Here is a 72,089-nt window from a genome sequence, read left to right as displayed (position 1 = left end):
TGTGTTATTGTGTAATTTATGTACGTGTCGAAATAATGCATGAAGCTTCCTGATTCCGATACCCAGAAGCCACATGCCCTAATTTGTTTGAGTATCATTTTCTCCACTAATGTAATTCATTATCTTTCCGTTATTTACGAAGAAGTGATACGCTTTCTAAATTATTGATCCGGATCAAATGATTTATCTGACTTCATTTCGTTATACTTGTGATTTAATAATTATTAGATGCATGATGCATGCAGATGGATTTCCTAAATATAGCAAAAGGTGTTGTTTTTTTCTTTAATGCCAACCATTTACCTTGCTGCCTATAGATCTGCAACGCACACATAAGCCATAATGCATGTCGTTGTGGCCGATGTGTCGTGACAGTCATTAGACAAATTCAAATTGAACGTAAACCGCTCAGGATTCGAACAGGTTTAGCACGGCAAAATACTTTAATCTATCATATCCTAAAACCCCTTCTGACTGACACTACGGCTTCTTCAGGTGAATCCTACATAGGTTGCTGCCTTTTTTCAGGTGCTTGTATGTAGATCCCATACGTTGATGAAAATTGTCTAAACTGTGACAAGTGCTCGTACGTCCTTTTGCACGACGTAGAATTTGTTTTTCTTCCCTACCAGGCCCCAGATAACGGCCACATTCTCGATCACAACGTTGATGGGAATTGTGCAGAGAGCACCGAGCACGCACGCGAGAAACTTGATCAGCCCGAAGCGGTAGAGCGAAAATGATTTGATCACACCGAAAACGTACATATAGATGTTGAAGCCGGCGATAAATGCGCACACGAAGTCAATAACGTTTGGACAGGGTATCGGGTAAATGGCGGCGAATATCATATTCGACGTAGATAGCGGCATAGTAATCCAGGAACATAGGCTGATGGCAAGCAAAATTTTGTTGCGCAGCGGAATCGCCGTAGAACGAACGACTAGTAAAATGCCCTGCAACCAGCGTTTGCGCTGTTGCAGAAAATCCGTCAGTGTGAATGGAGACTTCTCATACATCTCGCCTTCGATAAAATTAAATGAGTAGCCTTGTGCATAGGCACGCATTGCAAAGAAGCAGTCTTCTGCTACCGAACCATCGATGCCGTTGTCGAACGATACAGCTTTTTCCGCGTGCACCTGTAATAGAAGAAGAAAGAACAAATTTAAAACACCAAATTGCGGAGCGCCAAGATGCGATCAAAAGAAAAACTAGGCATTAACAGAAACGTGAAATAGTATAACATGCTGATAAGAAGCAATTTATATTTGAACAAAAATAAAAGGACATATGGCCTTTATATACAACATAAAATCAGGCCGATTGTAAGTGCCGTGCATTTAGCTTACGACGGGTGCGAGATGATTTCACGGAGTCGGTGTCGGTGAGGGTGTGTGGGTGTGGAAAAAAGGTGGTAGAATGAATAGAATAGAGCAATAATTGATCAACTGCGTTAACGTAGTGAGGCTCCATCTGTACCACGTGTTTACTACGCAGCACGTTTACACTGTGCCGGGCATATGAATGAGCGTGGGCGTTTATGTTTCGTTTGGTGTGTATCCAGAATTCTTTGATGAGAATCGCGGATGCATTAAGCTCGCGCGGGTGTGGCAAATGTATGTTTGCCAGGCCCGGCGAGGTGTGAAAGGGTACAGTGTCGGGGGTTTGCAGGGTGTGTGTGAAGGTGGGAGTGAAAGGAGATAAAATCGAACGCATGTGACCTGGACAATCAGTTTGAATCAACGCTAAAGATCAGAGAGTCTACTAGAACTGTCGGAAGAGTTAAACCTAATATTGCACGTAGTCAAAATGTGGTTGCATCGACCTGAGAATTGATTCACTGCAATTCATTTATTAAAATGGATCGAAGAGAAATAAATGTTTTTCGAAAAAATCATTTTATATGTATCCTTTATCTGCATGGCAACATAGTTTTCAGTACCGCGATCAACACGGATTCTCATAATTCGAACAGCAATTGGATCAAATTCATTATGTGAGTGAACTATAAATTTTATATGCGCATTCCTTCACTTTCCTATCCTGTAAATTATCTTCCATCCACGATAAATAATATTGGGCTATCTTTCTTCTTCGAGATAAGGTTATAATGTTCCGAAACCAGCCGAGATTGAACATCACTTGATCTTATGAAATAAATAAATATAACTTATATACACAAATATGACGCAATATCGTTTAATTTTTGAGTTACCTGTGTTACCACGTAGCTGCCCTTCCAGCTGAAAAACGGTTTATGGAACATTTTGAACTGCAATCGCAATTTTCCCATATCGTCCGATACCCGAAAACTATCCGCAAGCGTCGTTAGCCAGTTAACCACGTTCTCGTTTGCATACGTGATCAAACCCTGTCCAAAAGGGTGCTTGCCGTCTAGCACAAAGTTGATGATGCCACGAACGCTGTTCTCGGTAAGAAGCGTTTCTTCATCCAGATGCACCACCCAATCGTTATTGTTAAGAACGTTTACGTTGTCTTCGAGGCAGTACTGAAGGGCGCGCGCTTTGAACATCGCTCCGGTCTTCGTCTTGTATTCTTTTGGCACAACGATCTCGCGTGTGCGCCGGTGTTTTGCTAGCCCAATTGACTTGTCGGTGACCACCTCGATCAAGAAGTTTTCCAGCCCGGTATCAAGGCAGGTATTCATGTTACGCAATACGTTCGTTTTCACAAGCTCCGAGTAATCTCCGCGTGTGACGATGCGAATGCAGATGAAAGGTGCGAGCAGGGGTGACCCTTTCAGAATCACCTTTTCCGGAAAGGCGTTGTATATGACGAGTCCAAAGAAATTAAACAGGACCTGTGGCAGCGTCAGGAAGGTGAGTAACCGCAGAAGATACAACACGATAGTGGGCAACATTCCGTATTCATCCCACGGGTCCACGACGACAAACGAGTTTTGGTTCACCTTAATGCCCCCGGAAAAAATCTCGAACACCACCAACAGCCCGAACAACAGTGCGCAATGCAGAATATGCTTCGATGTAGAGTTTAACATCTTTCCTGCTTTGTTATTACCGATTGATTATGTACTATGGGTAGGCGCGTTGTGGAGGAAATTCTCCAATCTCCAATGGTGGAAAATCGTGGTTTCCGCAGATACTGCTGTTGCAAAACGATGGTATTTTTAGCCGTATATATCTTATCGCGGGATATGGGACGGAATGAGCTCATAAACCAAGAGTGATGGCAGTTCCTCGTAGCTCTACTCTGTGTTCAGCTCTTCTGTTCCTGATCGGTCGATTGGAGGGCTATGCTCAATTGATCCAATGTTCTGTATGGCCAGAAACAAAAGGCGGGATACAATTACGGGCTTAATTCTGATTACGTTGGCATCTTAATATATTATCCAGGACTTCGCGTAGATGGGCTTGCGATGCAGTGCTTGGGATTGGTTTACGAAAAACCTATGTCTCACGTCTTTCGACGAGAAAGCTTAAAGCTAATGGAAAGCTAAAAAGAGAAACAAAGTAGAAGCTTAATACAAGATATCAATTTTAAATACTTTGCATACCGGTAACGTATTTTTACGATTCACTAGAACGCGGGTCACGTAAAAGTACGTGTTTAGTAGATTTGTGGTGGTTAGCAAGTAACCACGTACATGGGAAAGTATGAACAATTAAAATCTATATAATGTGATCCATATGTTTTGAGGCTGCAAACGCAATTCGGCAGTGAAGTATGCCCGAATGCCAAGTTTTGAATACGTTGCCCACATGCAAAGTGTAAATGTAGACAGTCATAGGTAAGGCGAAGGAAGTATACGTAGCCTCGAATGATGGACAAAAGGAAATTCGAAAATTCTGGAGAAATGATTACGTGTCAGATTAAAGATTAACGCAACGAAACCCAAAATCATTGTAACATCTTCAGCTGCCCTACAAGCTAATGCAAATGCGAATCTACCCAGCGGTGATGTACATATTGGTGATCGCACATTTAAATCCGTCTAAAACTTTACATCCGTCAAAAGTCTGCGCCAATCGACGTTAAAATACGCGTTAGTCTGCTGGCAACCAAGTCACACTACAGCCTGAGGAAACATCTGCACCCTAACTACCTGTAACGGCAGTAAAACTTAAAACTATGCAAAACATTTAAAATTCCTGTATTCACATACGCCACTGGAAAGATTTGCCAAAGCTAACGGAACTCTTTGTCTATTCACTCTAGACACCTCGTTGAGTGAGGAAATCAAGACTATCTCTGATAATCTGCGCTGAACGACTATTCCCAGCATTTTTGTGGAATGGTATGAGGATAGCCATTTTGAGCTATCATCTGGCGATATGCAACTGCTGTATCTTTAGCAACGCGCGCCTTTTTGGTTTCAAACTGCCAAAGTATTTATAATTTGATTCAAATCACTATCAAGGACTGGTCATATTCCTTCATTATGCATTCGAATAATGTACTAGATCATTAGATAATGCATAATGAAAACATAAAATGCTTGACTTTTATTCAATTCTTATACAACTATTAATTTCCAACGGACAGTTGGAGAAATATATGTGAAATCTGGTTTCGTTTGAGCTTTTTTTGCAAATCCTGTCATTTCTACCTAGATGTTAAACAAAACCGTCTAAAAATCTTCTTCTTAAGTGACATACCTATCGTTATTCGATGAATACATGCCCTGTCCGTCAAATCGTGTCAATCCTCCGTACGAGGGGAGAGGGAGAGGGGGTTCAATCGAGATTTGAACCCGTAACTTTCGATTGTTTGTATCGTCTACGAATAAGATAGGAAAATGCGACATCAGATAAGATTAGAATCATCTGCATAGTAAAGGATCAAAGAAGGAGGAAGAAGGAAATATGTAGACCCTGCAAAGTTATCTTATCACAGTGTTATGTATTCGGTTTGCTGCTGATCAGCATGAAATGTTTCACATTAGCAACAACTTTTGCGAATGTGTATTATAGCAGGACTTAAGATTAAATGTAAAACATTTTTATAATTTCAACTGAGCCACCTTCGCACGCAGGACTGACTTACGAGCTACGTAAAAGCTTCTGCTTAGCTCAGCAAGGCAGGCCTTGACCATACACCGGTTATTGTGTTACTTACGAAAAATAAATTTTTATAATGGGAAACATGATAACTGTCTGTACGAAGAACGATCTACTTGAAAGACTAATCAGGAAATGTATTGGATACACATGGAGCTGGCGTAGTTTGTTTAAACAATTTGGCGAGCGATAAAGCAATTGCATTACGATTGTGTTTATGCGTCAGGCTAACTGTAAATTATTTTGCAAATTAAGTATCAAAGAAAAATGGGAAAGCTCGAAGTTACACGAAGGAATAGTTTGAAAGGGTGCTCGTTACAACGAGTGCAACTTTTCATAGAAGCTACTGATGGAAGGTATGAATTCTCCTCAAGCATTAGCACATAGCACACTAGTGGTATCAATAAAACGAGCGTACAACCGTAAAAAACTATACCAAGTGCTGCCATAAAAATCCGACGTAAAACTAGATCATCAATCGCTAATAAACTGTGTGCAAACTTTCGTATATACACCGCGATTTATTCCAGTATCTTAAGAACGTTACATTTCATGCTTTGTTACAATTGTGATTTGTCATTTTTATAGTCATTTTAAAGTGCTGACATGATGCTATTTATAGCTATCGCTTCATAAAACGGTTTTTTTTTATCTCTGCATAATCAAAACAAAAAAGGCGAAGACGCCCCATAACACTTTCAATTCGCAGAGCGTGAGGTTTCGTAGTCGTTGTGTTATACATCAAACAATCATTCGCAGGGTGCCGTTAATTAAAATCACTAGACAACCTATCGACTATTACAGTTAGACATTGACTAGACGGCACCCATACTTATGCACTTAGATACACTTGACATCATCATTACTTACATTCGTCATTTAAAACGCAAAATGTGCAACAAAACTCTTCCCATGGGCCTTTAACGTGAAGATTTTTTTAAACAGCGTACTATGCTATGGCGTTTTCTAATACAAATACAAACAACTTCAAGTGGCCAGAAACGAAGTATTCTTGAGCCATTAACATAGTACTATGAGCAGGCACGGGCTCCAAAAGCAATCAAACCTGCGGGTCTATCTATTCAACGCTATTTGCGATTTATGGCGATAATACGTGTATTGTACGTGTACCAGTAGCAATCATTGAAACTGTTAGTGTTACTCAACACCGAAGATATATTCTCCTCGACGCACACACTGTCGAGTCGTTTAGTGGGCAAAAAATAAATAAATACTCTCTTATACGGAATGTATAGGAAATTTAGTTTTTATCAGTTACCCGGAGTTCCAGGTCATGATGGTTGTTTGCCCTACTCTCACGTTACTAAGTACTGCATGCGCAAGGTTACGACACACTGGCCCAAGCCGAGGCTGCTATAAAGCTATCTATTAGATTGGCATTATTGGTTTGAAACTCGATCTCGATTTATTACATCAAACAATGACCAACGTTGGAATACAACACAATAATCTACAATCACATCTACTCGTAACATGTTTGTCATGACGCTTTGTTCACCGATGACGATTTAGATTCGGTTACAACCTCAACTGATCAGTAAAGCCTCAACAGTACCGTGGTTACTAGATTCATGGCAATTATCCGTTTTACGCCTTGTGAAACTCGATCGACTTGATTCGCATTCCCAGAGTTGAGAGTCTTCCTTTGATATCAACAGTAAAAAATACCGAATAGATTTCAATAATACAGAGGAATAATTTGAATTAAATTGAATTGAAGAATTAAGTATCAGGGCTGAATTGAGATACTCGTTCTGACTTTTTCTAAAATCTATAGTTTTTTTTGTTTATTGTAAGCGCTTTAATTGATAACGTTACATCCAGGACCTTTCATGATTAAAAAGCTTTAATCGAAAAAATAAAGTTACTCATATGTATGTATTTAAAAGAATTTATAAAGCAACCAACATTCAACAAATCCTGCTTATGTAACTATCTAACTCAGCCGATTTCCAATCCATCTTCAACTCGAATGATTAACACACTCCCCCTTTCAGACATTCTTTATCGCTTCACCATGACCAGTGAATTGCCCTCTGCGTTGAACTTAGTTTTCTTTTCTCACCGTAGTTTATGACGATGCTTATCATCAAACAGCAAAAATTCGTTTTATATATTCAAACAACCACTATGCATTGGCTGCCAACATTCCGGCATGAAGCATGCTTATGACTAGGTACTCTGTGACTCAATGATTCATCATCTAAGCCACCTTCTGACCCAGGCACCGGAACTGCTGTTGATTAATCACCAACGCTGCAATCATCATCGTTTTACAAAAAACGTAAAGAGTGCGTTGAGGGGGGGCAGCTCGGCGACTGCCGTTGATAAGGCGCGGCATCGATGAGCCACTATCAGGCCATATTCTTCTCCCACCGCTGCGCTGACTACCAATCTCATCTAGGGATTGGTAAAAAACAAATTACCCTTCTAGACGCGAATCATACCACTTTAACGAACAATTCCGCAGGCACTTTCATCGCGACTGGTAACATCACCATTGTTATTGCCACTGACGTTTGGCTACCCCAAAGATGGCCGACAGTCATGCACGTGATGCTTGAAGCACCCGTGACTTGCCAGCAATCTGGCGAGGTGGGTTATCTTCTCTGTAACCAGATTATCGTCAGGGCTGCTAACTCTCTAAGGGAATGCGTGATAACGCAATCTTTTTCAACGGTTTTTCTTTTATTGTTCTTCCCCATCACGCCTGCTGCTATTATCCTTAGCTATTGAGTATATGGGCCAGAGGTTAGGAAAGGCACCGTAGAAAGGGGTTTATTATCACAATTGTTCAAACTGAACAATAGATATGATTGAACCGACATTGATGACGGATACCGACGGAAGACGCTAGATCGCTTAATTCGTCAACCCGTATTACATGAAATTTACTACTGATAATTAATGTCGAACTCTCAAGATGAACTTGAAACATCCTTATGGGTAAGATTGTGTCTTTTGTTGCCTTGTAAATCCCTCTCCTGCCCCAGAATATTGCATATATTTATATGTCTAGGTAAAATATATGTTATTACACCAGAGGAAGGTAGAAGCGAAATTCCTTCAAAATTCTACATTGAAGGAATTCGAAACACGAAATTCTACTTTAACCAAGTATGCCCTGGATATGGCAAATAAAAGGGAAAATGCCCTTCGTACATTACACTGGAGCCGTCGATACGGCTTGTCAGTCACAGTAAATAAAAAAAAATGCCTAGTATATCTAACGTTCCCTGAATACTCCATTAACTCTTCACGGTCAACCACCGAGTCTAGAGCCATCTAGAGTAACACTTACGAACAGTTTCTTTGTTGCTAAGTGGGACAGGAAAACCCGGTTATCGTGCCACTGCCAGAGCGTGTATGGGAACACGGTGATGTCACTCCCACCGAACAACCACTATCGTGGTGTTCTCCTCGACCATCAGGCGTCGCTAATCGGCGTCACGTTGCACCAACGTGTGCAAATGCTGAATTTGCAGCGCCGGCTCAAAACCCTTGCTTTATTTGAGTTCGTTTTGCTTTGCTTTCCATAATGGTTTGGTTTTTTGTTTTTCATTATTGCGATCGAGAAAACTGTTGTTGAAAACATGACTCGGTGTAGCTTTCCGATATTCTACATTTTCATTATACGAGCCTCTGCCATATGAAAGAAACTTGCTCTATTCTTGGTAGAACTCGGGCACGGGGAGGAGCAGATAATTTACACATAATATTCGGCTATCAACACGACAGCTAGCTCCAAGACGAGCAGTTACATAAAAAGTAGCATCAGTAGTAGCAAGTAGCATCAGGCGAACCTGGAAGCTCATTTTTCTGCGCCCAATACCGGTTTTGAGAGCACAAGTGTCGTACGGAGACTAGTAGAAAAATCGGTTGCCTAACCGTTCACAGAGTAGTGTATTCGATGACGCTTTATCATTCTAACGAACACATTTACACCCGCGTACGCCTCATGAAGGGGCGACTTTATGGGTACATCTGCTGTTGATGTTAGGTGACGGAGTGCGATGATATGGGTGCTTGATCACCTTATAAATGGCTCTCAACTGCGCAAACCTCATATCTGACGAACCGATGTTCACACATGAATGGATTTTCTGAAATGACATACGCATAACATCTTGCTCGATACACTATCAAAAGCTGGCAGTATTCAGCATCAATTGGAGAAGTACAACTAACTCAACACAACTGTTAGTATAAACCTACGGCATAAGAAATTACATCAAACAAAGTAAACAGTATATCAAACTTTGATTTGATAAAACTTTGTGCTTTTAATCGATAACATTCAAAACAATGAATAGGAATGTACTATCAGTTAACATAGCCGGCAACGATCAAGACACAAGAAAGAAAGCGTAACAATCATGAGAATTAATCAATTGTAGCCATCGAAATAAAATTCGCAACATGCATAACTGTCTGAAGACGGTGAAGATGGGATACGATAAAATGCCACTCGGTTCCAAAATTTGTTATGGAACATGTTTTTTTCACATGAAAAGTTTGAATTCAGGTATGAAAAAATATTGCAGGTCGAATCTACTAACCTTAATTACCATGACAAATGAAACAGTTTTAAATAATTGTAGATTATGGAAAATTTCAACAAACATTAAAGATCATTTCACATATTCCTATCACTGATTCCCTCCTTTTCATATAATTGATTTGAGGTTCTTCTATATAGAAAAAGTATACAAACATGTCGGGCAAGAAGCAGAAATTCATGGGTTGGATATAAATGAGGCATCACCCAAAATGATGGAAGCACCATCGCCAACCATACTTGCCATCATTACGAACTTATGCGAAGTGATACACAGATAGATGAGCGTTCCTTAGATAGATAGAACAGAATAGATGAACAGATAGATGAGCGTACATTCGAAGCCAAGACCATGAAGCACTTATAGCACAGGATAAGTGACTAATACGCGCGAATATCGTCTAAAAATTGAAACAGATCTCCTTCGTATCTTTAATTTTTCATATCATTCGACCATTTGTAGATTATCGACTAGCTATAACGCAGAGTGAACATTTTAAACGAACAAATTCTTAATATCGAGGAGTCTATTTAATCGATATTAACGATGAACACAATTGCTCATTATCATGAAAAAAGTCATTCATTGGAAAAAAACTGAGCACGGCCGACGCTCTCTTGCTTGCTCATCGGAACCTATGCCATGCCGTTATTCTCGTCCGGTCTGAGTCCGGATTGTTTTCCGGAGTCCGGATGAACATTGTCACGTATGTTTCATCCATGCGAATTTAGCACGCTCGAGCGCGCCAAAACCACGTTTTATTTCAAGCACGCGGATGAGCAGAACCGTGTATGGAGGATAGCCAACGTAACCCGCTCTCTCATGCGCGTTGATGGCCCATATGCTCTGAGTTGCGCAGGAGCCTTTGGAACCCACTCTTTAAGAACGCGCTGGTGCTAAAAATAGACACCACGTGGGATCTGAGGAATACGGTTGTTGTGTTCTACTTTGAAGCCGGAGTAAACGTTTCATGTAGCCGGTCATACATTTTCAGCCTCATTCGGGTGAAAGCCACTTTGTTATATGGAATTGGACGTCCGCAGTGCTACTAAAGGGAAGCTCGTATAATACCGTGCTCATGATTGATAATGCCAACCAAATCGATCAGCTACCGACATTAACCGTCAAGTCAGCATTACATCAATGAAGCGGTAAGAAAATCGAAAAAGAGGACAATACATTCGTTTTTATCGGCAAAAAAAATCTCCATTCTCCACTATATTCTCCATTCTCTCGAATACCCGCCACACGTTGCTCCAGCGGTACGGTACTGAATTTGTCTTCCACGCATTAAGCGATCTGATAGGTGTCCATGCTTGTTCTAATGTTTGCAACGAAGACATTTACATTTTATGCTATGGATCTTATCGCTCGAATGATTATATCTTTATCTCCATGTGTCTTATGTGTCCATCGAGATGACGGCACTGTAGTTTCGTGTCCTCGCGCATCTAATCTACACCTAAGTGGAGAAGAAGAATGCAGATTTGTGTCCGATGCAAAAGTGAAACGGGCACGCATGTTATTGCATCGAAAATAGAATGTTCTGACCGGTCGAAGCCAACAAAGGAAGGAGTGAGAGAGAGAGAGTTCGGGGAGTGATGGACATTGATCATGTTGTATTCCCATTCCTTAAGGTGGCGGCCAAGAACATTGGAATAGAGCGTGATCGACGAATCAGTAGCGAGTGGGAGACCGCGAGAATACGTAACGTCTGGAAATTCAGCGCTTTTTTGCATCATTTCGGTTCGACAACTACATGTCCAGCATTTCAACGGCGATAACCCCATCCGATAAGCGTCCAGCTCGCATCAGTGCAATTGCGCTGCCGGCGTCTGAATCAGTTACATCAGAGGCTACGAAAGAGACGTTTTAGCCGGCGTTCGACGTTACGGACCACACGGAGGACACCGTGAGCAGTATGATGGAGAAAATGTCTCCCCTCAAACCACAAAAAAAAACAACCCCTAACATAGGTCTGACAGGTCTTTCACTAACCGAGCGTTTCTAATGTTGTCGAGTCTTCTCTTTGGGTCTACCTTTTCCTAATCGAATCTGCAACCGCGCTGAGGGATGATTTCATGAGAGGTAGCACAGAAAGACTTAGTGGTGGGAAAATAGCAGAAGCGTAGAGGAGCCAGTCAAACTAATACCAAAGCGCGGTGTAACGATTTTCCGACAATTTTTCCACCCACCCTCTCCTGCTCTTTCTCATGTTTTCGACATTATTTGTATGCACGATGTAACGCTGCAAACGCTGGAGGCTCCATTTTGAACTGAGTCTCGCTTCAAAGCGCGCATGCGTGCGCGGAAAAACGGCACAAAAATTGTACCGAGCGAAGGGAAAGCGCTCGCAAATAGAGAGAAGAGGTCTGGCCGTGCCGAAAAACAGCATGAGAAACAGGGAGAATAAGAGCTTATCTGTGGCTGAGTGAGCAGTTCCGCGCCAGTGTGTCACGAGATCTGCTTCGAATGGAAGCAAAAATAAAAATGCAACAGGAACATTTGTACAGCATCCTTAAGGGCCTCTGTGGACAGTGAACATGTGCCAAATCGGAGTGCCAATACAAGGCAGCAAGAGGAATGAGTTAAGCCATGAACAGTTGAAAAAAATTCACATCCTGCCCAGCATGATATGATGGTCGCTCTCTCTCTCTCTCTCTCTCTCTCTCTCTCTCTCTCTCTCTCTCTTTACGGTGTACATGATGTAGCTGACACACACACACACACACACACACACACACACACACTTGTTTGTATAGTTTGTCGGACATTTGCCTTCTAGCTGATGCGCATATAAACAAGCGGAACGATCTGCTAATGTAGCGAAAGACAATAGCAGATTTTACGGCCTTTATGGTTGAATGCGACTTTTGTGCTAAGCAGCACTATGTATGAGTAAATCATTTAAATCTAGCATACAATTCGTTCAGTTTTTTACACGCGAATCGTGTTCGCCAGAAAACACGAATCATCGTCGAAATATCGAATAAGGCTTGAAATGCTATGAAATACAAATTATTTAGAACAAGCTCGTGCTTGAAATATAACACTGTAGTATTAATTATGCGTTTAGGTATAGAAAGCCATTTGCTGTAGACATTTCACATTAAAAATAAACCATTATGAAACTCGAAGTTATTCAAATCCATTATCCTATCTCAAATTTAATGAAGGTTTGCTAACACACTACACCAAGATTACCAGACATTTAAATTAGTTTTCATTTTCTAGTTGCATTATGCTGAAGCAATTGCTTACGTACTACTTTCGTAGGCAACGTTGAGCTCTGTTTTATCTTCAGTGAAATTTTATCCACATGCGGTGGTGATGTTCGGCTTAGCCTAAACGTTCCCAAATCAGATCAATAGCAAATGCCTGATGATACCAAGATAAAGATGCGGCACAGCTAAAAACGTAAGAATCCCGCCAGTTTCGCCCATTTAGTCCCTTTGGCAGTCCACTGGATCTGGGAACCTCAAACCGTGCTTTTGCTTGGAGGCCAGTTGCTTGCTGACAGTTGATTGATAGAATTGGCACATACGGCCACCCATCGTCTTAGCCCTCAGCTTCGCACAGCTCGGACCGACGATAGGACACCTTACATAAGATTGCCTCCCATAGATCGCTTCTGGGCGTTACTTGCCACAACCGGTCCCGGGAAGAATACCTGATTCTACTCTGCTCCCAACACCGACATGATCACTCACGCACACATCCGCTCGGTAGATATAGAGAGCCCCAAATTTTGACAGTCCATTGACAGCGCCGAAAACTCTCACGCACAGCTCAAACGATTCGAAATTGATACTGCGGCACGAACGCGAATTAACGCATTTGGTAACTAGAGACAAGCTGTAGTCTCCCCTCACATACGGGTAAATGTTACGCACACGAATTTTCACGGGACTATGAATCCTTTCCAGCAAAAAAATGATTGCCCAGTTTTTCTTCAACTGACGTTTTTACTTATTTCACACGCACTAATTTAGATACGAATAATGTACAATAAAAGAAAAGCAGCGAGAGACGAAGAGAGAGAGAGAGAGAGAGAGAGAGAGAAAAGAGAGAGAGGGAACTGAAACTTGTTTAAGGAAACCAGTGGAAAGTGGCGTTTTAATTTTTTGGGATTTGGCGTGGTGAGAGAAAACCGCTGGTTCGAACAAGAAGAGTGACTAGAAGCACAGTTGCACGTAAAAGAAATCTATTAGATAAAAAACATCTAAACCTTGATTAGCAGCGTCTGAAGCGAGAAAATTCGCACTAGATGAGCGTCTAGCTCAAAAAATTACACTCAAATTTAGCCGATTGTAGGGGTACGTTCCTCAGGTTTATCTTCTCTACGTCTCCTGGCTTCCTGTACATCCCGTTGGTCAATCATACGCCTAGGTGTGGGCTTCGCTCGCCAGAGAAACAACGAGATCCTTCGCCTGAGCGCTGTCGTATACCGACAGGATAAACGAGCGGCCCCCTGGCGGGTATTTTCACAATTTTCGTTTTCCCTCCCCAACATACCGCAACACTGTGTTTTCGTTGCTTCCGAAACCGCCTATCAGCACCACATATATCCTTACTCCTTACACTTACTGTTTTCGCCACTACTGTCACTTGCTACCGCTGTTGACCCACACGAATTAATGATTTACGGCTGCTGCTGGCGCACTCGAGCGGTATCTGCCTGCATCCGCCGTGCAGCGACTTCGCTACTGCTGCTGACCTCGATAGCTGTCCCTCTGCTGCGCCCGTGCTCGTTGCCGCCCGGCCCTCGACAACCGCTCCTGGCCACGCTCCGGAATGTCCGCTGGGTTGCCGGCACAGTCGTTCGCGTTGTTGCCGCCTACTTCCGGGCTACCTACGGCCTTCGGTACGGTCGGCACTACACGGTTCTGTACTGCGGGCGTCCTCCACGAACATCACCTGTCCACACCAACCAAGCGTATCGTCCGGGGCTGGCGGCGTTACACACGACGGCCCTGCTGGCTTGCTCAGGGCGCTCTTATGGTTTGAGTATCTCACCCTCATTCGAAAACAACGTTCTCTCTGCTCTCGCGAACGGAATAGGCCAACGCACTGAGCACTGCAGTGTCTACTCGCTTTTCCTCTCTTTTCTCTCTCTCTCTCTCTCTCTCTCTCTCTCTCTTTCACTCTCTATCTTCTTCATTTTCCCTATCTCTTAACGCACTCACACTAGCCTTTTTTTTTACTCAAAAATACATACATAACCGCGAAACTCACATGCCGGCACAAACACAATAGCGCGCCATCGCTTAAGGCAGCGGTCGACAACGGTGTCGGTTCGTTCGGTTTGCCAATTCTGGTGTCACTGTCAACGATGTTTAGTTGCTTCTGATTTGAATGTAAGCGAGGGCCACTTTTAATGAATAGGAACTCCTTTGGTTGGGACTCCTGCAAAAGTACAGTCGTACATCAGTACCGCTATTTGATGATTGAGTGCCTCACCCCTACGACAAAATAATGGCAAGGTTCCCGGAAATGAAAGGTTGTCAGCCACTGGCTTGGAACCTATAGACACACAGAGCTATAGGTTCATTGCTAAATTTACAATTTTGTCTGGTGCATTTGTGGCAAATAACTGCTTTAGAATATTTCTAAAATATTGCAGCGACGCAAGTTCATTATTTTGAAGTATAGTAAAAATAATGTATGACTTGGGCATTGCTATATGCAATGCATAGTTGACCATTGCGTATTTTTGTTTCAAGTGGCGGTGGTTTGAATTGATTATGAAGCAAACTAATTATAAAATAGAAGTGAGTAAAGCGTTTCGTTTTTATTAAATTACTATGGTGGAGTATGTTAAAGCTGATCTAGAATCGTAGAACTCTTTTAGAAGTTTTTTTTTAATGTTTGAGAATAATCAATCTTATGTTAGACCCTGCGGCTTTAGAAAACACTGTAGATGAATATTTGTTGTACGAACCATAAAAGTGGTTTACATTCATCGACGGAATTTTGAGAGATGTAGTTTGTACGCTCCCCGTAAAGCCGCACTTTTAAATCTCTAACGACTAACATGAGAAGCCACATATGGTATCGCATTCCTTCGCGCACATATACAGTATACTATCTGTTTCTCCTGACGCGCATTGGCAAGAGTTACACCTAACTCCCAGACTGAAACGACGGTCGCTGACACCATACAGGAAAGAAAACCCTTATCAGACCGAGACAATAATTCTAGTCCGTACCGCGACCCTCCTTCGCCTTTACATCGGATAATAGAATTGCTCCACTGTGAATTCTCCACTGTGATTAAAAAATGTGAGCCAACAGTACTATAAATTAATTCGACTGACTCGGCATAAAATATAATAATGACACCATCAGCATCTTATACCCTTACCGACAATTAAAGTTTTACACATAGACTTACAAAATATTTTGTTGGTGTTACTAGTTAATTTATTTGGTTTCATCAGTTAGAAACATCGAAATCGACAAGTTAGCTACATCGAGACCAGCACAAGGTACTGCAGACAGTTCCAGATCGGATTTCCCTTCAGCAATATCGGATTTGAGAAACTCGCAACGGACGGAAACGGAACACGATGAGTCACGTGATCATCGTACGCACCCCAATGCAACGCCCGGAAGCCATAAGGGTGGGTGCAAACGACACGGAACTGTACCGGGAACGGTGCCTCGCTCCGTACAAATTGTATGAGCGGTATCCGGTTCCAACGGTACCGACAAAATTACTGGTACCGTGTCACAGAACGCTGTGTGTATGTAGTAGTGTAGGTTTTTGATCGAGTGATGCTTGCATTTCATGGTGTTATGTCGCGTAAGGGTTTGAAGGAGAGAAAGAGCGAGAAATAGCGTTACATATTTTGATTATGCGAAGGGTTCATGCTCATCCTCGTGTATGATAAACCGATTTGATACCGGAACCGATAAAGCTCCTGTCAACTTGGGAGTTTTGTAAAAAATAATTACCAAAATAAAAGTTTTACGCGAGTTCATTTCTTTGGCTAATGCATATGATCCTTAATTCTCTGTTGTTGTGCACTCACTGGATAGTGCTCTTCTTTTGCATTACCGCTCTATTTTCTCTTTACCGCTTCTACGCACATTCGTTCTCGTACCTTCGTTCTATGTGTTCTTCTCGCGCTTGCTGTGAAATATATGCAATGGTTAGATCAATACGTCCTTGCGATTTCGGTGCACCAGTCCTTGCAAAACCTGCTCGTCTATAGCAGATATATCTATAGCCACCGTTTCTAACTCGGCTTTAATGTACCGATAACAGTCAAATTGTTATGTATTATTTTATATGAGATTAAGTACCTCGGAAAAGGTACGCAGTAATACAATATTGTAAATTATTCCAGTAACCTCTCCATATTAACGCAAACGACGCCTTAAACATCGCAACATCTGCCCTAAATGACGCAAGCAGATTATCAATGGTGAGATGAATCTTTCCTTTAAACATTCAAAACATTTTAACATAATTTGCTCATGCACCGTCATCTAAACTGGAATCATGTAACATGTAACATCTGATTGATTCTTACAGATTCAGACGTACATATAGATCTATCGGACGAAGACGGAATGGGTAAATCGCAAACGATTATCTGGGGTAGTACAACGAGTATTTAATACCAGGATGGACAGCGTAGAAGCACAATTAGACATTATTATTTGAAGGGCTCATTCAAACAATTGCACAAATGCTCCCGATTCGTCAAAATAATAGCAGTTTTCGGTCAGCAAACATTTTTATGGAGTGATAGTGAGTAGTTTATCGATAATACCCAACATTGAAGTCCGTCAAAACGTATTAAGTCCATCACATGGTCCAAATAGTTGGAGTTTTTTTCTTCAAAACACAACCTTCAACGATAAACGAAGATCAGGGGTTCATCAAGTTGGGTTCGATTGTAAGGTTCAGCCAGGACACACGTGTTGTCCAAGCTGTAGAAAATAAATAAAATTATTTTTTTATCTGCACCGAGCAGTCTTTCTCCATAACTCATCTGAATCAAAATTGTTTTAGAAATTAATTTTTTTACTTCATTCCATGCTGAAGACACTTAGTGTTGGCTCTAATGTTTGAAAATCTTGTATCTGCCGCTGCATCTTTGTACTTGCATATTCCTTTTCCGATAATACTATTTCAATCTGTAAATTGCATCAAATTTGCTTCCTTGCTTCGTTATTTCTTCTTCATCTTTTTAAATTACCTTCTTTGTTTGATTTCACTTTTCCCTTTTCCACTATTTTACACCTGTATTGCTACATCTTTTCGAACCACATTTAGTCGTTCTTAATCATTATTTTATGGCATCTATATATCAACACTATCTATAATTTCTTTCCCTTCTTATTTCACAAGGAAAAGGACAGAAATAATACAGGGTATATAAATGGAGATAAGATATTTTTAAGATTGTTATAGAAATTGGTGATTAAAAATAGCAGTTCATGTATTTTGTAGCTACTATTGGCTAATAGGTAATACGTTTTAGTTGATAAGAGAGGGAGAGAGAGAGAGAGAGAGAGAGAAAGAGATAAAGTAAGAGAAACAATTAGGTTGAAATAATTGGATTACATGAAATTAAATTTATTTTCTATCTATCTACCTCCGTGGAATCAAATCTATCAAATCTATTCATGTATTGACACTTTAGTGTAGGAAAAATGATTTCCTACCACTTGTTTAGGAGGCTGTTTTGAATCTGGAAGGAATGCAAAAATTGAAAATTAAATTGAAATTGAAAATGAAAGAATTGAATATAGGTGTAGTAAAATGAGGAAAATTAGTAATGCTTAAATATGTTGATGATAATCGAAAGATTTAAATAGCAGTAGCTAAGATTGAATGAACTACAATATATGAAACTAGAAACAGGAAGCCTTACATTATTAACACAGCATTATCCCGACTAAATTCGAGTAATCAATTTATTGGTACAATTTTTAAAATTAACCAAGTATAATTTGTCATCAATAGTTGTTATACAAAAACTCTTTAAATGGTTATTCTTAATCCTAAGCATGCCGTTACACGTGTAATATAAGTTGGTATCTATAAGAGACATTACTCTAAGGAAGTTGAAGAAGTAGATGTGTTTTTTGCCAATGACCATGGAAAACCCACGACATGCATAACTTGTGTAACATAGGTTATATAATATAGGGTTGTGTAATATAGGGTTAAGACCAGTAACGTTCAAGAATTTTGAGGACAGAAATTTTTTTCAAACATTTTTGAGCATTAAAATGCTGATATTCTAGTACACGTTCATTGATAGACTATATAAGTTCATTAATATTTGTCTTGTAGTTGAGTGCATGCAAGAAAAAAGTTTTCCGTGAGTTAATAAACATTAAAGTCTATCCAATGCATTTTTTGCAATTCCCCGGTATCTGATTATATGCAGAATTAATATGTTCGTAGAGCAAATGAATCGATACATTTTGAACTTTTCGCCCGTCAAACCGGTTATTACGATTGGCCAAATTTGACACATTTCACATGTGACATTTTCATGGTTTAGCTAGAAATTCATTACCATCGACAGAATGTTCCCCATTGTATGGTGAGAATTACTACGAAGTTCATCCAAAAATTGGTCTGAAATAACATTCCCTGTTCAATTTCACTTTTCATGAAATCTGGCCTTATGGTTGATCCACAGATCGAATAAAAAATAAAACAGTAAAAACTTAATATACACCCCTCCCACTCATTTTTTGACAGCACCCTGAAAATAAGACCCATGGATTGGTGTATAAATGGACATATGTATAAACATGAACATGGACATGTATGACATGGACATATGTATAAACAAATGGGTTAGCTCAAAGGTGTCTTGTTTACATGCTGATGCTAAATACTGCCGAACAAATTTCATTGTTAATATAATTTTTCCCCAGCAGATATATTGGTAAAAATCTATTTAAGTGGAAGGAATGAGTTGTAGAGTGTGTGGGGTTGTTAGATGGGGGTTGATATTTTGCATAAGCTCCCCCCCCCCACCCCAACAACCAACCGGATTGCAAACCAACCAATGCTGTGTGAAAGAGGGCTTAAATACATGAAAGCCATGGAAAATTTTCCAAAGACACAAGGCTAGATTTGTAAAAAAGCACTTTGTAAATAGCACCAATTTTATGCGTCCTGTCCAAAAATTATTTACTATTATACAATTTGCATTGGTTGTAAATTAACTGCAGTCGTTTATCAAGTTGGATGAAAATATTAAGTACTCAAATGGATGTAATCAATCGTGTGGGTAATCAATCATTAGGCACGTGTATGATGAAACAGCTGTCAAATGTACTTCAGCTGCGAACTACAGCACGCTCAGGTTTGCAGCCTTGTCGTTCGCAACGTGCGTTCTTTAATTCATTTCTTAGCAGAGCTACAAGGCAAGCTGATTCGTTTCTTCAGAACAATCGCTCAGAAAAAGGAATATAATTCACGTGTTTAGATTCTTTTACGATACTAGGCGAATTAAGTTTCGTTACCAACAGTAAAATTTTAGGAGTAAAGTATGTGATATGAATTTGGGATTCCATATGTTAAACACGTGGCCGCCACTAATTCTTTGCAAAGATTTACAAGCTCTAAAAAAGATTATGTGCTTAATACAATTCTCATTAGCATTAATTTTAATTTTTAATTAATTGAATTGTAATTTTAATTAATTGAATTGTATTTCTGTCCCATAGGAACACAGCAAGTAAAGGCAAGGCCCAGGTAAAAACAAGGTCGCTCCTGCACTGCTTATCAAGAGGAAGGTCGAAGCTCCGAAAAAAAAGTTGATTACTCCGCTGTTCGAGCGCCGTGCGAACAACTACGGAGTTGGTAAGTGTATATGGCAGGAGTTTATTCGTCGTTAATTTGATCTGAAATGCATTTATAGAACGATGACTGCATCTATATTGTAAAGTTAACTATGCATTTTTCCAGGTTCGTGCGCTGGCAGAAGTACATTCGAATCCAGCGTCACAATGCCATCTTGCAGAAGCGCCTTAAGATTCCGCCTCCAATCAACCAGTTCAGTCAAACCTTGGATAGACCTATTGCTCAGCAGCTATTTAAGCTCCTCGAAAAATACCGTCTGGAGAATCCGATTGCAAAATTGCAACGACTAATTAACTAATTGCAACGACTAAGGCTGAGGCAAAAGCAACCGGTAAAGTGGAACCGTCCTGCAAGAAGGCCTAATTGATCGTGGTCGCTCACGATGTCGATCCAATAGAGGTGAGCTTTAATTATTTTCCGTATTGTTATTCATCTGCATTTGCCATTTGTACTTATATGATGATAGAATTTCTTCAACTGATGTCCGCTATTTGGTGGTTTCTGAAGAATATCCTTCACGTTGACATTTTTATCTGACCGTTATTATTTCTTTACTTCCGGTTTGTTTACATGGCTCCCGATGTATAATGTTGTTTATTTCTTTTATTTAACAGCTGATGGTGTATCTTCCCGCGTTGTGCCCTAAAATGGGATTATCATACTGCACAATAAAAGGAAAATCTCGCTTAGGTACGCTCATTTACCGCACGACATGTACAAGCGCCACAGAGCGCAATAGCCGCATGCCGAGTTAACCGTTCGGCCTTCTGGTGGAACCCCGAGTTGGCAGAGCTGAAGACTGCCTGTCGACGAGCCAGAGAAGCGATGTAGCGAGCAAGGGATCCGGAGGCGCGCGCTTGCCGTATGAATATGGCGCGTGACGTAGAGCGCCAGTTCGTAGCGGAGATCCGGGCAAGCAAGCGTCGCTGCTTCAAAGGATCTCATAAGCGAGGCCGAATCAAATATCTTCGGAGCGGGAAGCTCATGCGCTTGGCACCATCGTGACAGAGCTGATCCCTGAACGCCCCACGATGGACTGGCCGGAGCCATCCCCGACAGCGGCGTCGTCAGTCCGCCCTGTATCCGAGGAAGAGCTGCTCGCGATCGCTGCATCGCTAAACCCGCGGAAGGCCCCGGACATAGATGGGATACCCAATGCTGCAATAACGATGGCCATAATAACGAGCCCGACCACCTTTTGACGCATTTACCTGGAGCTCCTCGATAGAGCGGAATTCCCGGCACAGTGGAAACGTCAACGGTTGGTGCTGTTATAGAAACCGGGCAAACCACCGGGCCTGCCGTCTTCTTATAGGCCCCTATGCATGCTCCACACTGCCGCAAACGTGTGTGAGCATATAGTTCGAAATCGGCTCAACGAGCATTTGGACAAGGTCATCTTGCAGAAGCGCCTTAAGATTTCGCCTCCAATCAATCAGTTCAATCAAACCTTGGATAGACCTATTGCTCAGCAGCTATTTAAGCTCCTCGAAAAATATAGTCCGGAGAATCCGATTGCAAAATCGCAACACTAATTAACTAATTGCAACGACTAAGGCTGAGGCAAAAGCAACCGGTAAAGTGGAACCGTCCTGCAAGAAGGCCTAATTGATCGTGGTCGCTCACGATGTCGATCCAATAGAGGTGAGCTTTAATTATTTTCCGTATTGTTATTCATCTGCATTTGCCATTTGTACTTATATGATGATAGAATTTCTTCAACTGATGTCCGCTATTTGGTGGTTTCTGAAGAATATCCTTCACGTTGACATTTTTATCTGACCGTTATTATTTCTTTACTTCCGGTTTGTTTACATGGCTCCCGATGTATAATGTTGTTTATTTCTTTTATTTAACAGCTGATGGTGTATCTTCCCGCGTTGTGCCCTAAAATGGGATTATCATACTGCACAATAAAAGGAAAATCTCGCTTAGGTACGCTCATTTACCGCACGACATGTACAAGCGCCACAGAGCGCAATAGCCGCATGCCGAGTTAACCGTTCGGCCTTCTGGTGGAACCCCGAGTTGGCAGAGCTGAAGACTGCCTGTCGACGAGCCAGAGAAGCGATGTAGCGAGCAAGGGATCCGGAGGCGCGCGCTTGCCGTATGAATATGGCGCGTGGCGTAGAGCGCCAGTTCGTAGCGGAGATCCGGGCAAGCAAGCGTCGCTGCTTCAAAGGATCTCATAAGCGAGGCCGAATCAAATATCTTCGGAGCGGGAAGCTCATGCGCTTGGCACCATCGTGACGGAGCTGATCCCTGAACGCCCCACGATGGACTGGCCGGAGCCATCCCCGACAGCGGCGTCGTCAGTCCGCCCTGTATCCGAGGAAGAGCTGCTCGCGATCGCTGCATCGCTAAACCCGCGGAAGGCCCCGGACATAGATGGGATACCCAATGCTGCAATAACGATGGCCATAATAACGAGCCCGACCACCTTTTGACGCATTTACCTGGAGCTCCTCGATAGAGCGGAATTCCCGGCACAGTGGAAACGTCAACGGTTGGTGCTGTTATAGAAACCGGGCAAACCACCGGGCCTGCCGTCTTCTTATAGGCCCCTATGCATGCTCCACACTGCCGCAAACGTGTGTGAGCATATAGTTCGAAATCGGCTCAACGAGCATTTGGACAAGGTCATCTTGCAGAAGCGCCTTAAGATTTCGCCTCCAATCAATCAGTTCAATCAAACCTTGGATAGACCTATTGCTCAGCAGCTATTTAAGCTCCTCGAAAAATATAGTCCGGAGAATCCGATTGCAAAATCGCAACACTAATTAACTAATTGCAACGACTAAGGCTGAGGCAAAAGCAACCGGTAAAGTGGAACCGTCCTGCAAGAAGGCCTAATTGATCGTGGTCGCTCACGATGTCGATCCAATAGAGGTGAGCTTTAATTATTTTCCGTATTGTTATTCATCTGCATTTGCCATTTGTACTTATATGATGATAGAATTTCTTCAACTGATGTCCGCTATTTGGTGGTTTCTGAAGAATATCCTTCACGTTGACATTTTTATCTGACCGTTATTATTTCTTTACTTCCGGTTTGTTTACATGGCTCCCGATGTATAATGTTGTTTATTTCTTTTATTTAACAGCTGATGGTGTATCTTCCCGCGTTGTGCCCTAAAATGGGATTATCATACTGCACAATAAAAGGAAAATCTCGCTTAGGTACGCTCATTTACCGCACGACATGTACAAGCGCCACAGAGCGCAATAGCCGCATGCCGAGTTAACCGTTCGGCCTTCTGGTGGAACCCCGAGTTGGCAGAGCTGAAGACTGCCTGTCGACGAGCCAGAGAAGCGATGTAGCGAGCAAGGGATCCGGAGGCGCGCGCTTGCCGTATGAATATGGCGCGTGACGTAGAGCGCCAGTTCGTAGCGGAGATCCGGGCAAGCAAGCGTCGCTGCTTCAAAGGATCTCATAAGCGAGGCCGAATCAAATATCTTCGGAGCGGGAAGCTCATGCGCTTGGCACCATCGTGACGGAGCTGATCCCTGAACGCCCCACGATGGACTGGCCGGAGCCATCCCCGACAGCGGCGTCGTCAGTCCGCCCTGTATCCGAGGAAGAGCTGCTCGCGATCGCTGCATCGCTAAACCCGCGGAAGGCCCCGGACATAGATGGGATACCCAATGCTGCAATAACGATGGCCATAATAACGAGCCCGACCACCTTTTGACGCATTTACCTGGAGCTCCTCGATAGAGCGGAATTCCCGGCACAGTGGAAACGTCAACGGTTGGTGCTGTTATAGAAACCGGGCAAACCACCGGGCCTGCCGTCTTCTTATAGGCCCCTATGCATGCTCCACACTGCCGCAAACGTGTGTGAGCATATAGTTCGAAATCGGCTCAACGAGCATTTGGACAAGGTCATCTTGCAGAAGCGCCTTAAGATTTCGCCTCCAATCAATCAGTTCAATCAAACCTTGGATAGACCTATTGCTCAGCAGCTATTTAAGCTCCTCGAAAAATATAGTCCGGAGAATCCGATTGCAAAATCGCAACACTAATTAACTAATTGCAACGACTAAGGCTGAGGCAAAAGCAACCGGTAAAGTGGAACCGTCCTGCAAGAAGGCCTAATTGATCGTGGTCGCTCACGATGTCGATCCAATAGAGGTGAGCTTTAATTATTTTCCGTATTGTTATTCATCTGCATTTGCCATTTGTACTTATATGATGATAGAATTTCTTCAACTGATGTCCGCTATTTGGTGGTTTCTGAAGAATATCCTTCACGTTGACATTTTTATCTGACCGTTATTATTTCTTTACTTCCGGTTTGTTTACATGGCTCCCGATGTATAATGTTGTTTATTTCTTTTATTTAACAGCTGATGGTGTATCTTCCCGCGTTGTGCCCTAAAATGGGATTATCATACTGCACAATAAAAGGAAAATCTCGCTTAGGTACGCTTATTTACCGCACGACATGTACAAGCGCCACAGAGCGCAATAGCCGCATGCCGAGTTAACCGTTCGGCCTTCTGATGGAACCCCGCCCATCACCTTGCCTCAGACCCCGGTGTGATTCGAACGGATCCGACAACATGTTCGACACCCTCACCTTGCACAGCACCCCGTCCATCGTGGCCTTCAACAGGTGTACCAGCTTCCCAGGGAAACCGTACCTGCTGCATGGTGTTCCATAGCTCAGTCCGATCTATAGTATCGTAGGCCGCCTTGAAGTCATATGTCAAGTTTTTACATATTATTCTACCATATCAACATAGCAGATACCTTTACAACATGAGGCATAAATTTTTAACATGACATATAGGTTTCCCATAAAAGAGTCAAACGTTATGATGATCCACCAGTAAATATCTGAAAGATGCCGAAAAACAAACGCTGATTTCTAGAAATTCACGCGTTCAAAATCTAAAAAGGTAAAAAAATTAGAAATCCTGGATACCATAGAGTGCGAAAACCAGAAAAAATTGTTTGCCAGCTATAGTATAGTGCTTTTGAAGTGAAAGTGAATCAATTTCGACCAGAATCTTTAGGAAATAGTACAGTAGGAAATGTTTGTCGACGTATTTCAAATGCAAGTTTAGCATGCATCTAAAAATCAATGAGTAAATGATCAACATTCAACACTGTTTGTAAGAAAAAATAAAAAAAAATTTACAAAAAATTTTTATGACCGCGATTTGTTCCTGGCTTCTCCACTGTGCAGCGTTGCTCCCATACAACCTCCCACCGAAAATGAACTTATCTTATATTCGCTTAAAAATACAAATGACAACCGATTTTCCCGAAACTTGGCATATATGCTTCTTTTTATTTTTGCTGCAATAAACAAAGCTTCATTTACCACGATGGAGGAAAAGAAATCTGCTGTGATACCCTCAACAGCTATTATGAAACAATATGTACGCCCATTAATGGCTGTACAAAATACACATAATGACCGATTTCCCTAAACTTTTTTTTATTTTTTTGTAAAGAAGAAAACCCTGCTGCTCCTTGCCGGGTTGTTCCAAAGTACAAATGGCATCTGTCTTCTTCTTTTCTCGCGCGCTAACAATTGAACACGTCGTACTGATATGGCCTGGTCACCAATCGTTTTCCAGGTAGCTCGATCCATGGCTGCAGCTTTCTATTCCCGGTCGAATCCGACGTCTCGCAGGTTCTACTTCACTTGATCCATCCACCGAGCATGCTTCTTGGTGGGGCATGAGTCCGGCATCCTCATGACATGCCCCAACCACCGAATTCTGCCGGCCTTCGCCACCGTCAGGATATCCGATTCGCCATACAGTTCAGCTAGCTCGTGGTTCATTCTTCACCTCCACACGCCTTGCTCACACACACCGCCATAGATAGACCTGAGTACGCGCCGCTCGAAGACTGCGAGGGCGTTGATATCCTCCATGAGCAGAATCAAGGATTCATACCCATAGAGAACGACCGGTCTTATCAGTGTGCGGTATATGGCACACTTCGTGCGTGGAAGAAGCCATCTGGGCCTCCGAAGTTTGTGGAGCCCGTAGTAGGCACGATTCCCCAGAACAATGCGCCTCCGGATGTCGCAACTTACATTGTTATCCGGAGTTACGACAGTGCCGAGGTAGCAAAACTCCTCTACTACCTCAAGTTCGTCGCCGTCCACTTATACGCTGCTCCCCAGCTTGGCTCTGTCATTGTCAGAGCCCCCGACGAGCAGGTACTTTGTTTTTGTCGCATTGATCATTAGTCCAATTCTTGCGGCCTCGCGTTTTAGTCGGGTGTACGCCTCACACACCGTCCTAGTGTTCCGCCCGATGATGTCGATGTCATCCGCGAAGCCTAGGAATTGGAGAGAGCGGGTGAAAATCGTGCCACGGATGTCGAAGCCCGCGCTTCTCATGACACCTTCCAGAGCGATGTTGAATAAGAGACAGGAGAGCCCATCACCTTGCCTCAGACCCCGGTGAGATTCGAACGGATCCGACAACATGTTCGACACCCTCACCTTGCACAGCACCCCGTCCATCGTGGCCTTCAACAAGTGTACCAGCTTCCCAGGGAAACCGTACTGCTGCATGGTGTTCCATAGCTCAGTCCGGTCTATGGTATCGTAGGCCGCCTTGAAGTCGATCAAGAGATGATGCGTTTGGATCTGGTGCTCTCGGCATTTCTGGAGAATCTACCGTAGAGTGAAGATCTGGTCGGTGGTGGATTTGCCTCCAACAAACCCAGCTTGATAGCTTCCGACGAAATCTTTAGCAAGGGGTGCGAGTCTGCAGAACAGTATCTGGGATAGGATTTTGTAGGCAGCATTACGGACTGTGATGGCTCGAAAGTTGGCACAGTCCGTTCTTTCCCCCTTTTTGTACACTGGGTGGATGACACCCAGCTTCCAGTCCTCCGGTATCCTTTCCTGCTTCCAGATTTTCCCAATTAGCTGGTGTATATTGACGGCAACCTCAACCGAACCCATCTTGAATAGTTCTGCCACCAGACCATCGCTGCCAGCTGCTTTGTTATGTTTCAGCTGCTTGATGGTGCTTGAGACTTCATCCAAAGATGGTGGGAGCACATCGTCATCTGCCTCCCGGCTAATGTGCTGATCGATTCTGCTTGCACTGCTGCTGGACTTCTCCAATTCCGCTACGTTCAGGTGCTCGTTAAAGTAGCACTTCCACCTTTCGATCACCTCTCGCTCGTCCGTAAGAATGTTGCTCTCTTCGTCTCGACACATTGCGACGTTTGGCGTGAAGGCGCCTTGTGTCTTCTTCAACATCTTATAGAACTGGCGAGATTTCCCCGGCTGAGATAGCTGCTCCATGAGTTGTTTCGCGCTGTAGCATTCGGGCGCGCGGTGCGTTCTTCTCGGATAGTGCCCGCCTGCACTCGTTATCAAACCACTCCTTCTTCTGGCCTCGTGGCTTATAGCCTAGTGTCTGCTCGGCTGTGCTGCTGATTGCTCGCTCCACCATACGCCAGAGGGCGTCGAGGGACATTGTGGCGGTCGCGTTATTGTCCGGTAGCGCTTCCTCAAGCGCTGACGCGTAGCCCTCGGCAACAGAAGGTGTTAGCAGCCGATCCGTGCTTAGGTATGGAGTAGGCCGGTGACGCAGTGTGTTGGCAGCGCAGAGCTTCTGCCGTAGCTTCACCACGACCAGGAAGTGGTCCGAGTTGACGTTTGCGCCCCTGTACGTCCGTACGTCGATGATGTTCGAGAAGTGCCTTCCGTTTATTAGGGTGGGTCTTCCGTGGTCTTCCGTGGTCTTCCGTGGTCTATTTGGGAATACGTCTGTTGTGGTGACCTCCAAGTGTAGCTGAATCGAGGTTTGTGCTGGAAGAAGGTGCTACGGATGTTCATGTGCCTCGAGGATGCAAAGTTAATGAGCCGGAGGCCGTTGTCGTTGGTCAGCTGGTGGACACTAAAGCTTCCAATCGTTGATCTATAGACCTCCTCTCGCCCGACCTGAACATTGAGGTCCCCGATGACGATCTTTATATCGTGTTGTGGGCAGCGATCGTACTTCCTCTCCAGCTGCGTATAAAAAGCGTCCTTGTCGTCATCGCTGCTCCCAAGGTGCGGGCTGTGCACATTAATTATACTCAGGTTGAAGAAACGTCCACGTATCTTCAACCCGCACATCCTGTCATTGATCGACCACCATCCGATCACACGTTTTCTCATAGCACCCATAACAAGGAACGCCGTACCGAGCTCGTGCTTGTCTCCACCACTCTGGTAGATCATGCAATTGCTACTGTACCAGCGCTCCGAGACTCCCTTCTAGCTCACCTCTTGAAGTGCTACTGCCTCGAAGCCGCGGGCTCTCACATCTTCTGCGAGAATTTTGGTACTCCCGAGAGAGGTAAGAGACCTGCAGTTCCATGTACCGAGTTTCCAATCATAGTCCTTTTTCCGTTGCGAGGGTCTGGCATAATTTGTTCATATCAAATTTGCTGCTTGGAGACTTTTCGTTGCAATAGTACAGGGGGTGGCTTGCAAGGCCTCTCCCCCCGCCCCCTTTCTTGTGGGAGGAACAACGCATCCTAGCTGTTATACGTCTCGAAGGATGCCAAGACAGAGTGAATAGCCGCCCCTGACATAGGGAACAGACGCTGGTTCGAGCCTCTCATAACATGGAGAACAGACGCTCGGTGATGAACTACTAGCAAGTAGCTGTCTAATCCCCCTCTCAATTCAGCCTTGTCGACCATCCGCCCAAGGGGGTGGGTTTCCCCGTGCACCCAAGCTTGGATATTTAGATGACAAGTTACCGTTCTGTAAGTCGCGGACATATTGAGTAGGAGTTGGGGAGGAGAGCCTATAGTATCCTTATGGATGCGTCGATCCCCTTACAGATCATTGCACAGTTCACTATCTTAGTTTTTAGAGCGTTCCACCGTTCGTTCGTAGTGTCATATGGAATTGCTGATAAAAGAGACTCTCCTAAAGCAGATGCGAATGCCTGTTGGACTTTAGTGTCCTTTAGGGAGGCCGTGTTGAGCCGGGCCTGCATTTTTCCCTCATCTCCTTTGGAACGGGGACGGGCGATTCTGCAACGTATCACTAAGCCAACCAAATAGCGATCAGAATCAATGTTGGCTCCTCTATATGTTCTAACGGTTAAAAGGCTCGACTCTCTTCGGCGGCTTTTTATCATAGATAATTGCCAAGTGCTAAGTGCAATATCAATCGTTGACAGGTTGCGTTTTGCATCTACGGGGAAATGAGTGGGTGTGTTTGGAAAGTAAACGGAGAGCTGACCTTTATGAATTTCTTCAATAAGGAATTTGCCGGCGGAGCTTGTGGATACACAGTTCTACATGCGATGGCGTGCGTTTATGTCCCCACTAAATAAAATAACTATGTTTTAGATTTGTAAGCTTACTAATTTCTTTTTTAAATGTACTGAGTGATTTATTCGCGACGGGATGGTAGGTCGCCACTATTTGTTGGCCCATTATTTGTTGTTACTGTAATGCCTTTTGCTTCAATTATGTTTAGTTTAAAAGAACTCATATGTCTGAAAACTTGATTGTTTCTAGCGAGGATAAGGACCCCTTCTTAAGTACTGCATACTCTGTCTATCCTGCATGGCACGTAATTTGATATATTGAACATATGCTCATATTTTAGGAAAGTTTGAACTATTACCATGATATCAATGTTTTTTTTCCTTTAAAAAATTTTTCAGTTCTGTTTTCCTATTTAGAAAGCCGTTGTCGTTCCAGTATGAGATATAATAAATATTGTTTCGATTACATTATTTAGGGAAACAATACTTGCTTACCACTTCAAATATCACAGAGATGTGTTGTTGTTTAGTGTTACTTTCACGTAGCTTACAGAAAATTTCATCTACTATTGCAGTAAGTTCAGTTGCGTAGAAAAGCTCTTCATTGTCGTTGGCTGCGACGTGACTCCATTGATGGGTGCCGGGAGCTATACTGCAGCGAGTAGGATTGGATTGTAAGGCAGGGAACTCGTTGCCTTCGAAAACAAAATCCCTTGTCATTGGTTTTGGCACCGGTTTAATGGATCTAACTGCGCTTTGGGCAGCTCGTGAAGTTAGAAGAGTGATTGCCTTGACAATTAGCAAATTTATGTTTGTGTTTATTTGACCTTTGTTTGTTTGAATAGTAGGTTCAGCATACTCTACAGTTGTTTTAGGACATTTATACTACGAAGTAGCGTCATTGAAAAAGTTAGATAAATTGCGTAATAGTTCCAGTACTCACATACCTTGTCCAAAGCTGACGAAACCCTCTTAGCCGCGTTCGAGAGGAAGATGCTCAGATGGATTTTTGGCCCCGTATGTGTGGAAGAACAATGGAGGAGCCGATACAACGACGAGCTGTACGAACTGTACGATAGCCTCACTGTCGTGCAGCGAATTAGACTCGCCAGGCTCCGGTGGGCTGGTCATGTCATTAGAATGGCACCGGACGACCCAGCCCGTAAAGTCCTTATAGGCTGCCCACATGGACAGAGGAGGCGTGGTAGACTCAAACTGAGATGGAGTGATGGTGTGGATGCGTCTGTCAAAAAGGCCGAAATTAACGATTGGCAAACCGCTAATCGGTTGAAGCGCCTGATAAGTAAGTAAGTAATCATCATTGATATACTTCCTTTAGAGAAGTGAAGAAAATAGGTGGCATGTTCGTAATATATTTTATTCCGGACTAGCTGATTAACCCGATTTCATTCGGGTCGACTTTGTTTAAAAGAATATTGTGGGACCTTTTTCGAATCCTCTTGTTATTCAAACTTTGATGAATCTATTCGTATTTCTTTTCATTTCTTTGCATACGTTCTTTTCCCTCAATTCCTAGCTTCATCTTTAAAGGTTTACTATTTCGCCTAATTAATTCTCTATTGCTTTTGGAACACGCTATATAAATGGCATTATACAACTGAGATTTCTCTAGATATTTTCCGTCTCACATGATAAACCCGTTCTTGCCAAAATCTTTCTGTCTAATCTTCGGCCTCTTTCGCGTCATGGAATAGGTAAAAGCTGTTGTTTATCCTGGTGTTTCCAGATCCACCCTTGCGAAACATTCTTTGGATCCTTATCTTTTTTTTGGATACGTCGTATCAATCCTTCTACATGACAATAAGCAAAATAAAAACACGTTGTTACATTTTTAGCATGCATTACGTTTAAAATCTTTCTAGTTTTCTTTCGCTTACCCTTATTTCATCACTTCTACTGCCTGGAAACAATTGCTCATTTTTCCTTTAATTTTCACCTTTACACAGTTCCTTTTCAAAACGCCATTCCGTATACGTAATCAATACTCTCTGTAAACTAAATTTAATTTTGTTTACTGCAAACATATTTCCAACGCAACTCAACACAATAGAAAATGGTATCTTACTGTAAAGCGTATTAAGTTATTTATATCTATATGTTGAAGAATATTTTTCACATTTACATTTTGACATACAGCGAGAGAGGATGAGTTGAATTTCTGAGTGCAGTTTAATGTCTAAACTAATGGATGAAGAAAGAAGATTTGCAAGAAACTGAACTGCTTGTAGACGGCGTTGCATTATTATGAATTTCTTTTATTCCGGAAACGGCTATTCCATTTCCCCTTCGTGATGTAAGTCTCTCGCTTAATACCTTGCCTCGTATTAACCTGCCGCGTCACCCAAAAAGAGTGTGAAGGTCAATTTTCTATAACGCCATGTCACCCATTTTTGGGTGATAGCAAAAATGCTTGATTTTAAAATGCAATTTTTTAATATTTAGAACAGCTATTATTCTCACTTATTACATTTGTGACCAAACAGAATTACGAATGATCGTAAAGAAAGCCAAAATTTCATCACAAACGTAGAACGTGAAGAATTAGAGCGGGTGCAACCGTGGCTCTGACGTTAGAGCAAGAAATGATGGAATCGTGGCATTTTGTGCACTTTCCTTAAAAAAACGCTTGGCACGCAAGGGGTTAAATGAATAAACTAAAATATTTGTATCTCTGAGCGATTTTTGAAAATGTCAGGAAGTGAGGGTTGTAATGGCTCTTTTATGACCTCATTTCCACATTGTGGAAGCTCATACTTTGCTACTTCTCGCATGGACTGTGTTGAAAAGTTCACGCCAAGTTTTATAAAAATTAGACAACTTATGTTATTTTGGGCATTGTTTTTATTATTCCGAAAAAAGTGTTGTATGTCCTCCCATCCATTTGCTCCCTACTGTGAGAGCTGCTACGTTCCCATTCTTAATTTGCTGTAAGTAAAGTCTTTTTTGGACTTTTATGCCTCATTTCATTTAAATTAGGCATGATTGGTATGCTTCGCCATATTTCCCAAAACTCCAATAGGAGAGGCTTGTATGCTTTTGTTTTCTCTTCGCTAAGGGATCGGACTGCTGATTCCACTACTCAAAATTTCAAGAAAGAAAAATCATCTTCAGTTATATTAAGCCGGATCGAACTTTATCGCTATGACCGAATTATTTTTTGGTAATACATACAGGAGGATTTTCAAACTCCTCTTTGTTTCCCACCGGCGTGTATGAATCTTCGTCGCGTTATGAATGGGAAGAAGCATTTGTTCTATGCTTCAATCGAATTGTAAGCCATTTGTATTTTTCTTACATTTTTCTGTGTTTGGTGAAGGAGGAAGGACAACCATTTGGTCCTCGCTTGTAAAACTGAAATTTTGAAAGTCTTTCTATTAAGTGATAAAATTTTAGTTGATTTCGACGACATTTGTACTTCTAGGTGAATATTTTGTGATGAAAACATATTCAATTTCCCTGTTTAGCTCCAAACCGGGAAACTTATACTTCATCACATATTGTACAGAGAGTTTTAGGAAATGCATACGCAATAATGACATCAAATCAGATGTCATTTGTATTTTTAACGATTTTCAAATACGGTAAAAAGGAATATATGGAAAACGCCTCCTTTTTCCAACCTCGCAGGGGGCTGAAGTGTTTGGCTTCTTTACAAAAAAATATAAAACACATGTTCAGACAAATCGATAATCATTTGAAAACTGTATAACCAAAACAAGACATACATATTATTTCTCAACAGTTAAAAGAAGCATGTTTGTGAGTTGCGGAAAAATTCGGTCGTCGTTTGTATTTTTAAGCGAATATTATAGACTTTTTCGAAGGGAAGTTTGTATGACATCCCTCCTTTTTTCGTGATAAGGGTAGTTGAAGTTTTGGATTCTTTTGCAATACATAAAAATGAACTTGTGTGCCCAATTTCGGCCAGCTCTAAAAATATTGTAAAAAGTATATATATATATATATATATATATATATATATATATATATATATATATATATATATATATATACATATATATATATATATATATATATATATATATATATATATATATATATATATATATATATATATATATATATATATATATGTATATATACACACATATGTATATATATATGTATGTATATATATATATATATATATATATATATATATATATATATATATATATATATATATATATATATATATATGTATAAATATAAATATATGTGTATGTGTGCCTATGCGCGCGCTTCAATGGGATTTCCACTGAACCGATTTGTACCAAGCTTAGGTACATAGGTATATGATGGTCTCGGATTTAGGCATTCGATTTTTTTATTTTTTAAGAGCCCCCCAACAGGGGGGCTTCCATACAACCCCAATTCGCGACTACTCATTTAAAAATACAAATGATGCCCGATTTGGTTGAAATTTAGTGCATAGACGTTTCATCACTTAAAACTAATACTGGTAAAATTTCAGCCTCCTCAATAAACAACAAAGGGGGGCTCCCATACAAACTCCCCCTTCAAAAAATTAATATTATCCGCTTAAAATTATAGATGACGCCCGATTTGGCTAAAATTTGGTACATAGATGTTTCATTACTTGAAACTAATACTGGCGAAATTTCAGCCTCCTGAAAGAAGAACAAAAGGGGGCTCCCATACAACAATCCCCCCCCCTCAAAAAGTGAATTTAATTCGCTTAAATCTGTAAATGATGTCCAATTTTTCTGAAATTTGGCAAACATATTTCTTTTTACATTTGGCAAAAATATTCAAAGCTTCATCCACCTTCGTTATATGTATCTCACAAATCTATATATCTAACAAATCTATAATAATTACTAAACAATACAAAAACCACCGGTTTGACTAAAATTCGAGATGCATATATCTTTTTCAATTTTATAAAAGAATCCAAATCATCAGATACTCCGGTGGGGAACAAATGAGGGCTCCCATACAAACCCCTATCAGAGCAGGCAATATTATTCACTTAAAAATACAAAACACAGATCTGGTCGAAATTTAGCACAAATACATCTATTTATATTTTGCAAAAGAATCAAAAGTTTCGGCAGCCCCGATCAAGAAAAAAGGGAGGGCTTCTATACAACCACAAAAAAGGGGGCAAAAATACAACACAAACACACAACCACAAAAAAGGGGGGCAAAATACAAATGAAGATCGAAATATCCGCAATTCGACAAACATGTTTCTTTTAATTTTTGCGAGCAGAAAGTAAAGCTTTAGTTACCCCGAAAAAAATCGGGCATCTTCTATACCATTCGCTGCCCTTATTATGAAATAATATGTAGGTTTGTTATTGGCTATACAAAATTCAAACGATGACCAATTTGTCTGAACATGTTTTTATAAATCTGTTCGTAAAAAGCCTAACTCTCCTGCCCGCTCAGAGGATAAAAGAGTAGGGGGTCTTCCATACATTCCCTTTCACAGTAATTGAAAATCGTTGAATACAAATGACATTGATTGAACCTAAATATTGCGTAGGCATTTCTTAAAACTCTCTATACAATATGTGATGAAGTACAAGTTTCCCGGTTTGGTATATCTTTTCATCATAAAATATCACTGTGAAGTACATACGTCGTCGAAATCAACTAAAATTTGATCACTTAATAGAAAGACTTTCAAAATTTCAGTTCTACAAGCGGAGAACCAAATGGTTGTCCCTCTCGCTCCACCAAATACAGAAAAATTATTGAAAAATACATATGGCTTCCAAATCGATTGAAACACAGTACAAATGCTTCTTCCTATTCATAACGCAACGTCGATTCATTTACGCCGGTGGAAAACAGAGGGAGATTTCAATCCTGTCTGTATTACCAAAAAAATAATTCGGTTATAGCAATAGCTTGGTCCGGATGATTTTAGTTGAGGAAGAAGCATCCTCACCTAAAATCAACCGGACCAAGCTATTGCTATGACACAAAACTTTAAAAATAAGAGCTCCCATACGAGCTCTTCCTATTAGAGCATTGGAAAATATGGTCAAGCACAGCAATCATGTCTGAAATAAATGAAATAAGGCAAATTCTTAAAAAAGTCCATATTTACTGGAAAATTAGAATGGAGACGTTGCAGCTCTCCCGGTTGGAAACAAATTGGTGTGAGGGCATACAATAATTGTTCGGAATATTGAAAAAAATGCCCAAAGTAACAAATATCGTCTAATTTAACAACAACTTTTCATGTACGCCTTAACACAGTCCATGCAACAAGTAGCATATCACATTCTCCAATGCGGAAACGGCGGTATGTAACCCTTTTTTATTGGAATGTTCAAAAATCGCTCAACGATACAAATGTTTTTTGTTTATTCTTTCTAACGAGTGACTTTTACGTTATGGACGGGAAAGGAATTTTCGTTTCCATAATAAAAGAAATTCGCAAAAATGCAAAGACGTCAACAAACAGTTCAGTTTCCTGCAACTTTTCTCTCTTCTACCGTTTATAAATATAAATATAAATATTTAAAAATATGAAATATAAATATAAATATAAGTATTTAAAAATATAAAATATAAAATATAAAATATAAAATATAAAATATAAAATATAAAAATAAATATAAATATTTATAAATATAAAAATTTAAAAGTGTAAAATATTTTCAACATATAGTTGTACATAACGCTATGCCCTTATTCAATAAGATTCAATTTTAAATTGTATTGAGTTACGTTGGAAATGTAGTTGGTGTAATAAATTTAAATATGGATTGCAGAGCGTAACGATTACGAACATGGCATGGCGTTTTGAAAGGGAACAGCAATACAGATGAAATATAAAGGAAATGGAAAATTGTTTTGGCATAGAATATTGTTTAGTTGTGCTTCTACGTTGTCCATCATAGTATCTAATTCTCCTACTTCGCGTATCAAATTCTGCTTGTTCTACCCCATAACCGTTTACGATTTCCCCATTCTATCTTCGTCCGACAGATCTATCTGTATGTTTTATATTGAAAACTGTATGTGTAGCAAGAATCAATCAGATGTTGCAATTTACATGGTTCCAGCTTAGATGACGGCGAATGAGCAAATTATGTGTAAATGTTATGTATGTTGGAAAGAAAAGATTCATCTAACTAAAAAAAAATAATGATTGCTAATATTATTGCGTCATTTAGAGCAAAGGAATGTTTATGGCGTCTTTGAGTTATAATGGAGGGGTTACTGAAATAATTTAGAATTATTTTAGAAAAAAGAGCTATCATTCGGGGTTTATCAGTTCGGTAAATGAGAAATACTTAGAAGAATATATAAATGCGTGTTCGTAATTGCTAGTCTAATCGTTATATATTGCAGCGTACCTTGAGAACGAATGTGTATAGAAGCGGAAGAGATAAAAAAGAATGTTAATGCAAAAGAGAAAGATCCAGTGAACACAACAACAGAAAATAATAAATCTGCATATACCAGAGAAATAAGCCCTCGTCGCGGAAAGCACTGTTTTGCCTTCTTCAAACCTGCCCAAGGTTCCTAGAGGGTAAGATTTAGTACACGGCGACGACTGGCCTTCGTAAATCAAATCAGTCAACAGACTTTATAACGAGCGTTGCTCTATCCATTTTACGAATTCTTGCGTGATTGTCGACTAAAGTAGCTCGACATGTGAGAGGAGATATAATATCCAAGATCGTTGCGCTAAATTAAGTAATCTTCAACCCGGTAAAATAAACAACAACAGAGTATTTCTTAGAGAGAGAGCAAACAAGATAGACACGTACACATCAGTATCATCTCTTTCGTATTTTCGATAATGCTTTCTCTCGTTGACTACAGCCCTCTCACAGGAGCACACAAGATTTGCTTACGATATCTTTGCTGGAGCAATTGTTCTAATGATGGGCAAACCCATTTTTAAGCCTGATTGCAACTATGGATACCCTTAGAAGCAGAGAAATACTTGTTTAAATTCACGCGTTTAGTGATATTTGTGCAAATATTTTATTTTCATGTAAGACTTTAAGAGATAACATATTCAAAATTTGCAAAATGGCTCCAACAAAATGTTCACCATGATTTTATCCTTTAAATGATTTAAATTAAAATACTGATGATATAATAAAAAATTAAAATAATTCAAATTAAAAATTGAATATCTTTAACGTTCGTCTCTTTATAAAACAATATTTGATTGATCAGTCATTGTGATAATGTACGTTTATTAAATATTACTTTTGTTGGTTAAATATTTTAAAATATTGTTTTGTTTTTTTTTGTGTTACGAGATATAAGATCACTGGGAGTGCAATTAGTATTACATAAAAAAGGCATATATTTTTAATCGATTGACGATGTTCGAACCCACATCACGTTTTTGGAAGTTAAAGCGTTCTTTACAATAGGCTGGGAGATTGTTATTTTATGATGGGATTCCTATCGATTGGGAATTTATACTTTAGCACGGCCCATAGTCCAAATCCGCACATCACTAACGGGAACATTTACAAAGAGAACGCCAATGCGAAAGGACGTATGCGCGTCGTAGCAGTTGCGTTGAGCGTGAGTGCGTGTAAAAGGCATTTGTTGCTGTCGTGCCACATCGAACAAATCGTTTGTGAGCTCTATGCGTAGGTGGAGAAGTAAAGCGACGCATTGGGCAGAATAGTTCAGTGTACCAAGCTAAGTTCGTGTGTGGTAGGAGTTACAGGTGAGGTGAAGCGTTATCGTCCAGAATTGGTGTTCTCCAGAACGATCGGGCAGACAACAACGGGACATCGGGACATCTTACATCCGAACTGAACAACAGATCAATCAAGCCAGTCAACAAAAAAAGCAAAACGGGAATCGTACCGAATTTTCAACTCTCAGCCTCATCAGTTGGTGCGTGTTGCATTCGACGACCTGCATCTTGAATGCAACTATTTTCGGGCGGGTAAGTGGTTTCCTGCTTACACCCGTTACCGCTGTCTCGTTTTGTGTACCGCTCATGCTCCGCGCAGCCTGTATACGACGGTAGCAGAAAAGAAAAGAAGAACGGCAAAATAGTGTAGCCTGTGAATGTATGCCGCGAATTGGCTAAAAGAGACAGAACATGGGTCGTTGCATCCAACGCCGATTTCTACGCACCGGTGGAACCCTAGTACTAACACCTGCAAACCGAATCGCAAGGGGTGTGGTGATTTCACATTCATTCCATGACGTATGCGCACGAGCGTAATTCAGCTTGGAGTCGTCAAAAAAAAATATTACACGTTCACATCGAAACGACCCCGCGGTCTACTGTTCGATGGCTCGAATGAAGCAAATCCGTTTTTAACCCGTTTTGCGGCTGACCAGTGTGCCTTGTTTGCATTGTGCGTTGTCAGCAGTTTCAGCAGCTTACGTTCACCTGAGGAGCATCCACTTCCCCGGTACTTAGCCATCGACGGGACGGGTCGCGATATTTTGGCCGTACGCGAACTGTCACTGGCGGAAAGCTGTCAAACATTGTTTACCACCCGATTCTTGGCCGGCACAGACCATGGTAGGGCGTTATTCCGACTACCAGCGACGGATAGAGATAAACCTAACCAGCGACGCCTTCCTGGTGTTCTGGTACTTGTGTGCGCGTGTGTGTGTATGTGTTGTACCGGGTTGTTGTCGCTTTTCGAGGTTTTCGTCACTTTTGCGCTTGCCTACGTTGCGTTCGCTGCCATCGTAACGCGACTGCAAGGCGCCTCCATGCACGAAGACGCTGGGAATATGCGCACAGTAAACCCCTAACTCTAAACCCCTCAAACAGCTGCGTTACCAAACCAACAACAAAACACAAACAGCTTGCTACATGGACAGAGGAAACGACACGCATGTTGGGCTGGAGGCGTTGGATGCCACGTTTCTTATGTTCTGAGACAGTTTTTTTTGTCGACCAGGTGGTGGCAGTATGCATCGACCACACACAGGCATGTCGTGACAAGAACTAGGAATTCGTTTAAAAAGATTGGATCATTATGGTTGTGATATTGTCACTCCCCTGTTCTGACGCTGATTGGACTCTAATGCTCTGTGAGAGAAGGTTTTAATGAATTTATTTCATGAGGATTTCCCGGGTTGGGAGAGCAAATAAAACGACAAGAAGGAAATGATCATAGCCTCTGGTAATCCACTGGAAAGTTCGTAGAACTTGCAAATGAGATACATATTTTTTTATTATTAAATGAAGTATTTAATACTTTCCAATACAACATAGCTGGCGACGGAACTTTTAATCTTAACCAATGAGCGCGAGTGTGAAGAAGATCCTCTATCAGCTGGAACCGATGCGCTCCAGTCGATCAATCATTGCTCTCAAGAGTTATTCTTACGTACGCTAGCTATACAAAACATGTTTCACTACTCTATGCGCCCAAATCCAGTTTCTGCTTCACAATATTGGTGTCAAATTTTCATCACCGGAAAGCCGTCAAGCCGACGGTGGCTACAGGATAGGAAGCCCGAAAAGTGCACGCTAATGATAATGCCTGTGCACGCACCCGAATGTAAACTATTGCAAATGGGGGAAAAGGAAGTGCTTTGTACCTTAACGTTATTTTTTTAATTTTGATATTGACCGACAATCGGCATCACCGTCCTACCAAAGACTTGGTTACAGGCTTTATATTTCTTGACACGTAATGTGTCGCGAAAAAAAATTAGAGTAATTAAGAAATTTATTGTGAAATCTAGTTCTAAAAAAAGAAAATTCCTTGGGTTCGATAAACTGCACTAACCATTATAACAAAGGATGTAATTATGCATACTGTTGCGAAAAATGAGGATTGTTTGCACACTTACAATTATTATTCTACTGTTTTCTTATTTGTGCGAAACAAAATATAAAACATTTCTTGCTGCTGAAAACTAATTAGAACAACATTACTCGCCAGATAAACTGCATAAATAACATGCGAACAATGTTTAATAACGTCGCTTTGTCGCTTATCAATTTTTCGTAAAAAAAAACAGAAACTTGCACTGTAATTCTGCCATGCAGGAGATCGTTTTATAAGAATGAAAGGTTTAACCTTTCTTGCTCTGGTTACCCATTCAATACTCGTATCTCTTGTACTCTCTTCGTTCGCCTTTTTCTTCAGGATTCATTATGTCTACCAATTTATATTTTACATATCAGTGAAGTGGTTTTCTGGGGAGTTAAACATTTTTTTCTGTCACGTAATATCGCAACACCCGGGACCTACTCAGAATTTGCTGTATCTGCGTTGGCCTTGCGGGAGGGAAAATCCGTCCGAGTTAGTCAGAACACACGGCGTGTGATCGAAGCACGACCAAAGGGACGAAAAGAAGAAAATTGAACTATGATACCGAATCGTGGATGTGGGCTTCTTTTTGTTGAGTTTTTTTTTTTCATCTTGTTGTACAGACCTATTTTTTGCGTTTTATGTTGCTTTATTTAGTTTTTCTTTCGCGTTTCTAATCTTCGCGTGGTCGGTCTGATTGCGCTTTTTACTGGCCATTATTTTAAAGTAATGAATACACTATCTATCTGATGTTGCTGGTGCTACGTTTACTACAATAAACGATAGGAATCTATTTATCTTCGCAATGTTAGAGGCCAAAATAAACGTTCGATGTTGTTTTCCATCTCGAGTAGGTGTAAGCTATGATTGGAAACGGTTTTTGATTTAAAAAATCTCTGTAAGCTAATTAAAATGAATTGGTTCGTTATAAAATATTTATCATAAATTATCATATCATTCTGATTACTGAAGATGTGAACTTTATCAATGTTTGATTTGCTGTTTGTTCGTGAGTAAGATTCTTGGATGTTCTATAACGCCATGGTAGACAGACAAATAATGTCTTCTTATGTTCTTGTTCCATGCAATGTTGTTTTGGCAATACAGCATTTATTAACTGTTTTGTGATTTTTTTTTATAAAACCAATCTTGGTTAGCCCAATCGCTGAGTTCTATATGTGTATGAGAATATGTATTTATTCTAATCGTGTGGTCTACTTTGAGTAATGTAGCTGTTATTTTTTTGCTACGACTTTGATTGACAGTTTTTTGAAACCGTTCGCTCCTAGAATTTCTGCAGTTTAATGAGCTACTTTTCCAAGAAAAATCCTTAAATTCACACTCAACAGTCCAGTCCGCACTAAACCGCATGGGTGCAAACGGATTCCCCGCACTCTGATCCTGCTACGAATTGCTCGACCGGCGTATTATATTGCGTATATTTACGTTTCAGCAACTTCTGCTTTAGCACACCAAACCCCGGCCGACTAGTAGTATAAAAGCCGTACATGCTCGAGGCACCTCCTGACTCCTTAGAAGAGCTAAAATTCCGTCATCGATTCGCCGTTCGGAGGCGTAATTTATAGTGCGTTTGGGTGGCGCGCATTTTCTTTTGCGACCCATACCTATTTGGTTAATTTATCAATCGATAAAGGCATGAGCCACGAGTTCTCGAATACGAGCTCTGCCCATTGTTGCTCCCCAGCAGTGCTATATCCCGGAGTCTCCCCAATGGATGCAGCATCCGGTGCATCCGGTGCCGCCTTGGCGGAGCAGACAAATAATCGATTTCAGGTGCATCCCGCCGTCAGACGGCAGCCAGACGGTCGGACAGTGCCACCAGACCGCGGACAGCCGGTAGAGCAGAACGGATCGATGACTATCCACCCTCTCTAGCTCAAGCTCGGACTGTGTCTCGACTGTCTCGATGGCAGGAGGCATTACACGAGGTGTGGTGCTGTCAAGCTGGACGACCTGATGCGCATGCGCGATGGCATGGGGCTGAGAGGTTGTTGCCAGCAAATCTGGCCAGCGACCCGACCCACCCTTTTATCTGCTTCGCCACCAACCTACCCGGTTCCGTGCCGCCTCTGGCTGGCGCGGTGAGAGCCATGTGTGATGTTTGCTAAACCGCCGGGTGCCAGTTTTCCCATCGTCCTGTGGTGGACCGCGTGGTGCCCGGAAAGCAGAGGAGTGTTTTTGTTTACGAAAATCGTGTACGGAAGCTGTGCCGGCGGAAGCCTCACAGTTTACCTCAAGCATCATTACAGAAAGGTTCTGACGGTTACATCCTTGCACTAACCTACCAATGCTCAATAAAATCTTGTCGGTTTAATTGCTGCCTTTTTGGTGGCATTTATTGACTAACGTGTGGTTCCGGATTCCAACGCTATGTGTTGGAAATCGAGAGACGACTAGGAAATGTTCTATTGTTCTATAAAAAAAGTCAAAGCTTGTATAGAAAGGTCAAAGGAGGAGGCCGTATTCCTTTCGCTCAAGCAGAAGCCGGAGGAAACGGGAAGGGAGATAAAAAACGGGGAGACCCCACAAAAACCAGTAAGTTACAAATGACCCTTCCCGTGCCGTCGGTCTCGGTTCCGCCGCAAAAACCACCAGCGAATGCTTCGGACCGGATGCGCTTTTAGCTCAGGCATGCCAATTGCGAAAGGAAAATCCGGCCTTTCATCCACTGCGGGGCTCGTGTGTGTTCGTGGGTACAGTTACTTGCGTCTGGAGCAAGTTTCATGCTTTTCCGTGCCGTTTGAGTTTTTTTACGATACCTTCCACGCGGCGTAATCGTCGAATGCTTTCGTCAAGACCGCAGTCTACTGTCTCGCGGGACTGAGGCAGCATTAGTCATCGTTTATTGTGCCACTGTTCTACATCAGACTATATGCCAGACGGTGGACAGTGACTTCATCTTTCTGGGGTGAACCGCCTATTCTCGGTATCCGTGTCTAGGCGCGAAAGTGCTAAAAGAGCAAGCTTAGTTGTAAGTGCAGTGACGATCGGTTTATGGTGTAACGTACGACGATCGGGGTTTGTTTTATATACGTCGCTTACTGTCTAGTAACTAATCAATTGTTCACGAGTTAAATATGCGGCACTGACGGACGGAAAGCATTCGTCATGCTCCAGAGTAGACGTTTTCACTCAAACACTACATGCCTGGAACACAACATGTCTGTTCATGAAGTACCTTCATCGAAGTGTGGCTAATTTCTTTTGTTTGTAGTGCTGGCTTTTGCGGGCACGTTGCGATCATTTGAATACGTTAAATGTACCGAGGAATCATACCGTGCCCTCATGATCCTTATTAGGGCAACAACTTTCCACCCTAGCTTGTCCTGTACCTCCAAAATGATCCTCAACATTCCGCTACGCACACCGATCGCCATGGCATTCCATCACCTTGAAACGATAGCCAGACTGCCGGAGTGCGCTCTCACGCATACATTAACCTAACCGGCACGGTTCGCTTTCCTGGTCTTGTTCCAGAAAATGGCCATTTGTTCTTGGTCTCATCGCTCCATCATCAGCAGCTGTAGTCGAGACCGAACGGCTTGGTTTTAGGAAAGTTCCGTCAAAATCCCGAGTGTGCCGTGCTTGAAAGCGTCCTAGGAGCCGTTCGGAACCTGGTGCCCGGGTTTCGGAGGGCCGCAATCGGTAAGAATGCCAGAGCCCGGCGACCAGCTAGTAGCACAACATCAACACCGATCGGAATGCTCGGTAGCTCAGTAAGGCATTGCGTGTGTTCGTCTTAAAAAAAAAGAAAGCAAGAGAAAAGTGTAAGAGAGTGTGCTTATATGTGTGCGTGCACGTGTGGTTGTGCCCAATGTTTAATGTGTGCGGTAAACGTAAAATCCCTTACCAGATTTCGCTTACAGCGAGTAGCTCGACAGAGATAAAGCGATGAGCTGAAGGTGTTGAAGGAAAACATCGGTGTGTCCAAGTAGAGCAAGGTGGAAATGAAACCGTATTAAGCAAAAGCAACCACATCGTGAGGTGTAACTGGAGTTAGGTGAGGACGGTGGCGAGATCCTCTCCGCTCAAAAGGACAACGCAATTGTGGAAGGACAGAAGTAGTAAGCAAGCGGTAGCTAGAAAACAAAAGTCATAGGAAAATGAGTGTGTTTAGTGATTTCCAGCGCATGTGGGTGCAGCGGTTCCCGCAGAGCTCGTTATCCGATGCTTGGGAGCAGGATGTGCGCGCCAGCCTCCAGCGACACAAGCAGAAAATCGCCGAGCTGTCGAAGGAGCTTGAGCAGGAGACGCTGTACGTCGAGTATCTGGAGCGTTTGCTCGGTGACGTCGAGAAGTATCGAGAGGCCGGTGGCGACCCTTCCACGCTGTTTGAGGCCAACTCACCTGCTTCGGCCGCTAACCTGCTCGCTGGAGCAGGCTCTCAACAGCGTGACCTGAGTGTGCCTGGTGGTTTAGCCCAGGAGGACGAAGCAACGGTAAGTGTTACACCTCACGTAAATGCGTATGAGTGAAAGGTTACACTAGGCTACTTATCATCATATAAGCCAGCAGATCGTAATGTCCATTGATGGATTTTTTTCTTCTGGGTAGTTTTACATTACCCTTTCGTTCCCCGTAATCGTCAATGTGGAAGTAGTTTAACCTCCATACTCAATTTATTAACGATTACAGTTCTTGCTTCCTTTGGATGTGTAGTCTATTAGCATAATATATAATTAGCCATTTGAAACCCATCATTGATCGATACTGTATCTTCATAATAACTTCTGGAATTATGAGGGCTTTGGTCTGTATCTTATATCAATATAATTCTTCTGACATTTATTCTGCGTTATAGCTGCAGCGACACTGAACAAGGCTCATATTTACATTGTCTGAATTTTTCAAAGCATTGCTTTTTTATCTTATCTATCAGCAATAATGTAACGGAAACGCAGATAATGCTAGCTTCTTGCTTCATTCCTTGCATAAGAAAGCAAAACTAACTTGAATGCTCACCCAATAGAATTGAATTACCGGGTGTTATAACTAGATCTAGGTGGAATTACAGATTAAATATCACTTGCGAAATGCAAAATGATTTCAATTAGTAGGTATTGTTTAAACTCATACAATGTTCGTCCGTCCTAACATTACGTTTAATTATTAAAATAAGATTGCAAATTTTAACGACGTTTGTATATTCCTTCAAAGTATCCCCATGCCTCAATACCATCGTTGCTAAGTAATCACAATACGATTTGAACTGGTAGAGTAAAGATACTTTTTAGGATAAGATAAAGTATTAGAAATATTGACCTGTTAAGCCAGTACTTCAACGTGTTACAATCTATTGGATATCTGCTTCGAGCAAAGCGGGCTGTGGAAAACGGGAACATCCCCAAGGAACTCTTTTGCAAAGTAAAATACACTCTATGTGAATTATGCATAAAAACTAGTCCCGGCATGGCCTGGCTCTGAATTATCTTACCATTGATGTAAAGAAACGTGTGGTATCCATATACCCTAGTTATGCGTGGAAAATTGATTTAGTTCGCAGCAAAAACACGCCAGTTTCAAATTTCATATGCTTGGTTATTAAAATGGTTTGCATCATATTCCGACCAACATCCGAGCACCATAAACCAAGCAAAACGCGTTCAAGAGCGCTGGTGCGAGAAAAGTGCCGGGGATTTTTTTTCTCTTCACGAATTCTCGTCAATTTGCGAGGCATCGCCCGAATGTGCTGCACCGAACAGCGATCGTGCAAGACGTAAATGGAACGGATTTGAGAGCTTAGTGGACGTTTACTGCAGCCCACAGCGCACAGACTGGGGTGTCAATTTCACTAGCACCAACACAGTGGTTCCTTTCTTCTCAAATCTCCCAACAGTCGAAACAAACTCCCCATATTATGTTGCGAGTTTTGCTTCATTTGACATTTGGGAACTTAAAACCCATACGGGACACATGTGTCGAACAGTTTTACTATACTATGGATAGATGTATCAGAAAACGGGATGCTTGAAGCGAGGTTCGTTATTATTTCAATTCGCGCATAATTTGTGAATGAAGTAATAGCGATGATGATGTCAATGTTGGCACCAATTCAATGTGGAGCAGTGAATTTAAGAATCTACACTTATGCTAATCCTCGATCGATCCATATAATAAAGCCATCTTTGAATGGTTTGAAGCTGATAAAGGTTTTTTTTGTTGCTACGTTTTGCGTACGGCGGCTGAATTTATTCACAATATAATTAGTTACAAATGTATCTAATCGCTTAAACAGTATCGATTATTGCAAATCTTTTTGATCGGTTTCACCTATGTTTGTGATCCAGTTGAATATTTCAATAACCAAACTATGTTCAACCCGTCCATGGACAAATTTCGTGACATACCGTCTGGAAGATTTCTCCATTAATATATTGACGCGAATAAAACGTCAAATGAGTGAAGAAAAAAGTTCGCTTGATTCATAAATTTGCATTCCTCGCACGTTCAGTGAGCCCGGCACATCGTCTGTTGCGTTGTCTGGTACCTAAAGGAGCCTTTGAACACCGTACTTGATGAGTTGACGAGCAACGAACGATGTCGTGCTGGTTCGTAACTTTCGCTTCGACACTCATGTGAACTACCCCGATTGTAAGTCGAGATCCGTAATGGGGCCTTATCGCAAAACCAACTCCTCTCAAAGCTTTCGTATTCTCAAGACACTCGGAATGCATTTGTGTCCGCTTACTTCGCAATATTTGTTTTCAGAACACGTATGCGTTTCTTGTTTTTGTCCCGATTTGTATGAAGTACAGAATAGACTGGCTCTGTGGAGTGAAAAGTATCCCGGTAGTTGCAGGTTCCGGTAGAGCAACTTGTGTTAGTGGCTCCAGTGATGATTATTTAGAATTATCTTATCACATCGGGTTTACGCACTAACGGGCTTAGATATTTATTTATGTGAACAAACTTAGATAATGGTAATGGATTATGGAATTCGTCGAGAAAAAATATTAGAAACAAATGCAAGAACACCTTCATCCCAAAAAGCAGCCCAAATGTTTATTCCTAAACGTGTTTTAGTCAAAAAAAAACTTGACAAATGAAAAGAGCGCAACAAATTGTTTTGAATGTTGTGAAAAAATAATTGAGTTTCGGATGAAATGGGACAGTGCTGCTGTGTTTGTGTGTGAAGGAATTTGCTATGGTATTTGGATTAGTGGTGATAGTTTCGTCCTGATTGGTACAAGAACATGACTTTTTCACCAAGCTAACGATAATTAAAAAAAAACAGCATTTGTCCCATTTATTCTGCAAAGTCTTGAACCTTCCACGTCCAGTAATAAAATTTAAAAATTAAGAATTAAAAAAAAATACTCTGCAGTAAGCCTCACTAAGAGCTACCATGCGAGGTTTTGAACATGTTTGTAGCTTCAAACGAGATTTGATAGACTAGGAATTTCCCCGAAGATTTTCCCCAGGGTCGCTAATTAATGGAATGCTCTGTACAGAAGATACCCGGTCCGCAGTAGAAATGCGCTTTGTATGCATGTGTGCACTAAAGTACACTAGCAATCGCGTATCGATGTATGGTAGTTTCTCTCTCTCTCTCTCTCTCTTCTTTTCATACACACCTCTGATACACGCACACACACAAACACTGGCGATTGTTTTATCACTTTGTGGCGTAACGCTACTTCTCCTCATCCATCACCATCTGCGTGTTCGTGTGGGATGTACGATATCGTATAAAGGATGATGCCCCCAACGTTCGTGACGCTGATTGTTTGTACATAATCATGCAGTTTCCTTCTCAACGCACTAGTGTTGGTTCTTATTGCTAACGCTAGTGAAGGGGCGTCAATTTAGCTAGTTCGTCTCAGAAGAGGCGTCTGTTTTCCAAACACACCTAAAGCACACACGTGCACAAAGTAAGATCGTCACATTGGTTTCGGATCCCTCAATGGCTGTTTAGTAAACGATGCTACCAAGGCAGCTCAGCTCAGTGCGACCTTGCGTGCATATGACCGTACCTCTTGTCAACTTGTTCGTACTGAGAGCCGACTAGCTGGTTTACAACCCGTAATGCAGGGTGAAAAAGATGCGTTACGCTTAGTTACCTTCGATTTGCGTTTAGTTTCGCAGCTTTGTAGAAGATTATCTCGCGCCGTTTCCGGATATAATCGTTGTTGCGTTGGTTAGCTAGATCGTTGTTGTTTCATGGGCTGATAAGAGCACCAACACCTCCACGAGCCACTTCCGTACCAACACCTCCATCCTTGAACTCGCGAAAAATTGACCGTAAACTCACGGTGACTCAGAAGAATTGTAAAACAACTTCGATGGAACCGTGATCATTTTCCTCATCTCATCCGTTAGTTTCCCGTATTCCGCAAAAGTTCCCATTCCCCAGTTTTCCCTGCCTCACATTGTGCGCAGTGTGCACTTACCAAATGGTGGACGACGGTGCAGGAGAGGAACGTCGTATGATTCGCGATCGGTTACGGATTGGATTTCACCAATACACGAGCACGCGGTGATTGCGCGAACGGATATCAGGCACATGAGAGCGCCCATCGTTAGATAAACTTTTGAATAAAAAAACAAGGTTGTTCATAGGTGCTCCATGCTCCCTCTAGACGTGGCAACCAGGGTGAGCAAAGAGAGTGTTGTGCATCATCCCCCGGCTCAAAAGTCGATGTGTTCCGCCCTATCTGTGGCGCAATAGACTCAGTGGTCAGTTGCGTTTTAGCTGCGTTACGGTTCGGTGGCGTTACTTGGCCGGTTGCGTTGCGTGCGGTTGTTTACCTTTTTCTCAATTTCCCTGTTGTTGCTGGTGTGTTTTTGGTATAATTTTTTTCATTTTCTCTTTTTTCCGGTTGGTCCTGCTTATGAATATGTGCTTCATGCCTTCCTCGATCGGTGTGCCATTCATAATTCACACCATCGCGTTATGCCGTGGCACAAAGTGGGGTTTTCATCGTGACGGTGGTGAAGAGTGGGAGAGGGTTGGCCGAAGTGATGGGAAGGGGGGGGGGGGGGGGTTAGGAGAAGGGTGTTGTGCGATGCCCTCTTCTTTCTTCCTATGGTTTTGTTACATTTTCATTCCAAACTGCGATTATGTATTTTGGCATATGATTTTTTGTTATTAAACACTTATCACAAATGAGGAAATGGTGTATTACAATTGTACATATACACTCCAACTGCTACTGGACCCAAGTGAAATGTTGGCCGTTTTCTCGTTTTCGTTCAGAATGTTTGTTCCTGCATCCATTAGGCACCATTTTTCTGTAGCTCGATCATATTTATTGGAGACAATTGCATAAATAAGGCAGGAACTAGTTGAAATCGGGAGCAAACAAATGGACATTCGGTTCGAAGAGACATACAAGAGTTAACCGAAGGCTGTTGGTAGCAATTGAAAGGTGGAAGTTTGCACGGTTATGTTTTATTTTTGATATCGGCAGCTGCGTCACGTTAGACATCTCATAATTTTTTTCAACGTAACACCTTCTCATATTTTTCATTCTCTCCATGTACTCTCGACATTGTAACAGGTTGCTATGGCATGCGTTCATCCCATTCTTGCTCTTCTGCGGACGACAGGAAGCCCTTTTTTTATTGCAGAATGAATCAGACTAGTCATTTGTGGCCAGTTGTTGGGGACCGTGGCTGCCAATGCACCAGCCGCTGGACATGAAAGCGCTTTTTGTCGTCCCGCTCGTAGCAGGAAAAGCAGGGCTGCTGTTTCAAGCCAAGCGTCGTCCACCACCAACAGGCTGATAGCGAACATTGTCACGGGATCGTCGCCATTTTTTTAGCTCCTACAGATCCATGAGCATGAGTAGTGCGTAAGCGATGACATGCATTGCCTGCTTTTTTTGACAGTTGTCGAATGAATTAGTTCATGTGTTACCTTGATCATCGGAAACATGCAGCTGGAGAAAAATGCAATTGTAGGCATCCCAGAAAATGCGCCTGGAAGGAAATCTTGATCAGAGGCCAAGGTGACAGAAGCGGCACTTTCGCCGGTGTCATCACTTAGCCCGGAAGCTACTGGATGCTTAACCCTCCCACATGCGGGGCGCGTGGTTGGCTCGTGCTGAATCTATATAATCAGTCTCAATTTCATGCCAACTGGCACGATTGAGTGCTGACCCGCAAAGGCCAATGACAATGAATCGGCGAATGAGTGGAACGACTGATGTCCATGACGGTTGACGTGAAGAGTATGTGGGAATTGCAAACGTCGGTATTACATTGCAGTCGCTTTTTTATAATGGTTTCTATCGCATCGGTAACGCATCACCTCCCCCATATAAACCAGCGCGCTTGAGTTCTTATCTCGTTTTTCTCGCTCGCACCGTCTCTTTCTATCTCTCTCTCTCTCTCTCTCTCTCTCTCTCGCTCTCTTTCGATCTATTTTCCTTGTTTTTCGTCCTCGTCTTCGTCTACCATAGGAACTTTATCGCAGTACGAACTTTATCTCTCGTGTGATGGCGGAATAGCGTGACAAACTCTCCTCCCGTTAGTTTGACGTTTGCCGTCGATAGCAAAACATTCGAGCAGCAACAGTATCCTTCGAGCGTTCATTTCCGTGGGTTGATTAAACCATCTTGCTGGCGGATTCGACGAGTAAGACGCACTACAGAAACTAGCTGCTCAGCGAAACACACATATAGCTTGTTGACACGGGCGTATTCGCAGGGGTGTGATCTTCGTTGGGGTTGCGTTTTCGCGGAAAGGGTGTTCCCCCCTTAGCACGGTGCGCGACGCGAGTGTGTGCGAGTTCTGCTTTCCGAAGATAAGTGGATCAGTGGATAACGTTAACAGCGATAAACACGGCACAGCGATAACACGAAGCGAGCACGTGTGGGCACAACCTACCCCCAAAGGGGTTCTGGTGGGGTGATCGCTGGAACATGAGCACAAACCAAAAAGCCTCCGTATCGGATAAGATAAAGATCTGGAGCTCAAGGGTAAGTAAGACGCGGTGTCGCAGCGACGAGGGGCCACGGTGGGGTTGACTCATACGTTTGAAGAGTGAGTTGGGATCGTCTCTAAAACGGAGAGTTGTGCCATTGTGTGGGGCCGACCGGGCTAAGGCATCGTTAGGCACGCTGACAGTTGAATCTTGACCGAAGGTTGCAATAGAGGGCGCTTCACAGTGGCAGCCTCTGGACCTCGCAATCCCAACCACGTGATCCGGTAAATGATTTCTACCGTCAGCCCAGGCCAGACGCTGGAACGTGCCTGAGGATGTCGGTCCCATGTAAGGCGAGGAACATAGCGGAAAAGACACTAAGGAAAGCCGTCAAAACATAAAACGCTATTGCTTTTCCGGTCGTTCTTGTCTCGCGGACCGGCACGTGTTTCGCACTAATCGGGCCTCTTACAAACCGACGGACTCTGCCGGTTACGTTACGGCCTCGACTTTCAGCTTCGAGCGCGCTTTCGTATCCGGCGTTCCAGCCCATGATCCAGCAGATCCAGTCGGCACATTTGACCGAGAAGGAGGAGAGACGGGATTGGAGCATGTTTGGGCGTTATTTCCTATCACATCAGGTGGCGAAACATTCGTCCGGTAATTACTTTGCCTGCGATGCACTGGCTTGTGCTATTGCGAGTCAGTTTACGAGTTCAAAGCGATCAAATTACGTAAAACCGGTGCGGGTGTCTGCTCCGAGCGGTTACCGGGGTGTTCTAAGAAATTTGCTCGCATCGCCATTTGTAGCGCATCTTGTGGCAAGCCTGATTGCAAATGCGTGCATGTAGTGCATGTGTTAGTGAATCTGTTGTAACACATGTAAATAAAGCCGTCGACTTTCTTTGCCGATTGTCCCCTCATTGTTGGCTTCTTGCTGAAGGGAAATACAAAAAAAAACAGTGATCCGTCTGTTAAAGACCATTTGGAGCTTTCATTTCGAGTGAGAGAAAAATATAGTCGTTCTCTCTCTCTCTCTCTCTCACACACACACACACTCGCTCGCTCAACCACAAGTTCTCCCGACCTGTCTCCGGTTAGGCGTGGTCGCGCCAAGTGGCCCAATTGTCGCCCTTCCGGGCAACACGATGACTACAACTCGCAGCTCATGTCGCATGATTCAACGTCTGCTGTGTGTAACCTTCAAATACTTACAATCCCGCATCCGATGCAGTTGTCGAGTAGACATAACAAAAAATTGACTAATTTTTTTTTTTTGTGGGGATAGCCGAAACATTAGATTCGAATCTCATCTGAGCCCCCCGTACGCAGCACTGACTATCCAGCTATGAGTAATTAAAAGTCATGAAAGCCTTGGCTTAAGCATAGTTTTTCATATTAAGAAAAAAGATAGATTCTGCTAATTACTAACGCATAATATATGAGTTGATTTGTCCATTGCAAGGTCTTTTGAAATATGATTCTATTAGACTCGCGGTTAGAAAATTAAAGTTGTATGTAAACGTTGCTAGAGAATATACTAATCTGACAGTAAGTATCGCGAGCTGTTTAACCCTTTGATTGGTATGTTGACGAAATGGATAAAAAAATTGCCCTGTTTTTTTATTACGAATTCTTTTCTGTTGCGTGTTTCGATTCAGCATATTACTCAATGGATGGCATAATTTATGAACTTAAACATGCTCCTTAAGAACTTAAACATGCTCCTGTATCATTGTGGGAATCATGTCATCGATACACCAGTTCACAAAAATTAAGCCAACACGCAGCGAAAAAACAAGCAAAAACGAATGGGTGAGAATCACCCGCGCCTCACTCGGTCCAATCAATACAGAATCGAAAGGGTTAATCAACAAACAATTCGAACATCATGCTCTTTTCGATGCTCAATCAACAACTTATAAAGAACCGATAGTGTAACATTATGATTTTTTCGATTAAAATCAAGCCGTATCGTAGATGAATTGTTAGTTAATGTCTCGTTTAATATTCTTAACCCGGTTCCTTCGGGTGTGCGGGCAAACTCTACACTCTCTCACCAACACATGCACGCTTGAGGAAAGTTAGTGATCGCATCGGATCCTCGATGTGCTGAAAATAGCGCTCTATTATTCCCCCTCCAGTACACAGCTGATATTTCTTTGCTTCGGTTTGCACTTCTCAGTCCCTTGTTGTGCATTCCTTCGTAGCCCAGAATCACTTCGTGACGCAATCACTTGTTGCTTGACGCTGTCACACGGACTGGAGTGCAGTCATCTTGTCGGTTATCTTCACGTAGTCGTTGAGGTTGATGCGCGCGTAAAGATGTACCGGAACGAAATTTAGCAAGCATGAATTTTCTCAATAATTTTATTCATCATGATTTGATTAGACGGGTGGTTCCCGTGATGACAATGTGGTCTGATACCTTGGTAGCGAATCGTCACAAATGGTTGTGAGTGTATTGCTGCAATATTTAAATGCGTTTGAGGAATGGGATCGTTCAGGTGGTCCAGAGATAACAGCTCATGGTGTGATGACGCATTGCTTTTACCGAAGTCACGCCTTTTAGGAGATACCGCAGTACTGGTCTGGCTGCAAGTACACACTGAACGATCCACATTCGCATGTTTGATGTTTGATAAGATAAAGTAAACCCGACCACCTAATGGTCGATGTGCATTATAATCGGTATCATCCAAACCCAATTTTTGCTAGGCAGTAGAATTTCGGATCATTTTCTAGAAACTCCTTGCAGTTTGTAATCGAAACGTTGAAGTCGAGATACATGTTGGGTTTCCCCAGCGAATTGTAGGAAAACCGTTATGATGTACTTGTAGACGGCTAAGAGTACATCGTACACATGTAAGCATTACTGGGCATGCTATGCATTACTCGAACTCCTCTGCTAATTTTTGTGCAACTATATCATCATTTATTTTATTTTTTACCATTGGAATCCAATGAGAGCTTTAAAGGTGGTCGTGAAATTAGATCCACAAATTCTACTTTCTGTCACAAATACCAAAATATAGAAAATATATAATTGCAATTTAGTATAATTAGGCAACATATGTAAAATATATGAAAACTGGTGCAATTATACCACAATTTTAAAATACTATTCCGTGTTATTGATTACTTACATACTTACTTACTTACTTATCAGGCGCTACTTACTTACGCTAGGCTTACTTATCACGCCATTACTCCATGTCAGTTTGAGTCTACCACGCCTCCTCTGTCCCTGTAGGTAGTCTAAAAGGACTTTACAGGCCGGGTCGTCCGGTTCCATTTTAATGACGTGCCCAGCCCACCGGAGCATAGCGAGTCTAATTCGCTGCACGACAGTGAGGCTATCGCACAGTTCCTAGAGCTCGTCATTGTATCGGCTCCTCCATTGTTATTGATTAGTAGAATTAAATTAAGATTTGAATCTTATGTACTTTCTTACTATCTCCATTTACTATAGATTAAACAGAGATTAATTTACATCAAGAAAATTATGTCACCCAACTAACAGGGGCTTATTTGCTCGTTTTCCACAGAATCAAATTATCAAGGCTGCTGCTAGCAATAATTCTGGTGCCGGTGTAGTTGCCCAGCCAGATGAATACGACCCGGGCACTGGCTCCGGTACTGGGACCGGTGAACAGTCCGTGCAGCTGCGAACAAGGGAACATCAAACCAATCGAACGAACAGCCCATTAAATCAGTGCATCAATGAACTAACATCGAACCTGCACAGCCGCCGCTGTGTAAGCGAGCTAGTTGCAGCCAGCAACGCCACTCCTATCAACTCCACCGAACCGACCCTTCAGTCAACCGGCTCGCCATCAACTCCCAGCGGTACTCAACCAACACCCAACGTTTTGCCAAACGACGTGCCGTCTGATCACGATACGGCCGTGGTCTCAACACCGGATGTCCACGGTTCCGCTAGAACTCGCAGTGCCAGTCAAAGCGAGGCCCAACCACTGCTGGCTTCGCCAAGTCACTTCGTTACCGTGATCGAGGTGAAGGAGACGCACAGTGGCGGTTCCGGTGGTGCCGGTGCTGGAACAACCGACTCCTCACCCGTCGAGGGAGCTGGCCGTGGGTCGGAACCGGCTGCACCGGTGGCACCGAAGATGGCCAACTACGAGAACGTGCGCATCAACACCGGCGCACGGTTCGGAGGGAGTATGGAGAACTTGGTGACCGGTGAGTCGCCTCAGAGTGGTGGAGGTGTCACTGGCGGAGCCAGCACCTTCCTGGACACGAAGCACTCTAAACCGCCGGATCGTACCAGCGGCAGCGATGGAGGTGTTGGTTCGGCCAGCTTCACCGGTGGAGGTTCCATTTCCGAACGCACCTCGCAGCTGATGGGGACTTCCTCGACGGCCGCCGACTTCAAGAAGAAAGTGCCACCACGGTAAGTGTATGGGGTTTCGTGACGTTCTGGTCCCGTGACGCTTCCAGAGGCCTATTTGGGCGACGCCATATTAATTTATGACCCGCTGTGTGCGCTTGCTGGAGCCGAAATATGTTCCCGTAGCAGCTTCTCTCTAACGAAGCGAGTCAAATTGTTTCAATCGCATAGATATGGCCCGGAAGTGAGCTAGTGGATCTTGAATCCGTGTCTTACAGGTGGGATAAAGTGCTTTATATCTCGATTAACGTGCCGATCATGTTACCTGTCATGTCTCTTTATATCATGTGTTGCTTTGCTCGTATCGCTCGGTTGGGCCACACCTCGGGTTTAATGATGAATTGGCGAAGATGTCTAGTAATCTAGTGGGTCTCTCCAAACCGTACTTGTACGTACGTCATCTCCACCACCACCTATTCAACTTCTAACCCCGGATTTGCAGCTCGGTGCACTCGTGAGAAGGAATATTGCGACAGTTCGCTCCATCGAAACTTGCCAAACTCTCGTTTTGTACAACTCTGGCACACGGAAGAAGTCGTTTGGATGGTGCAGGGGCAAATTATGTTCGAAACCACGTTGCGAATCAACTGTCGTTCAACACGTCACCATAAGGCGCGGCAGTTAGTAGTTGAGGTGTAGGGTACGTCGAAAGGGTGATTTGCGATAGTCTAGGGAAAGCTGCCACGTGAGCATTATAGCACAAGGAAACGAAAAACAAAAACGAACGTTCCGACGAATGAGCCTGTCTATGCTTAACGCACAGTGGTTCAAGCACATTGGCGCCATTTGGCCATCGTTTCAGTTGATAGTATTTTATACGATTCATTAAAATATTTGCTGTAGTATTTGTATTGAATGCGTATCGACTTAATGCGTATGTTAATTAACTCCATCAAAAACAATTGTCTCTGATTGATGATTGAGATGTGTGATGACTCAAGGAAATGTTTAAAATGTTCTATTCACTGTCGAAAGCACACTGCATGGACCGTCGAAAGCAGAATAACAAAACAAATTTCATTGACATAATAGTTGACTGGCAAAGCCGTTTATAGTCTAGTATATACCGATTTATGTGCCATTAATTTCAGCATGAAAAGTCTTGCATGAAATTATGTTCGTTTCACTAGCTGCTGTCGGCTCGAGCACCCGAGCATACCAATTTACTGTAGCACGTAAAGATATAGCACGTACATTTTTAAACAGAACATGAATTCCTTCCAGGAATGCTCTATTCTAATTCAGTACAACGCGAAAACACAGCTTAGAGCATTCTTCAAAAACCTCTATTCGGTTTTGTCGGCCGGTTTCTTTGTCCATCGATGGAAATGGCCACGGCGCGTCCAGTTCTGGTCGCGAAGGCAGGCTCATCGTGCGAGGCTGAGCAGGCATGCACGACCAGCCTTACCACCACGAATGCGTTGGTGCGTGAACTAGAGCGCACTTGGTGCGCGGAAGTAACGCACAGGCGCTTTTTTCTCGCTTTCAGCTCGGGGATACCACCGTTCCGGATACGTGCCGCGGAAGAAGTGGATGGGGCGGGGCGGGGGGTGGGAGGGCAGGGTGGTGCGGCGAGAGAGGCGGGTAAAGGAAAGCAACGATCGGGTTTTCTCTGCTGGGTGATTTCCTACATTACCACCCAAGCCAAGCCGACCCTTTGAGTGGCTAAATCGCCTTAAACTCGAACGCGAACGGGCAGTCGAAATTTCGTTACGTTAAGCCTGGCATGAATGGTGCAAACGGGAGAGAACTGGGGAGCAGGATGATGAGAGGGAGGCGAGGGTGCTTCGTTTTTCCGCCACGAAGCGGACTGGTTGGTCATTAGCGATGATGTACCAATTAGGGGCATGATGTGAAAGCCGCCTTCCATACCAACCCAAGGTCAGCTGCAATCGCAGGCTCCCTGGGATTTGGTCGGGAAACTACGCTAAAAGGAATTTCTCCACGTGGGCATTAGCTCATTCTCAGCCCCTATCCAGCCGAGCGTCTTATGGTGAAATCTTATGGATGATTTTGTAGTACCCGTGCTACGTTGCCTACCGCAGATCTGCTAGTTGGGACAAGAACTTGCAGCTCACAAAAGAGCATACATTAAGTAGACAACTGGCAACGAAGACGAAATTGCCGTCACGTTTTGTGTGAACACTCGTCTTGGTGATAATCGTCACCAACATTGTTTGCATCACCGAGCTACTAGCAGCTTCGAAGAAATCCCTCTTCTTCTTCTACTGCAGTTTATATTGGTGGATCGGTGTGCTGTGGGTGGGGGAGCTGTGTTTGATCTCGAAATGAAGACATTCTCGAATGCACATACCTTGGGAATTTCAACACTCTTTTGAGTGCCAAGAAGGTTAAGAAGACTTTCAGTTGAAAATAAAGTTATTTGGTGATGCTTTCGTCCCGAGTATTTGCAAACAAGTCACATTTTTTACAATTTGCTTGCACTGTTGTGTGGCATGTTGTCTGGCAGGCCAATATAATAAACACATACGGGACGTACAGGCATCCCCCAAAATCTCATGCCCACAGGTCTGTCTCCACGTGGTGGTTCAGCAAAGATGTCGCAAAACAAAGCCAAGCCAAACGACGCGCTGTCGATGTGCAATAGCCTCGATGAAGCAACTGGGTGATGAAGTTAGTCATCCGCAATCCGAGCTGCGGTTCGCATGATGGTGGCCTCAAATGGGCTGGGTAGGAGCCGTAGCTGTTGCGGTTCAGTTCCTGCTCTACCGCAACGTAGAGCCGTCGGAGGTTGACATTTCACAGCAGTTGCATAACCGGTGTGCCAGTGCTGGGTAAGGCAGAAAGGTTTTTACATGGACTCACGCTTGGCAGGGTCAAATTTTTCTTATTCGTCGAGAATGAGCATCTAACTCATGCATCAGCCGCTGCAATAATCTCAGATCAATTTTTAAAAGTTTCATTTTTAGCAAACTCGAATAAATAACCTTATGGGAGTTTGCTGGCTGTGATATGTTAAGGTTTTTGTTGTGGAATGCAAGGTTAACGATCAAGATGTGCCAGGTATGCACATCCACTATCGTATCGATTATCAAAACGCAGCTCTAACGCATGCCAATCACCAACTCCACCACGATGTTCGCATCCAGAGTTGCACAAGAAACAATTTTCGTGAGTAGCTGAACATGCAGTATAAATTTAGGAGAATCAGGTTAAAAGTTGTCGTTGTTTGGGCAAGCCCGGAACTGGTTTTTACCAGTCCAAGAAAGCATGGTGGATTAAGGGAAGGCAGAAAGTGAAACATGTTTGATCTCAGCGAGCTACGCCGGTTCGTCGCGTCTGGAACTGCACGATGGAGAAGAACATAAGTTTGGCCTTGGATGTTTTTCACAAAACACACAAAAAATCATTAATAAAAACCGGTACCTTGCGCTCCAATACTTACGTGAGGATTTCACAGGGATTTTTGGGAATGAATGGTTTGACCCCGCGTCCGGCTAGACGTCTTCGTGATACGTACAGGAGAAGCTTGTTTATTTTTTTAATTTGTTTATGCTTCACCTTCTCCACGGGCTAACTTGCACCGTAATATCACTTCTTTGCAATCTCGTACTATGGACTCTGTCTCGAGCCCATATTTAGTTTCCAGGTCACCTCGCCGGGAACAAGTGGTACCGAAATAGGCCAAAAGGAACGGCATCGCGGTTTCACCGCGCCACAGAGCACCAAAACAGACGGTTGATGTAGTCCAGTTCGGAGTATGAGCGCATCGCGATCACGCTCTGTTGCAGTCCGTTTAAATTCAAATTCGGTGGCACATGTCGCGAAAGGTGGCAATCAGTGGCTCTTGAGCATATGTTTATTATTCTGAGTATACGTCGGTGAATAACCGTCAAAATTGTGCACTAAAAATGTTACAATTAGGTAAAATTTTTCGTAGCAATAAGAACTGCAAAAACTATGCTTGTACTTAGTGTTGAACTGTCAGATCGTATTTACTGATCTTGAAAGGTTCGAGGTCCAGAAGATCTCAGAAAAACGATTAATACTATATAAAACCTACATATGTATTATCTCAATCCCAATATATATGGTTTTGTTGTCTTATTTTTTCAGTTGGCTCATTTCATGAAGGCATTGTTTATCATTTTTGTGTACTTTGTTCTAAATTAGAACTTCAGTTCGTCGTTAATTGTTAAAGATTGTGACCGCTTCACGGTCAATTGCAAGTACGTTTTATTATGTAATCCATCTAGAGCACCTACAAACTCCTATAAATATGTGTTAACCATGTGCGATGCTAATAATGTCTTTAGAGCCCTTTTTCGCATCAGTTACAACGGCAGCGCTTCAGTTACAAACATTTCTTTCGATTTTCGCTACGACCTGAAAAGATAGAGACTACGAGCCAGAGAAAACGCCCTCGTCCGTTCTTCGAGACGCGTCACTTCCGTTTCCAGCGAACCACCGCGCGTGCAGAGATTTTCCACTCAGCCGGGGTAGGTGAAACTCGCCCGACCTTGCAGCGGCTGCTCAGATGCTTGGTCGTTTGGTTCTGGTCTCAACAACTCCATCGATCCCAGCAAACGAGGAAGACGGACCAGACTTAGCCCAACCAACTTGTGTACTGTGGCCCAGTGGTCCCATTTTTTTTTGTCGACTGGGGGTGGAGGCTGCATTTCCCAGGGCCCTCTGCAGTCGGCTGTCATGCTACTGCCACGGCTAATTGGCGCTACCGGTTACTGCGCAGCGGCGGGAACGAACGAAATTATGCTGCTGTAAACCAGTGAAGAACCGGTGTCGATTGGAAAACTGTAATCACGCTTCAAGCTTGGTTCGTTCCGCTTAGCACCCTCTTTGGTGCAACCTTTCTCAGAGAGACCAGAAAACTCTTGAGCGCACTTCGCGGCCAATGATGTGGATGGTGTCCACCGGGCATGGGCTGATATTGGCAGGCATAAAACTGATGCCTTTCCGAGGCGATAAAAAAATGCTTTCTCGCCCAATATGTTACCAGTGTTAAATTAATAAACAAAATTAAAATAAAAGCTGGCATAAAAGCTAAAACAGGAACTGCATAAACCGGAAGAACGAGTAGCAAGAATCTGCATTACAACATTCTTCAACGCGTTCGCACGACAAGGCCTGAATTAAGAGATCTGTCGATCGAAAATGATCGACGTATCTACTGTTGCCGTATTTCTGTGATGCGATGGTATCAATTGATGGACTAGATGATGAGGTGAGGTGATGATGAGAAAACGCTTTGCTCCCTGTTTCCTATTCTCTTCGCTTCCCGGCGTAACACATACCAATCGGAGCAAAACGGAACCGTTCCGAACTGTTAATCGGCCACAGTCACGCAGGTTTTCGATCTAAACGCGTCAAGTTACTAGAAATGAAGTACTCACTCAAAGAATAATGGGTAAAAAAATACTTTTTGTCACTGAGCTTCCTTTAGCATTCAACATGTACTTTATCGATATCACCAATCGAAAATAACATCAATTGTTGCAGGAAAGTTTGTGAGGTGAAATTGAAATTATTATTAACCAAAGCGAGTTGTGGTGCGGTTGAGCTGCTTTCAGTTGTACCCATTTATAACAATTGTAAAACGCAAGGTAAAATGTCTAGGTATTTGTTCATCTGCGTGTTTCGGCGTCAACCCATTACTGTTTCAGTGCCTGGCTAGAACGTACGAAAAACGATTTGCATGCCGCCGAACAATTTGTTCTGTTAGGGAGAAAACAAATTCTAATAACGTGTAGTTGTAGTAATTTGCTGAATCTCTTCGGTGCGGTTGTCAGTTTGTATAACTATAGTTTAAGTTGCGAACATGATACAACTAAGCTCATTCACATCGTTGGATTTTTTTTAATTATCCCAATTAAATGAAAATATTATATTTTTTCGGATATACGCATATGGAGTAGTTCATATTCTGTGTTGTCACATTTTCAATATTAGTTTCAATTCTAAGCTTTCATTTCGCGTACTCAAATCAATCTCGTGAAGCAGAAAGTAATACAAGGGATACGAGATGCTACAGTACCATGGATATTGGTTTATTTGCCCTCAGATGCATTAGTCTAACGTGTTGGATGTTTTGTAGTGTGCCCCTGGAATTGATTTCGCGTGTTAGAGGGTGAAAGCGTGAGAAGCAGGGGCGTATATTTTTTATCCTATAAGTGCTAGAAACAGCAGATCTGAAATGTGCTTAAAGAAAAGGAGGTTGGAGCATTATATGTGTATGTATTCAAGAGAGGATGATGGGTAGGGTAGCTCGAAATGCAAGTGCGTAACCTAGTAATATATTTAAAAAAAGAAATTCATCTCAACACACCAGCTTGTTCACGGTGCTGCTGCTGACGACTGAATGCCGAAGAAAAGCACATTGTGTATCGTTGGTGCGCTGGAAACTACAATGATAAATATTCAAAACTTTCACCGTCTCTCATCTCGTGACCTAACTGTGCCCTACTCAGTGCAGTTCTGTGTTACACTAGGGTAAGCGGATTCTACGGAGATAAGATGGTAAAAATAGCCGCAGAAAAATTCAAAATCCAGCGCAAGTTGTTGAAGGTCAAAAATGATCCATCTTCTCTATCATAATGTATCTGTACTAGGGTATGGTTTACTGAAACAGTTTTAAAGTCAATTAGCTGATATTAAAACAAACATCTAAAAAAACCCTAAAGTTGTACCGTATCGGAGCAGAGAATGCTCAAATTAAGAGAGATTGGGAAGAAATGCCCGTAGGTTTGAAAATAGAGACGACTCAGTAAAATTTAAAAAATGTTTAAGCTGGTGATTTAAATAGATAAGTAAATAAGCCTGATAAAATGCACAACGTTCACGGTATCGGTAACATAATTTCATACGTTTATAAGTATATTCCCATCTGGTTATGACAATAATATACATTACTAGAGTTTGTTATGTCTAAAAGTGTCGTGTTATCGTTTCCTCGTAAAAGCATGCCAACAATGCTACACCAGTGTTCGATAACATGATGACTTTGGTTCTTCTTATTACCTTAAATATGGTGTAACTACTTAGCTTGACAGGCGATAAGTGTACGTGCGAACCTCGCGTATATCTTCAAACATACCTTATCGCAATGGTGGAATTTTCCATCATTCACCGACTAGAGTGTTCAAATCTCGCACCGCAACTAATACCAATGGACCTGCGATTCTTGCAAGGCTTGGTTGAACTGTTCAGAAACTGCAACAGATATTTAAATGATACTATTGTGTTGCACTATGAAAACTAGTTTAATTATTACCAAATGGATTACATCATGCATGTGACTATATATATATGTATATATATATATATATATATATATATATATATATATATATATATATATATATATATATATATATATATATATATATATATATATATATACATATATAAATATATATATATATATATATATATATATATATATATATATATATATATATATATATATATATATAAATATATATATATATATATATATATATATATATATATATATATATATATATATATAAATATATATATAAAAAATAAAATAATAAAATTTTGCGGTATACAAATATGCAGAAGTAGGTGTTACTACTTCTATTAACGGGTTAATATTCATATAAATATATTGTCACCGATGACATTTGCAGGATCGGCAGCTTTCGAAAGCATCGCGAAATTAATTAATCAAATACGCTCAAAAGTACTATTTTGTACTTAAAACTCATAATTTTTTCTTCTTTTTTCAGCCCGCCCCCTAAATATGTACGCCGTGCGGCCCCAGTCGAACCACCAACGGTTCCAGCGATGGTCATGCAAAACCTGCGTAGTAAAGACTCTATAGGAGGCGCATCGGGAAGCCAACAGCATTCCACACATGACACGGGCACACCCGATAGCCCAGTCGCGAGCGCTACTATTGGGGACGCTAGCAGTTCGCTTGAGCGAAATGTCAAACCTTCCGAAATGTACCGTCAGAAATCGTCCGATTCGCTAGATGTCAAGCTGTCGATGGGCACAGCGGCCGCGTATGCGCACGAGCTCGGCAAACCACGGCTCCCAAAGTCGGACAGTCTTAAATCGAAATCATCTAGCACGGACAGCCCTACCGGATCACTCGGGAAGGTCGGTAACAACACAGCTGGGATCGGTGGGTCGCCTACGGGTAGTCTCGGGAAACTGCCGATAAACATGACCGGCAGCAGCAGTGACAGTCCCACCGGAAGTTTGGGAAAGATGAATCAACAGCACCAATCGCACCAGTTCGGACAGCCGCACCATCAACGTTACCCCGCGGACAGTTTACCTCACGTGGACTCCAAGGAGTCACTGGCTTCGACTGGTGGAGGCGGAGGTAGTGGCGGAACGGGCACGATCGGCAGTACAGGAGCCGTTGGTCATATCTCAGAACGGGTAAGGATGCGCAAGAATCGGTTAAAGATAATCGATGACATTGATATGAATGCCAACTAATGTAAATTTCCACTTGCCTTGCAGATCAAGAGTTACGAATCGATTTCTTCGCTTAGTTCTGACAGTATGCGCGTTGGAGTAGGTGGTAGTAGTGGCCAGCAGCACCTGAAGGACCAAGAGCACTACTACGATACTGTGCCGCTTGATAACGGTGATGGCGATTACGTGTACATCCAGCCAGGCGGCGTCGGTAGTGGATCAACCTCCAGCCGGGATGACATTTCCACTGTTGAAAATGCAAGTACGCTCTTGTTACCCTCACACCCGCGCAGCCACAACAGTAGTCAAACCAGCGTCCAGCTGGAACCTGAATCTCCCGGACGTAGCAGTAACTATGTCAATATTGAGTACTTCATTCAGTAAGTATGGGCGTGCATGAACATTCACAATATCATGTAATCTGCTTTTTTGTAACGAAACATGTAGTTACATGCGTAGATTTGGCATTAGTTTTAGGTTTTACCTTTCTGTGGCAAATCAAAAGTTTTCTCATAACGAAGTTTCTTTTCTCCTCACTGTCCTTCCTTCATCTGCTTCCCTTAGATATTATGCTGCATGAACTTTTTCCGTTTTGTTGCTTCCTTATTTCTTCCTTGAATTTTGCAAAACGAATTTATGAATTCTATTCAAATTTTCGAATATAAGAATTTTTTTTAGCTTTTATATTATCTCGGCAGGGCAAAGCATTAAAGGCCTGTTTGTGTTAAGTACATTACCGGGTGATCTATTCCCGTTGAGCCTTTTTCTCACCCAAAGCACCTTTTCGTTTATTTAAGAAACCCTACTTGGTGAGCTTATATAGTTTGTAGTTTTTCGATTGTCTTTTACCCACCCATAACATATCGCAACATATAACAGCCATATGCGCACACACATTCGCCATATTATCCACACCATGATCCTCGTTGATGCATTTTTGGTGCTTTCATTTACACACCTTGGCGGCTCGATAGCCGAAGCATTAGCATAAGGGACAAACACACGATAGTATCGGGTTAAAATCTCAACTGAGCTTAGTCCGTACACAGGACTGAGTTTCCAGCTACGTGCAAATTCCAAGTCATAGCAAGTCTAAGCTAAGCTGCTAAGCTCAAGGTAGACCATGGCCATACATCGGTTGTTGAGTCATTTTAAAATAAATAGAAGAAGAAGTCATTCACACATCCAGCAATAGGATCAATAATCAGGCAACATTACCATTAAGTTATCCACCTACACCTGATGCATCATGCCTATTCAATTCTGTCAATTTGTCTGGGCTTTTTTTAAGGTTCGAATTTTGCATAGGACATAGTTCCCTAATTTTTTGAATTTCTTCTCGTTTGTCATTGACAGCTCCAGTCAAAATAATGAAAATCGAAGCAGTTCGATTGATAGTGATGGTGAAGGAGACGGCGGTGTACCGGTTTTGATGCGTGCGATCTCCGCCGATACGGATGGCGGCGGTGGTGACGTGGGAGTTTCACCCAGTATCGGTGGACCCAGCGGGCTATTCCGGAAGATATCGGTAAGGGACATTATGATGTGTTGTAACCTATAACACTGCCGCAATTCATTGCTACTACCGCCTCATTTCTGCTTGATTCTCTATTATCAGAATGCCAACCGCAACACTATTATCCGGCATATCGTTACCAGCATCATCACGAGCGAGACGCTGTACGTGGAGTGTCTTAACAAGATGAAGCAATACATGAAAGCGATCCGGGCAACATTAACGACTTCGCAACCTGTGATATCGGAAGAAGAGTTCCAGACAATTTTCTTCAAGATCGAGGACCTGCACGAAGTGCACAGCGAGTTCTTGATAGAGTTACAAGCCCGGTTGGCCACACCGGATGATCCATCGTCTTCGGACGGCTTGTGCGTCGGGGAACCGTTCCGTCGTCTTGCCGCAAAAATTCACCTATACGGTGCTTTCCTGCACAATTATGGACGCGCCATCGACACGGTTAAGATGTGCAGCACGCACAGCCAGCAATTCAAGGAAATTGTGTCAAACATTGTGTTCAAGAACCAAAACGAGCAGAAGCTGTCACTCGAAGAGTTATTGCATAAACCGGTCGCACGAGTACAAAAGAACGCCCTTGTTCTGGAGGACTTGCTGAATCAAACTCCGGAGCAACACACGGATTACCATCCACTTCGGCAGGCCTCCAAGGCTATACGAAACTTCCTCTCCGAATTCAATGTCGTGCAAACACGGTCCATGTTCCCGGTAATACTAGTTTTCGCTCAGACACTCGATCAATTTGTCACTTATATTCATTTTATCCTTTTTTTGCAGAGCGAAGATAAAGCGCTTCGACGGTTGGTGAAGAACTCGTTCATCGTCGAACTAGCTGATGGGCACCGAAAGCTTCGGCATTTGTTGCTCTTCAACGATGTGATCGCATGCGCCAAGTACAAGGCCGTGGGGCGCGCCGGCGATCGAAACGGGTTCGAATTTGAGCTAAAATGGTTCATTCCTCTGCGGGACATTCTGATCTGCGAGGAGTCGGCAAACGATCCGAAGGAAACGAGCCCAATCAACATTGTGCACCTGAAATCTCAAGCGTGCACCGTACGTGATCAGATAATGTTGGATGAGAAGGATCGTCCGGGTGGCGGGTCTAGTCGCGCTGGTGACAAACATCGCAAGAAGCTGGCTGATCTCGAGGCTCAGCTGGTTCTCGCTTCGCCCAATCTAGTGTTTAAAATCAGTAACAAGGCGACAGGGAAAACGATGACATTTTTCCTTAGTTCCGATTTCGAACGAACACAATGGATCGAGTCTATTCTGTCGTTGCAGGTAAGTCTCCGTGCTCGAAGGCTTAATTATCTCCAGTTCAATTATCTTGGTTTATATATCTATATCGCAGTGATATAAATTAGGATAGCTGCGAAATGCGGATAGCATATAGTAATTTATCGCTCTTTCTTTTCTGTATTTTCCAACAGCAATCATGCAATCTACCCGGACACATACCGGTACAAATCTATGATCTGCATGCGTGGATCACGGCATGCCAAGCGTTAATTAAAACTGAAATGGGCTCCTATCTTATGCGTAATGCTAGAGATGAGAGCTTGCTTGTTGGTGACCTTCACCTCACCATTCAAGAGTTGACCGGATTCGACCAACCTTGCGACCTGTTCGTGTGTGTGGAAATCGATTCGTATGGACATTACTTCCGGAAAGCGAAGACGAAACTCGTCTGTCGCAGCGCAACCCCTCAGTGGAATGAATCGTTCGTGTTAGAACTCGAAGGCAGCCAAAACCTACGCATCCTGCTCTATCAGGATGATGTTCAGCGTCCGATTTTACGGGCAAAGCATATCCTAAAAGTAGGCCTAATATACTAACATTCTTTTTTTGTAACAAGAATTCAATTTTGCGTACATGCGCTTATTCTATCTTTGCCATAAATAGCTGAGTCGTAGCTGGATGCAGGAGACACCCACCCGAAGAGTGTTGCAGCTGTCGGAAACGCTCAGCATCAGCACGGTGATACGTTTCGTGCCGGGGGAGGTAACTTTACGCCGAGTGCCGACCTCAAAGCCCGGTGCCCTTTTTGGTGCCAAATTGCAGCAGGTGATAAAGTAAGTGTATTTCCAAAAAAGCACCAGTAGCAACAGAATAGTTTAAGAGATTGCTGGAAATCCTAATTCCATTTTTCATTTTTAACTTGAAATGCAGGCGTGAAAAGCGTGACATTCCATTTATAGTGAGCGCATGCGTTCGAGAGGTCGAACGGCGCGGTATGACCGAGGTCGGCATCTACCGTGTATCCGGCTCGGCATCTGATGTGGCAAAATTGAAAAAGTCATTCGAAACAAACGCGTATGAGGCAGAGCAGTTGCTAAAGGAGGTCGACATCCATTCGGTCACCGGTATCCTAAAGTCGTACTTGCGCGATCTACCTGAGGCCCTCTTCACCGATCAGTATTATCCGAAATTCTTCGACGTGTTCAACCGCCATTCGAATTTAAGCGAGAACACACGCATCCACGAGCTGCAGCGCATTTTTAACGAGCTGCCTCAACCGAACAAGGCCACCATCAACCTGCTGCTAGATCATCTAATGCGGTAAGCGACTGTGTGGTAAATAATTTACTCAACTTTATTAAAAATTTCTTTTTTCCCCCTTGATGACCCGTTTCTGGGGTTCCGCATCTGCAGGGTGCACCAACAGGAGATAGAAAACAAAATGTCCCTACACAATCTGGCAATGGTTTTTGGGCCTACATTGTTGCGGCCCGGCCCTAGCGCTACCAAGCAGAAGGATCTGCTCGAATCGAGCACGGCTGATGTGATGACGCAGGCCGGTATTCTGTATAGCTTCCTACAGGCACGACTGAAATAGACTATCTCCTTCTCGACACCAGCGTCGGTTTTCAATGACAACGATGGATGGCACTCGTCGTCGGAAGAGTACTCGCAGCATTATACACGCACCTGCACAGCTAGAACTGAACTATTCAGACCGTTATCTCTCATTTATCCCTTCCATCCCTTGGGGCCTTTACCCTAGGAGCCTTTCGACAGTCCTTTCTCTTGCCCCCAGATTTGTTTTCTCTCGCTCTTTCACTTCTCGTATGTGGCTTAATGAGCAATTGATGAGGATTATACAAGCAGTCGATAATTCCACAATCAATCTCTAGCCATTCTCAAACATTTAAAAAACTGAGAGCAACACTTCACACCAGACCGCTCACCCACTTTTTGAATATCTGCAGACCCATTTGATTTATCCGTATACGGATGGCAATATAAATATGAATTTGGAAATGAATAGCGCAAACTTTTTTCAACTTTGGGTTATTTAAAAAAGCTTCTTTTAATTTAAAATTAATTTAAATTTAAATTAAATTCAAAAACAAGATTTTTGTGGTTGATTTGAGCGACCAGCATAATATTTAATCGTTTTCTTCACACTTGAACGAGCTTTTGACCGATCCATGTAGCTTATTTGCAAAGAGTAACACCGTCAACACTATGTCTAATAATTTCTCAACTATGGTTTTTCCCAAAAAAAAAAAAATTATTTTTTGGTTTGTGATTTTTTACATAACACCATTCTGTAGGATAGCTGATTGCCACAGGGTGTAGTGTTTGCTAAGAGATGCGCTGTTTATCTATCTTGTTTTTTTTTCTCATTCTTCTATATCAGCTCATTTTTCGTATAGTTTTAGAACATGTGTGGAAGAATTGACAAATGTAATCCTAGAGATGTAGGATAAACGATCCCGAGTCTACACAATGAAGAAGAATCGAACAAACGATTTGAACATCAACTTTTCATTGCTTGACGGTTAAAATTGATGTCAGATTAGTCAGGCTTTGATTTTACTAATTCTAACCGTAGAACCAAATGTATGATTAAGTCCCATTTAGTTTTATCTTTTATGTTGTCCAATGCATGCTGTCGCCACACCGAGCATCAAGCGGTCACCTCATAGTTGTCAGTAGTCGCGTTATAAGATATACATGTTTAATTTAATTATACAAATAGTTTTGTTAGTGCTTTCCGTTACATTTTTGTTAAAACTTAAGTTGCTTTAAGCAGCCGAGTCGTGTCCCTGACATTCGTGTAATTTAGTGTTTCTCGTGCTCTCACTCCGCTCTGCCTTCCCTGATAAAGAATCGTAGGGAACAACATATTACACACCATAACCGTGCCCGGTACCTAGTACCTATGCCTAAGCGTGTGCAACTCAAACTACCAACCTGTTTTTGGACCCTGCATTGATAATGCTTATTAGTAAAATTTAGTTTAGTTTCAATTAAAGCTGTATGCATTGAGCAATATGGTCACATAGATCTTGATTTATTTTTTTAAAAGCTAGTCCATGTATTAAATTCTATGGTACAGCTTTTCCAGCAAAAGCTACTAAGCCAATATTGCGCGGTCGAAAAACTTATTTGGCAAAGTTATTCGGAAACTTTTGCAGCTCGGGAACATTGATTCCAAGTAGCGAACATGTGGTAAAGCAGAAATGACATAATTGATTACCCGATCATTGTATATGTCGCATATATTAAGCTAGCGTACATGTTGCAGACATGAAAATAGATAGAAGGTGCAAATTATCCTTGGTTTTGTTTACAACTTTTTGGTCTTTCTGGCTATGATATGTATGCATGCGTTGATGTACGTTTTTATACATTACCACTGTCAAACAATGGAATTTTGCCGTGGCTTTGGTTAAAACGATAACATAATAGAACGTTTTAACATTATTAATCACATACAGAGTAATGAATCACGTTTTCTCTGAAAATACTACAATTTTCTGGATCATTCTTACCATGTGCTCAGTAAATACAAAGTGTTGCAAAAAGGTAATTTTTGGGATAAATAAAAGAATGTGTTGATTATAATGGCTGATCAGTGCAAGTAAGGTTAACATTTAACAGGGAATGGGAGCGAGAGAAAACAAAATTTCTTCCCGGGTGAAAAATATATAGAAAGTATGTGATCAAAACTAAAAATAAACTGAAATGCAATCTTTATACAAAACTACATTATTATAACAAGGGCAACTATCTGAATAGACATTATACCTTAAAGTCATTGACACATGCAGCAATAAAGCTGTATAGTATTTAGACGAGCTAAATGTTTATGGTAAACAGCTGTACACACAAGTCAACCATACCTTTGAGATAAACAATCTACTGGCTAGGATTAAAACGACAAGCAGTAGTACAGGGAGCTACATAATTGGGCATAGTAGCAATATGTAAACGAGTGGTTAGACAAGGCAGTGAAATCGGAAAATGTCATCCTAAACATAGTCCAGCGCTTGTATATCCGATCTAGGTCGACGCATTAATATGGCAAGTAAGCAATAGTGACCGATAGCACGGCTGTGTAAGGCGTATTATGGTACAGTCGTAAAAAGAAACGATAATGGCTGCTACGTAGAACTTCCCCAGATAACGCATATTTTCGCATATTCATAATATATAGACATTTTTCGACAATTTTCATGATGAAGCAAAACTTGAAATAAATTATAATATGTTAGACTTTGACATGTAATGGTGCAGTATAAGCAAGAATCATGCAATATGCAATGCAGTTTCAACATTTGCCCCTAACGCAACCAAAACGTCAATATGCTTTATTCTTGCGGCGTTTCGAGAAAGGTAAAAATTGCAATGCAAAAGCACTTAAAATAGTTTGTGGGAATATATATATATATATATATATATATATATATATATATATATATATATATATATATATATATATATATATATATATATATATATATATATATGTATATATATATATATATATATATATATATATATATATATATATATATATATATATATATATATATATATATATAGGTATACATATATATATATATATATATATATATATATATATATATATATATATATATATATATATATATATATATATATATATATATATATATATATATATATATATATATATATTTATATATATGTATATATATATATATATATATATATATATATATATATATATATAACTTTGCTTCTGGTTCATTTCAAGTGGCCCTTCTCTCTTGTACGTGTAAACAAGATGATCACACGAGGTAATTCCATTCACAATCAATCCATTCCTCAACATCATTCGTCGATCAGTGAGCCTTGTTGAGTTAGTGAGCACTCTACGACTGGCTCAGGTTAACTATACGTACCGTATTCTCTAGTTTGCCAAAAATTTTGTTCATGGTAAAGCAAAGAATATTCGCCCCCGCGTTTTCGGCGAAAAGTGAACGGCGTTCATAACTGATTAGCTCTAATCATATGTGATTAGTTCGCAGTATATATATATATATATATATATATATATA

At 42.1% G+C, this 72,089-nt stretch overlaps 2 protein-coding genes and 1 pseudogene across 2 annotated transcripts in view; 2 read left to right on the top strand and 1 right to left on the bottom strand.

Annotated features, from left to right (window-relative positions):
• The window catches only part of LOC128729286 (beta-1,4-mannosyltransferase egh), a 3,878-nt gene extending 859 nt beyond the window's left edge, over positions 1 to 3,019 (bottom strand). Inside the window, exons 1-2 of the mRNA XM_053822953.1 lie at positions 2,216 to 3,019; positions 1 to 1,139 (exon numbers count right to left, since the gene is read on the bottom strand). The exon at positions 1 to 1,139 is cut by the window's left edge and continues 859 nt beyond it. Of these exons, the coding sequence (XP_053678928.1) occupies positions 567 to 1,139; positions 2,216 to 3,019 (1,377 nt within the window). The 3' untranslated portion in view covers positions 1 to 566. The remainder of the gene's footprint in view (positions 1,140 to 2,215) is intronic.
• Positions 3,020 to 19,402: 16,383 nt separating this feature from the next.
• LOC128729023 (60S ribosomal protein L7a-like) lies at positions 19,403 to 21,217 on the top strand (annotated as a pseudogene).
• Positions 21,218 to 38,382: 17,165 nt separating this feature from the next.
• LOC128729022 (uncharacterized) lies at positions 38,383 to 68,593 on the top strand. The gene is made up of 12 exons (XM_053822670.1): positions 38,383 to 38,426; positions 43,993 to 44,954; positions 54,931 to 55,796; positions 63,524 to 64,187; positions 64,272 to 64,606; positions 65,583 to 65,754; positions 65,845 to 66,465; positions 66,535 to 67,038; positions 67,188 to 67,574; positions 67,660 to 67,829; positions 67,927 to 68,316; positions 68,410 to 68,593. The coding sequence occupies exons 2-12, from the start codon at positions 44,619 to 44,621 to the stop codon at positions 68,591 to 68,593; spliced, it is 4,629 nt and encodes a 1,542-aa protein (XP_053678645.1). The 5' UTR covers positions 38,383 to 38,426; positions 43,993 to 44,618.
• Positions 68,594 to 72,089: the final 3,496 nt, after the last annotated feature.

The sequence above is a fragment of the Anopheles nili genome, chromosome X, assembly GCF_943737925.1.
Source record: "Anopheles nili chromosome X, idAnoNiliSN_F5_01, whole genome shotgun sequence".
In the NCBI taxonomy this organism is placed as follows: domain Eukaryota; kingdom Metazoa; phylum Arthropoda; class Insecta; order Diptera; family Culicidae; genus Anopheles; species Anopheles nili.
This window is presented reverse-complemented; position numbering and strand designations above follow the sequence as displayed.

Coding starts and splice junctions, on each gene's coding strand:
- LOC128729022 (XM_053822670.1), top strand. CDS start 44,619: ATGAGTGTGTTTAGTGATTTCCAGCGCATGTGGGTGCAGCGGTTCCCG. Junction 67,575..67,659: donor GGGCAAAGCATATCCTAAAA/GTAGGCCTAATA, acceptor TGCCATAAATAG/CTGAGTCGTAGCTGGATGCA. Junction 67,830..67,926: donor AAATTGCAGCAGGTGATAAA/GTAAGTGTATTT, acceptor CTTGAAATGCAG/GCGTGAAAAGCGTGACATTC.